Raw genomic sequence first — 72,089 nt, forward strand, 5'->3', positions numbered from 1 at the left:
AGTGCAGAAATATTAAGTATGTTGTTTTGAGTGCAGGGAGTGCACAGCCATGAAGTCATTTGCATCTCGTGCTATCATTAGGAATGGAGTTTAACTGCAGAAATGTGTGGAAATCTCGTAAGTGGCAACTGGGCAGTAAATTGCATTGATTTGTCTTTGGAAGGACAGTTGAAACATTACAGGAAATATCAAGCGCAATTCTGTCTTATCGCTGATGTCAAACTATAGGGGAGGCGATGGTCTACTGGTATTATCACGAGATTATAATTCCAGAAACTTAACTGGCCTGGCCTACATGTGACACCAAAAGTTTAAAGTTTATTTATTAATCACAAGTAAGGCTTACGTCAACACTGCAATGAAGTAACTGTGAAATTCCCCTAGTCACCACCGTCTGGTGCCTGTTCAGGTCAATGCACCAACCAGCATGTGTTTCAGAATGTGGGAGGAAACCAGACCACCCAGAGGAAACCCACGCAGGCACGGGGAAAATGTGCAAACTCCACACAGACAGTCACCCAAGCCGGGAATCAAACCCAGGTCCCTGGAGTTGCGAAGCAGCAGTGCTAACCACTGTGCTACTGTGCCACCCCACTGACACAGCAACGTGGTTGACTCTCAATTGCTCTTCTGAAATGGCCTAGCAAGCCACTCAGTTTGAGGGCAACAAGGGATGGGCAATAAATGCTGGCCCAGCCAACCATGCCCATGTCCCACGAATGAGTAACGAACTTAACAAAGGTGTATAGTAAGAATGCCAGCTGGGAGCGGGTTGGGCAAATGGGCAAAGTATTATAATCACATATTGAAAGGCTTCCCATACCTATTTGGCATCATTCTCACTGTCTCACTGCCATTTTAAATCACCAGTTTATAACTGCATGCCAAGTATCGACCTCGAGCAGGCAGGGTTCTATTTTAAAGTCAAAATTGCAATCTGATGAGGTAATTCTGATCCCTATTGCATTTCAACTCAAAATTGCAGATGGTCTTTTGAGAGTCTAATCACTGTGATGGGCCTCACATTCAAGATCATTCCCTGTCCTCCTCTGGTACCTCTTATGAATCACTGGACAGTGCATAGGAAAGTACAGAATCTTAGCTGATGCTTCCCTCCCTATTCTGGGAATACTAAAGCCAATCTTAAAGGGGTTCAGTCGAAAGGTCATGATCAGAAAAGCTTACTCTCTTTCTCCTTCTCCAGACGCCACCAGGGCTTCTGGGTATTTCCAGCTTTTTGTATTTTTCGTTCCAATTTTAAAAGAATTGAACTTCATCCCAGTTGAAAGGAACAGGGATTGGAACTGCCTTGGTTTATTTGTGTAAACATGCACTGTTTTTAATCTCAAGGGACTTTCACTCTTACATAATTTCTCAATCTCAGTGGTGGTCTGACAAAGCTGTAGATCTTGTTGCCTAAGGACGGCCCAATATATCAGGCAGAATCATTAATTTTGCAAAATAATCTAAGAAACTCGCAATTATTGCAAACATGGATTCAATAAAAGCATGATCTCGGGAAGAGACTCAGGAGATACATTTAAAAGGTAAATGCACATATATCATAGCAAATTAAAAGATTATCACACTTGCCTAATCGGTTTAATAGTTGAATGGGAGCAATATTTCTGAGAATGGAATGGGCTGTAATTAACAGTCAAAAGGATTACAGCAATTCCACTTCCGCCAACTCTCCCAATAGCACCAAACTCTCTTTATTGAATTCCATTATTATGATTATCACTTCAAGGCACAATCTGGATTGATGCCATCATCCTTATTAAAATGATCTATGGCACCAATCACTCACAGAGGATTGTATTAAACATGTTGTGGGTTCATTTATTAACACAAAGCACATGGTAATAGTTATACATAGATATAACACGCTCTGTGTATGTGTGTGTGTGTTCTGCTCAAAGCAAAATTGAAACTAAGACTGCATCAGCAACAGATTTCCCTTCCAGTGATGTCATGCTGTTATCCCTGAAAGACATATTACAACGACTTCCATTATTTTTAAGTATACTTTTTCACCTTCCTAATAAGTATAACTACTTATAATACATGTTCATGCCAAGTTACCATTACATAAGGATATAGAACTGATGAATCAATGAGTATCTAAAGCATCGGAGTATTCTTCTGGTACACGCGCATCTTGTAATTGTAACCTTGTTTAGAGGTTTCTTTAATTGCTCACAGTGATCTGTGGGTTTGGCATTCCAGTATGTTGTTCTTGATTGCACTGATGATCTTGCCCCAGATGCAATGGAACTGTACTGTGGTTGTGGAGCTGGAATTGATTTGATTTGTCCTCAGTTACCCTTAACTTTACACCTTTGTGTGTAATGACTTCATAACGTTTTGGTTCTGATCAAATCCTTGTCACCTTGGCTAGTTGTCATGAACCTTTAGTGAGACGTTGGATGTGAATCTGTTGTCCCAATGATAAGCTTGGAAATCCTATGCCTGAATTTTTATTGTACACATCTTCTCTTGTAATTTTAGTTTTTCTCTCCAGTTTCTGAGCAAATAGAATAGGGAAGAGTCAGTAATTGATACTCACTGGTCTGCCAAACATGGGTTTTGCTGGTGTTGGAATAGATACATGTAAAGGTGTCACTCACAGATGTAACATTGCAATGTGCGGATCTTGCTTTGTCTGTCTTAAATATCAGTGAATCAGGAATTTCATTGTGCTAATCATCCATTCAACTAGGCTATCAGATTTAGGACAATGAGGAGATGTACTAGTATGCTCAAATTCCATTTCTCATATGTATCCTGAAATGTTTAAAAATAAATTGCAACTCCCAGGCCATCCCTTTATTCCAGCCTTGGCATCCTCTGAACTTTCCTGGGCCTCCGTTGCCTAGTCTTAGTCTCAGGTGTCCTCCTGCATTTCTTCTTTTGTCCATTGCAACACTGTCACTGCAGCGACTGGAGAGCTGCCGGCCAGTTAGATCGGCTGGCAGCTCTCTAAGACAGGGCTTCCTCCAGGGTGAGGGCTGGAAGTCCTGCCTGTAGCCATTTAGTGCAGATTTGTGTGTATATCTGCGGGACACTCAGAGATGTGTACCCTGCCAACTCTTTACATGGCTGGAGAACAAGACCTTACCACCTGAAAAATGCAGGCCAGAGTTACGTAATAAATGTAAAACCAAGATCAATCAGACCACTCAGTCCATGAAATTTCTCCGTCTGAATTACACCATTCTTTGTGATTTTTGCTTATTATTTCATCTGGACGATGGCTTCCAATTGATTATTATCCATGTAAAATTGTTTTATTTGGTTCTCATCCTGAAATGAAGGAATATTCCTAATTTATCTTTACTCTAAAAACACAGACAATATCAAGAGGTGAAAATAACCCCTCCCCACAAACTTTTTTTTTCTAGAGCTTTCCTAACCTTTCAGAGAATCATATGCTGGAGTTTTACCACCTCGCTTGCCCAAGGCAGTTAAGATCCCACCTAAGGCCAATGGAGAATCTCTGAGCCTCGCCGCTTTGATTCTGGGCAAGGTGGTAAAATTCTGTTCATAAAGTCCCTACAGTGCAGGTGGAAGCTATTCAGCCCATCAAGACTGCACTGGCAACAAACCCACCCAGGCCTTCTCCCTGTAACCCCATGCATTTAACCTGCTTGTCCTATGACACTAAGGATCAATTTAGCATGGCCAATCACCCTAACCAGCACATCATTGGATTGTGAGAGGAGATCCATGCAAACATAGGGAAAATGTGCAAACTCCACACAGATAGTCACTTGAGGATGGAATTGAACCCAAGTCCCTGGCACATGAGGCAGCAGAGATAACCACTGTGCCATCCGCTGCACGATGTGCTGGTTATTTTTCTCCATACTCTTCTGTTGTGTGGGTATGCTTTTCTAGGAATGGTATAAAATGCTGGGTAACCTGAACTAACTTTACAAATTGTGGAACCTCCCTAAAGGGAAATAGGAGCCTGAGGTAGACAATAATTCCATATAGGGACAATAGTGTGTCCCAGTACCTCGCCTTGCAAAAAGTAATGCTAAATTTCAAAACTGGAAAAGCTGAGTTGCCAAATAATGTTCATCTGGAGCAGGTTTGGGAAAGGCCAAGGACATTTTTTTCCAATGGATTTTGAAAGGACCAGACAGACATTACTAAATACCCTGATAAACATTACACCATTAATGGAAAAAGCAGTCCATATCCTGATCCTGGGGAGGAATTTCTGGAAAGGAATTTAACAAGGCTGCCAGGAAGATCATTCACCTCTGAACGTTATGGGACCTTCCCACCTTTGACATGTTTGTCCAAGACTAGCTTTCTCTCGAATTGGAGATCAAAAATAATGGGCAATGTTTGTCTGGGGAATGTTTGGGATGTTTGCCATTATTTTAAACTTAAGAGTTTGAAAAGAACTGATTAGTGAAACAAATTACCTCAAGGGTAGATCCGTTGTTTATTAGTTCTCCCATCAGAGTACCAAACAAATAGTTCAACATTTACCAATAATTTGTTCTAAAAGAAGGAACTTGCTTTTAAAATATCACTAATTACAGGGTGTTTTACAGTCAATTAAGTATTTATACATGGGGAAACTGCAGTGAGTTTCATGGTAATGAGATAATCTTCACAGTAAAAGGTTAAGGGATAAAACATTGGCCAGGCTGTTTGAAGAATAGACAGAAAATAGGGATGTGGTTTAACATTGCATCAATCTGGATTGTGCGCTAGTTTGCCGGCATGACTCAGGGTAAGAATGCTACTGCTTGAGTCAATATTGACATTTATAGTTAATACATGAGAGAATTTTCACTATATAACATTTCAAAATATACTTGTGGAAAATTTGGAATTATTTATATTTTAGCCACATTCCTTTGCAATTACCTAATCTGTTATATGATCTATCATTGGGAGCTAAGCAGTCTGGAACATGGAAGCCTCCAAAGCTGGTGTTTGAAAGATCCTTACAAGGAGTTGTTCTATTCAACTTAACATTTTCACTTCTGTGACCCAGATGAAATACCAGGCAGCTGGGCTCTTTGAACTTCCAATCTTATTTCTGGAGCGCTCAAAGATACTTCCTATTCAGACAAGTTACTAGTTGGCAAAACAGATCCTTTTGTGTGCCAAGATTTTCATCTGGAAACAAATATTTCACACAATTTGCCATACAGATTAACGATAAATAAGTCACAGTTTTTGTGATTTGCTGACTGTTCCATGTTAAGACCGAGGCCAAAGATCCAAAGTGTTTTGTGAAGCTAACCTACACCCTAATTTGTACATTTAATTTTGGCACGAGGGAGCATAAGATGCTTCACTCCACGTATGATTCAAGTGACCCACTAGGAAACTTTTATCAAACAAAGTTTATTTAAGACCACAGTTAAAATATAATAAAAAGAATCAGCACAGTAACTTTTACCAATTACAAGATTTAAACATGACACAGTCTCATTCCTAATAGTTAACTATCTCTGTTGTTCCAAGTTAAAGCACCATCCCACAGACTTAGCACAAAAGCAAGTATGCTCACGTGATGCTGGACTTTCAGCTTTGTAACACATATGGACAGAAATCCAAGCCAGCAATTTTAGAGAAGGATATATCCTCAAAACAGATAAACTTAATCTTTGGTGACTTCCAATCTTCAGGCTCCAGAGAGGGGAAAAAAAAACTACTGGTATTCTCAGCTTCAAGCTGCTTCTGAAGATGAAACTAAAACCGAAATGCTCTGTGAAAAATAGCCGTTCTTAGCCACATGTCCTAACTTGTCAATCACCCCCATCAAGCTCAACTCAGCAATCTCAAGGGACCATTAAAACTGCAGAAGCCTGCATTAGTTCAGATTAAAATCAACATGATATCAATTATACTGCTTCAGTAACAATAAAAGACACTGGTTACAGGCAACACGGTGCCAAAAAACATTCTGTAGAGAAACATGATTGGGATACATTTCTTAAAAGCACAGTGCCATCACATCCAACATCTCCTTCAACAGGAGTGATAAATTTCCATTTTGATTTGACTTGATTTGATTTATTATTGTCACATGTATTAACATATAGTGAAAAGTATTGTTTCTCGCAAGCTATACAGACAAAACATACCATTCATAGAGAAGGAAATGAGAGAGTGCAGAATGTAGTGTTACAGTCATAGCTAGGGTTAGAGAAAGATCAGCTTAATGCAAGTTAAGTTCATTCAAAAGTCTGATGGCAGCAGGGAAGAAGCTGTTCTTCAGTCAGTTGGTATGTGAGCTTAGAATTTTGCATCTTTCACCTGATGGTAGAAGGTGGAAGAAAGAATGTCCGGGGTGTGTGGGTCCTTAATTATGCTGGCTGCTTTGCCGAGGCAGCGGGAAGCGTAAACAGAATCAATAGATGGGAGGTTGGTTTGAGTGATGGATTGGGTTGTGGCCTTTTGTAGTTCTTTGCTGTCTTGGACAGAGCCGGAATCATACCAAGCTGTGATTCAACCAGAAAAAATGCTTTCTGTAGTACATGTAAAATTTGGTGAGAGTCGTAGCTAACATGCCAAATTTCCTTAGTCTTCTGAGAAAGTAGAGGTGTTGGTGGATTTTCTAACCATAGTGTTGGCATGACAGGATGAGGACAGATTGTTGGTGATCTGGACACCTAAAAACTTGAAGCACTCAACCCTTTCTACATTTGACCTTCTCAGGAACAAGTGTTATAAATCTTTCAGGCTTAATATTCACCCATTCTCCTTGACCAGTGGGAACAGTTTATGCCTGTCCTATTCTATTTCTAAGCTACAGCTTAGAAATAGAATAGTTATTAACCAGCCATCTTTTCGTGTTATCCGTTTTAAGAATAAAAACCCCATTTTCAACCGTCCAATCCCAGTCACCCTTAATGCATATTTTCTCAAAGTAGACAGCATTCTTGATTGCCTTCATCAAACCTTCTTTCAAAATTCTTCTTGTCAAGTGGAGCCAAATGCGTGGTTTGGTAAGGTTTTCATTGAATCCCAACAGTGCACAAGGAGCATCCAAGCTTTCTCCTCCACCCCATCTGCAAAACCCCGTATATTTGTCATGGTTATTCTATCTAGTCTACACAACTTTGGACAGTAAGGGGCAATTTAGCATGGCTAGTCCACCTAATCTGCACATCTTTGGACTGCGGGAGGAAACCAGTGGGAACCCAGGCAGGCACAGGGAGGATGTGCAGACTCCACACAGACAGCTAGCCAAGGCGGAAATTGAACCCAGGTCCCTGGCACTGTGAGACAGTAGTGCTAACCAATGTGCCACCGTGCCCCCCATAGAGCCATCATTACATCTCAACTTTTCTATTCTTTATCACTTTTCATAAAGACAGCATTATAGTAACAATTGTAAAAATCATCTTGTCGAGTTATGTGTCAATTTTAATGTCATAAACTTGAACCTCCAAATCCCTCTGCTCATCGGACACCCAAAAGCTTCTAATGAAAAATTTATTGCTTCAAATATAAGAGTGTAGTGACTGGAATTGTATTGAATTGCAGCAGTTTATCGATGTCTCTTGTCACTTAATGAGTCCTCAGAATTATTTGCTGCGTCTCATTTTTAGGACAATCTAAAAATTTGAACATTATTGATGTAGGTGTTGGAATCAAAGTAGTGAATTTGACTGATGGTGAATGTCATTCACCAAATTAAAGCAAGATTTCATTACCCATATCAATATAGAATCATAGAATTTCTGCAGTGCAGAAGGAGGCCATTCGGCCCATCAAGTCTGCACCGGCAACAATCCAACCCAGGCCCTATCCCTGTAGCATCATGTATTTACCCTGCTAGTCCCCCTGACACTAAAGAGAAATTTAGCATGGCCAATCCACCTAACCTGCACATCTTTGGACTGTGGGAGGAAACCGGAGCATCCAGGGGAAACCCATGCAGACATGGGGAGAATGTGCAAACTCCACACAGTGACCCAAGACCGGAATTAAACTTGAGTCCCTGGTGCTGTGAGGCAAGCACTACAGTCAAGTAGTCTTCATCTTGGAATTGATAACTCCGGTCTATGTATAATTACAGGCTTAAAAACCCCCACTGGCTGCTTCCCATTGGGCAAGCCTCCACCCAAACAGCTCATACTCCATGAAGCCCACAGGGGGATCTATTGATAATCCCCCATGGCCTTCATGGCTGTCATAACGGCTGCTGAAGACTGAGGCAAGTTTCTTTCTCTTATGGGTCATAAGATTTCTAGCTGAAATTGGGTCGGCATTTCAATTCTAATCTCTGGAATATCTGGTGTGGAAAATAGAAATGTCACCAGTATGGCTGGAAGAACCTTTTCTGAGATTTTGTTTAAGCCACAATAGAAATGTGTGCTGCATTTGGCTATGGTATAAGAATTAGCTTCTGTTTTGTACCAGATTCCTAAAATGAGGAAGTATTTTGTTCCAAAGCAATAACATTTCTCATTTTGACATGTACCAATAACACGTGGGCAAAACTTGGACTCCTTCCCTTCATTGGCAAAGGTTTGGAACCGATCCTACTGTTTCTGTCAAAGTTATGGTGGAAGGAGGGGTAAAAAAATCTGAGCACCTTCCTCCAAGATTACTATTTTTTTAAAAGCCTTTTTTTGACAAAAGGCACTTCAAAGGTTGTGCTGTACCATGAGCTTCTGAAACAGGATGCAACATTCTCCCAATCAAATGGCTAAAAGAATGTTGACAGGTTAAAGCTCTGCCAAGGCTGGCATTTGAAATGCATTCTTTATTTTGTTGACTGAATTTTTCAAAGAACATCCTTACAACCAAAGGGAATAAATGAATTGTGCTTCTGCCGGCCAATAGCCATCATTCAGTGGTATAATTCCACTTGGACAACAAATTAACAAATAACAAATTACCTCAACACTGAAAAAATGCTCTGAAGAATCTTACTGTCTGTAACCTGCTTTGAGTGAAAACTAGAGAACAAAAGACTTGACTATTAAAGGTGGTGTGCTTGGTCTAGCTCAGTTAGCTGGGTGGCTGGTTCATGATACAGAGTGAGGCCAGTCGTGCAGGTTTAATTCCGACATTGGCTGAAGTTATTCATGAAGGACCCACCTTCCCAATTTTGTCCCTTGCCTGAGGTGCGGTGATCGTAGAACCATAGAATCCAACAGTGCAGAAAGAGACCATTCGGCCCATTGAGTCTGCAACAATCACAATCCCACCCAGGCCCTATCCCCATAACTCTATGTATTTACCCTAGCAAGTCCCCCTGACACTAAGGGGCAATCTAGGATGGCCAATCCACCTAACGCACATCTTTGGAGTGTGGGAGGAAACCGGTGCACTCGGAGGAAACCCATGCAGACATGGGAAGGATGTGTCCACACACTCCACACATACAGTAACCTGAAGCCAGGAATTGAACCCGGGTCCCTGGTGCTGTGAGGCAGCAGTGCTAACCGCTGTGCCACCGTGCTGCTCTTTGTATTTATTCTTGGGATAATTTACCCCAGTCTGATCTCCCTCTCAAAGGGCAGAATAAAGGTACCATCTGGGATTATGTTACCTTTACTTGTTTTATGAATGTTCCAACTCATTGTACAAAACACTAACACAAATACTTGAATCAGGATGATAATAGCTTTTATTGCTGTTGCAAATCTAAGAAGCCTTGGTTACAAATATGGATACAACATAAGTCATAGCGTTAGAGCTTTTGGGCTTTTGAAATATCAGCCATATATCCATAACATATTTGCCACATAGTTTAATTGCAACCCCATAAATAATCTGCCCAGAATATCTGTCACATGTCAAACATCACGCTTCAAAGCAGCAACATAAGAATCAAATTGTGATTTAGTTTTTATTCTAACCTGAAGCCACAAATTTTCAAGCACCATCCAATTAGCAAATTTTCCTCAGCACATAACAGTTAAGGTAGGGGAGGCCATGGCCTAGTGGTATTGTCGCTAGGCTATTAATCCAGAAATGCAGCTAATATTCTGGAGGCCTGGGTTCAAATCCCACCCCAACAGATGGTAGAATTTGAACTCAATAAATAACATCTGGAATTAAGAATTACTGATGACCATGAAACCATTGTTGATTGTCGGAAAAAAGTCTTGTTCACTAATATCCTTTAGGGAAGGCAATCTGCCATCCTTACCTGGTTTGGCTACATATGACTCCAGAGCCACAGCAATGTGGTTGACTCTCAACTGCCCTTTGAAACATTGTCTTTTAAAAAGCACTTAGACAGTTACATGGGTAAGATGAGTGTTGACAGATATAGGCCAAATGCAGGCAATTGGGATTTGCTTAGGGGTTTAAAAAAAAGGGTGGCATGGATAAGTTGGGCCGAAGGTCCTGTTTCTATGCTGTAAACCTCTATGATTCTATAACTCTGTAAATGGCCCAGCAAGCCACTCAGTTCAAGGACAACTAGGGTTAGGCAATAAATGCTGGCCAGCCAGCGACACCCATTTCCCATGAATGTATAAAGAAAAAGTTAACTCCTAATATAAAATATTTACCGGGCTAGCAGTAAGAAATAAAAGCAGAAAATGTGGGAAATATACAGCAGATCAGCCAGCATCTAGAGAGAAACAGAGTTAATGACAGGAATTTTACCACCCTGCTCGCCACAGGAATTGGAGTAGGTGAGAGGTGGAACATGGAAAGGTCTGTTGACCTCGGGTGGGATTTTATGGTTTCGGGATGAATGAAGCCGTAAAGTCCCCTTCATTGGGTGGGATTTTACGGCTTCACTCGGGTGCGACCGAGGTCAGTGGAAATTTCCATTGTTGGAACGTCGCTCGTGCCAATTCCATTGTGGGCAGGGTGACAGAGTTGCAGCCAATGTTTCAAACTATGGCTTTCTGAGTATTTTCTGCATTCGTTATTCTTATTAACTTCCAACCTCAGCCTTTATTTAGTTAATTACATTCAGCAATGACATGTAATGACATTAAAAGCCAGACAAGTTGAACAATAAGGAAGTAATACTTTATGCTTTATGTGGTTTAAAGCTCCTATAATTTCTAAATGTTGCCAGTCACAAACAACCCAAGGCATTCCATGAGTTTGGACCAAACATGGATGGAAGAAAGATCTGCATCAATTGATTGATAAGTTCCTAAGGATTATTGAAGACCAACATTTCTGAGTAATGGGTGCATTACCTAAATAGATGAAAGAAACAGTTTCAATAGTAACTTTCAAAAGAGATTGTATATAGTGAAAAGGGCAGAGAAGTGGAACTAACTGGATAGCCCTTTCAAAGATCTAACACAGATACAACTGGTCACATGCCCTCATTCCATGGCCTACAATTCTATTATTTTTGACAATATATCATAAGTAAAAAAGCATGCCGGAATTCTCCAGTCTCACACACCCTGCTGCCACTGCCAGTGAGAATAGAGAATTTGGCACTTAGTTAAATCTCCATTCACTGCAGCGGGACTGGAAAATCCCAGCTGCATGTGAAGTTGGAAAGCCCAGAGATGTGCATGTTAGGTTGATTGGCCATGCCAAGTTGACCCTTAGTGGCAGGGGAATGAAAAGGTAAATATGTGGGGTTACAGGGATAGGGCTTGAGTGGAATTGTTGTTGATGCAGCCACAATGAGCCAAATGGCCTCTATCTGCACTGTAGGGATTGTATGATTTCATTCTATGTGGATAGCACATGCCCAAGAAAGAGCCATCTAACCCAAAATAATGTCTGCTACAGGTGTTTATTTTAGTTTATTTTAGTTTATTCATTTCAAAAATGATGATACTGCTGCAGGGAGAAGGGAAAATCCTTCCATTGGCATGCAATATAAACTTATCATAAACTGAATGGTTCACAAAACCCATGCAAATCAGCCTTTGGAAAGTTCTAAGTGTTGGTGATATCAGATTAGTCAGGAGCGGGGCCCGGGTTCAATTCCAGCCTCGGATCACTGTCTGTATGGAATTTGCACATTCTCCTCGTGTCTGTGTGGGGTTTCCTCTGGGTGCACCAGTTTCCTCCCACAGTCCAAAGATGTGCAGGTTAGCTGGATTAGCCATGTTAAATTACCCTTTACTGTCAAAGGGATTAGCAGGATACATATGTGGGATTACACAGATAGAGCCAATACGGGATTGTTGTTGGTGCAGACGCGATGGGCCAAATGGTCTCCTTCTACAGTGTGGGGACTCTATGATTTGAATTCAAGTTGGATTGGCATGAACCAAGGTTACCTGCCTCAGAATATAAGTACAGGAACTCCGAAGTAAATGCAGAAAATAAAAAGCTATAATTACACAGCAAATCAGTCAGCTGCTTAAAGAGAAAAGGTTGCTTATCTTTATTGTGGAGACCCAGCGACTACATTCTCCGGTTTTATTTATGATCTTATTTTTCACTCTGGATTTACATGGGCTGTAATTTTTGGGAAGTTATCTCATCATGTAAGCAGGTTGTCTTTTGAATAGGAACAAAACTGACATTTCCTTTATTGTAATTTGTAATCTGTGGAGACAATATGAAGATCAGGTCAGTTATGTGCAAACATTCACAATATTAAGAATACACTAAGAATTCTTACTATGCTTGCAATGCTTACCGTTACATTTGCGACCAGGTCCTTGGTGTTTCGAAGTCCATCTATACAATTATTTCAGTAATTGCTCTTAAACACCACATCCAATCACTGGGAATTTGGCTGTAGGTTAGATTGTTTCCATCCAAGCGGAGAATCCTCAACTGGGAATAATCTTCTGGGCTAACTTTGCGACAAAAACTGGTTACATTGAACTCTGAATGAAAGAACACAGGATGGATTACGATGAACAAAAATCGCTTTATAAGGGCTGAAGAGGAGCCATATGGACTTGAAACACTGGGCCTGATTTTACCATTGTGTTTTGAAGATAGGAAAGATAATTAAATTGAAGCACCATCAACTCTCTTTGGGGGAAATAAATGACTCTGTGGTACTACTCAAAGGAAAGCCTGGTGTCCTGGCTAATACTTACCCCTGACCAACACCAGAAAACATACATGTTGTTAACATATTGCCATTTGTGGGATGTTGCTTCTTGCAGTTTGCTGTTTTGTTTCCTGCATCATAATGCTGACCACAACTCAAATGCACTTCATTGACCATAAAGTTCTTTGTGATTTGCTGAGATTGTGAAAGGTATAATGCAAATGCAAGTTATTTGTTCTTGTCCATTCGCAGCTGAGCTTTGACAGCAACAGTGCTGAGAGACTAGAGGAGAGAGGAGTGTGATGGGGAAGAGATGAGGGTCACAGATATTGAGAGAGGGCCAAGGCTAGACGATTTTGTCGGCGAATTCTAGCCAACCGATGTACTTCCCCAATAGCTGTCAGTATAAAAAAATGACAGTCAAAGAATCTGCAGCATGAGTCAGAGTAGAGGAATAAATCTTTTTGTTGAAAGATAAATTGAACACCCATTTGTAAACTTTCTGAGGGAAGAGAACTGGTTCTTGGAGGTATCATTCTTTTCAAGCATGTCTTGTCAATTTGTGGGCAACATTGTTTGGACACAGGTCAATTTACTTCAAGGAAACATCTGAACTATTCCACAATGTGAGGTTGACCCTGTAATATCATGGCTTAGCGACATTATGGCTGGACTATTAATCCAGAAACTCAGCTAACGTTCTGGGAACCCGGATTCAAATCTCACACAGCAGAATGTGGAATTTGAATTCAGTAAAAAATATCTGTAATTAAGAATCTACGGATGACTATGAAACCATTATTGATTGTCGAAAAAAAATCTGATTCAGTAATATGCCTTAGGGATGCCGTCCTTACCTATTCTGGCCTACAGGTGACTCCAGAGCCACAGTAATGTGGTTGACTCTCAACTCTCCTTGGGCAACTAGGGCAATAAATGTGGCCAGCCAGCGACGTCCAAGTACCATGAATGAATAAAAAAAACATGAAACTTTTAACAGTACTGGAGACTCAGCATATTGTTACCTATAGTCCTAGGATTTTGCCTGTAACATTTTATAGTGTTTACACATCGCACTTTAATGGAATTGAATCCAAATGGTTTGATTTTTGTAACAGTTGCTTTAAATGATTAAAGGAAAATATGTATTTCCATCCTTGATCATGATCCTCGATAATGAGTGCTCCAGTGTGTTTATTTTGCGCCAATTATCTTGTGTCAAATTGTAACATATAAAATCAAGCAGCATTTCTTTAGTTATATTTAATTCTTAGAATGAACAAATCTTCCATTTGAAGGGTTGTAAGTCTAAAACAGTCACTTATCAATCCAATAAAGAATTGAAAAGAAACATCTTGAGTTTGCAGAATCTGCTACCGCGGAATAGTTGAGGGAAATAGCACAGATGGCCTTTAGAGAAAGCTAGCCAAGAAATGAGGGAAAAAAGATTAAAAAGTCTTTCCGATGGGATGAGATAAATTAGTTTGGGAGGCAGCTTGTGTAAAATATAACGTAACTTTTCTAAAGTCCTCCCATTGACCAGTTGGTCTGACTCTCTCACCTCAGAGTCATAAGGCTGTGGGTTCAAGCCCCAGTCCTGCTGTAATCTAGGCTAATACTTCAGTGCAGCATTGAAGGAGTGCTGCATTGTCACAGGCACCATTTTTGGGTGAGATATTAACAGGGTTTAGTGAGAGCGAGGAACCGAAAGAAATCAGTATTAGTGGGGAAATGGTGTGGGGGTAATTGTTGGGATTGGAGGCTGATAAATCCCCAGGACTGATACTCTACATCGCAGACTGCTTAAGGAAGGAGCCCAAGAAATGGTGATCATCTTTCAAGATTCTAGAAGACTTTGTAACAGTTCCTACAGATTGATGGATACTAATATAACCCCACTATTTAAAAAGAGAGTTAGAGAAAAAAACAGAAAAATAGACCAGTCAGCCCTCTGTTGGTAATGGGGAAATGCTGGGGTCCATTATAAGAGATTTAGTAGCAGAGCATGTGAAAAACAATGGCAGGATTAGACAGACTCAGCATGGATTATGAATTCTTTGAGGATGTAACTAGTAGACTTGATGAGGGGGAGCCAGTGGATGTGGTTTATTTAGACTTTCAGAAGGTTTTCAACAAAGTACCACAGATATCAGTGCTAGAACGCTAGCTATTCATGATGTATATTAATGGTTCAGATGAGGGAACTTAATGTAATATCTCCAAATTTGCAGATGGCACAAGGTAAGTGGGAGGGTGAGTTGTGAGACGGATGCAGAGATGTTTCAGTGTGATTTGGAGAAGTTGAGTGGGCAAATATATGACAGAAACAGTATAATGTGAATAAATGTGAGATTATTTACTTCGGTAGCAAAAACGGGAAGATGGATTATTATTTGAATACCTATAGATTGAGAGAGAGTAATGTATGAGACCTGGGTGTGTACACAAGTTGCTGAAAATAAGCATCAGGTGCAACATTCAAGAAAGAGGGCAAATGGTATGTTGGTCTTTATAGTGAGAGGATTTGAGTACAGGAACAGGGATGTCTTCCTACAATTATACAGGCCTTGGTGAGATCACACCTGGAATATTGTATGCAGTTTTGGCCACCTTATCTGAGGAAGGATGTTCTTGCTATAGAGGGAGTACAGCGAATGCTCATCATGCTGATTCTTGAGATGGTAGGACTGACACATATGGAGAGATTGACTCAGTTAGGATTATATTTGCTGGAGTTTAAGAGAATGAGAGGGATCTCATATAAATCTATAAAATTCTAACAGTACTAGACAAAAAGAAATTCTTTCAACCAGGAGGGTGAATGTAGCCCAATCCATCATGCAAACCAACCTCTCAGCCACTGACTCTGTCCACACTTACCGCTGTCTCGGCAAAGCAACCAGCATAATTAGTGACCCCACGCACCCTGGATATTCTCTTTTCCTCTTCTTCCATCGGGAAAAAGATACAAAAGTCTGAGATCACGTACCAACCGACTCAAGAACAGCTTCTTCCCTACTGCCGTCAGACTTTTGAATGATCCTACCCCACATAAAGTTGATCTTTCTGTACACCCTAGCTATGACTGTAACACTACATTCTGCACTGTCTCATTTGCTTCTCTATGAACGGTATGCTTTATCGGTCTAGCACACAAGAAGAAAAACTTTTCACTGTATACTAATACATGTGACAATAATAAGTCAAATCAAAATCAAATCAAAAAATCCATGCAGGGGTTAAAATCTAAATATTTAGATAGCAAAACCATTGGAACGGATAAATATCTGGCAAGTAATTTTACAGAGTGTCTCAAAGGTTAGGGGGAGAAGTACAATGGATCATGACAAGAATTCAAGGGATGACCTAATAGTGGTCTAGCGGTATTTAAAACTATGAAAGGTTTGATGGAATGAACACACAGAGAGTGTTTCCTCTTGAGGTGAAGAGCATAATAGAGACATTCAATACAAGATAGTCAACCAAGAAATCCAATGGGGAATTCAGAAGTAACCACAGAATGGTGAAAATGTGGAGTGATTGAAGAGAATAGTATAGATTCATTTAAGGGAAAGTCAGACAAACACATGAGGGAGAAGGGAATAGAGAGTTAGTAGGATAAGAGTTTGATGAGGAAAATGGGAGGAAGCTCCATTGCAGCATCAACACTGGTATGAATTTATTGTGCTGACTGGCCCGGTTCTTTGTTGTAATATGTAATGTAGTCCTACATAATTCTATGTAATGAGTGTTCTAATCCTATATAATCTTTTAAACATTATTTAAACACAGTATAACTTGACAGTAGAATTAAATGCACAAGTGTCAAATCCAAACTGAGAGAGTGTCTCAGACTGCTTTTTTCCAGAGTTAGTAAGAAACCCCCAAAAAATCTGGATTCAATTAAAAAAGCAATTTAAATAGCCATTGTGTAGTTTGACAAGACAATTGTAACTTTTGCATGTGGAAATCTAACAAACAGAAAATTGAGATTATCGAGTTACTGGAATATTACCTAAAATGTGCATTATGATTTTACCTTTTTTTTAGGTATTTATTTTTCCCATGCTATTTTCTTACAAAAAGATAGAGAACCATAGAACGATAGAATTTTACAACACAGAAGGAGGCCATTTGGCCCTTCATGTCTGCACTGGCTCCTTGAAAGAGCTGCCCAGCTAGTCCCATTCTCTAGCCCTATCTTCATAACCCTTTAAATTCATCACTCTCAAATATTCATCCAGCTCTTTTTTGAAGCCTCCTATGGAATCTGCCTCCACCTCTCTCCCAGGCAGCGCATTCCGAACCTCCACAACTCCCTGAGTGAAGAAGTTTCTCCTCATCTCACTTCTCACTCTCTTGCTGATAATCTTGATATTGTGAGCCCTTGTCACTGACATCCCAAGTGAAAACAGAATATCCTTCTTTACCCTGTCAAAGTTGTTCATCATTTTGAACACCTCAATATGGTCTTCTCTTAACCTTCACTGTTCCAAAGAGAATAAGCCTAATTTCTCTAATTATCCCTTGTATCTAAAATTTCTCATTCCCAATATCATTCCAATAAATCTTCTTCGCACTCTAATGTTTTAACTATTTATTTCCTTTGGGGAGGGACTCTCACTGGCGAGATTGGAGATAACTCCCTGTGGCAGGTTCCCCAGCAATGGGATGGTCGAGCAGCACAAAGCAGTGTTGACATTGGCGGGACCAGAAGATCTCACCAGCAGTCAATAGTGAGCTGTGTCTACCACTGGAAAAGATACCACGAAAGGTGTGGAGGTGTGAGGTAAGCATCTTAACACAGAAACTAGAAGCAAGAGTTTGCCCTTTGAGCCTGCTCCGCCATTCATCCTGATCATGGCTGATCATCAAATTCAATATCTGACCCCCTTTCTTCCTGTATCCTCTGATCCCTTTAGCCCCAAGAACTTATCTAATTTTTGTCCTTGAAAGCAGCTAAGATTTTGGCCTCAACTACCTTCAGTGGTAGTGAATTCTACACATTCACCACCGACTAAGTGAAGAAACTTCTCCTCACCTCATTTCTAAAAGGTTTGCCCCTTATTCTCAAACTATGGCACTTAGTTCTGGATTCCTCCACCATCGGGAACATTCATTCTGAATCTACCCTGTCTTACCCTGTTAGAATTTTATAAATTTCTCTGAGATCCCCTCTCATCCTCCTAAACTCCAGTGAATGTAATCCTAACCAATTTAATGTCTCTTCATATGACAGACTTGCCAACCCAGGAATGAGTCTGGTAAAACTTCTCTGCACTCCTTCTATAGCAAGGACATCCTTCCTCAGATAAGGACACAATCCAATCACAATCCTGTTTTCCAGCTTTTGACCATTTTTTGAGAAGAATCCCAGCCTTTAAGTTTAGGAATATAGGCTTAGAGAAGGAGCCAACTGCAGGGAAAGGAACAACTGGCATGTCTATGAATTTTAAATAGGCAAATAAACTTATAAAAAAAACTTCCGACGAAAAATGTGATTGAAGAAATGTTGTTTGTCTTGGTAGCTTTTTGCTTCTGTACTTTATTTTTATTTCTGTCACTTTACATTTCCCCTGCCGGGCTCCTCTGGCCTCTCCGCAGTATTGTTCTCAGCAGTGGGAGGTTTGCACCATTGCCAGTGGCAGGATCATCTAGTCCTGCTGCAATCAATGGGATTTCCGATTGATTCCACGCCACTAGGAAGCCCGTGATGAGTGTGCACCATCGACAGTGCCAGAAGATCCCGTCAGCTTGAAGAACCGGGAGAATGTGTCCAAATTTTTCTTGCGATTTTCTGAGTTTTCCTCCACGTTTCAGTAACTTGTCCACTATCAGCAGCTATAGAAAATTGAGGCTAGGTTGCCGTTCATTTATCATCCAAATGGATGGAGAAGCAGGAGTAGAACTCGTGTGATCCTGGCATGCGCTGACAATGGGCGAGGTGTCTCACGTCTAGATCATCGGGAGTGTGATACTGAAGGTGCATGATCAACCATAATCATATTGAATGGTGATGCAGACTTGAAGGGTCAAATGGCCTACTCCTGCATCTAGTTTTTATGTTTCCATGTTTCTATCAGAATCCATACAGTGCAGAAGGAGGCCATTTTTTTCCATCTGGCAGGATTTTCCAATGCTTGGGCAAGACCGTAAGATCCCGCTTGAGGTCAAAGGAGATTTCTGATGTGGGATCCTCACCTGTGCCGATTCCGGGAACACAGGCAGAGTTCAGGCCATCAAGTCTTACTGACTCTCAGACAGAGCGTCCAACCCAGGCCCTATTAGCATCAGTCCACGTATTTGCGCCGCTAATCCCCCTAAACTACACATCTTGGGACACTAAGGGCCAATTTAGCATGGTCAATCCACCTAACCTGCACATCTTTGGGCTATGGGAGGAAACCGGAGTGCCCGGAAGAAACCCCACTCAGACACTGGGAGAAGATGTAAACTCCATACAGTTACCCAAGGCTGGAATTAAACCCAGGTCTCTGGTGCTGTGAGACAACAGTGCTAACAACTGTGCCACTGTGCCTCCCCTGGCACGCTGGGTCAGAGTTGGGAAACTCAATCCTTTGCATTTACTTTTGAAATTTTAAAGAAATGCACACTCAATTGGAATTCAAAACGGAGCATATAGGAATGACAAGTTTCAGCTGAAACATTAATAATCTTTGTTTACCTCTACCCTTTGAGTTAGAAGTCTGCACATTCATCTTCAATGCATTATTGAGGGATAGCAGCACACTCAGTGGGTCATCTGTATGATGAGCTCTTAAAACTACATGTTAGTTCCCAAATAAAAGTAGAAAATACTGGAAAAACTCAACAGGTCTGGCAGCACCTCTGGAGAGAGAAACAGTTAACATTTCGAGTCTGCGTGACTTCTTCAGAAGAGTTTATTCCACTGCCACTACTATTTTTTATTCATTTACAGGTTGTGGGTGTCGCTGGCTGGGCCACCATTTATTGCCCATCCCTAATTGCCTTTGGTCTGCCATTTCAGGGGGCATTCAAGAGTCAGCCTCATTATTGTGCATCTGGAGTCTCATGTAGGCCAGGCCAAGGCAGTCCTTCCCTAAAGGACATTAATGAACCAGATGGGCTTTTACAACAATTGACAATGGTTTCTTTGGATTCAAATTTCACCATCTGCCATGGTGGGATTCAAACCTGGATTTCCAGAGCATTACCCTGACCTCTGAGTTACAAGTCCAGTGACAATCCCACTTTGTCACAGCCTCTCCACAGATTCCAGATTATGCGCCTATTTATCTAATTGATATTTATGGGATCTGTTCGGTGAAAGTTGGGTTTTTCTTATTGCAAAAGTTATTCATTGTCCGTAAAGCACTTTGGGACATAGAATCATAAAATCCCTACAGTGCAGAAAGAGGCCATTCAGCCCATCATGCCTGCACAATCCCACCTAGTTCCCTTCCCCATGACCCCACACATTTACCCTGCTAATCTCCCTGGCACTGAGGGGCAATTTAGCATGGCCAATCCACCTAACCTGCACAACTTTGGACCGTGGGAAGAAACCGGAGCGCCCGGAGGAAACCAATGCAGGTACGGGGAGAATGAGCGAATTCCACAAAGGCAGTCATTTAAGGTTGGGTTTGAACCCGGGTCCCTGGCGCTGTGTGAGGCCATGATGTGGAGATGCCAGCGTTGGGCTGGGTAAACACAGTAAGAAGTCTCACACCACCAGGTTTAAGTCCAACCAGCTTATCTGATAGTAATCCCACAAACTTTCCTTCATGAAGGAACACCATTTCCGAAAGCTTATGGGATTACTATCAAATAAATTGGTTGGACTTAAACCTGGTGTTGTGAGACTTCTTACTGTGCGAGGCAGCAGTGCTAACCTGAAGTAGTGAAAACACTGTGCAATTTGCTCTTCTTTCCTGTACTGACTGATGTGCTTTGCATTCGCAGAACCTTCAGTTTTCATTTCACATTTCCAACATAAGGTTTCCCTTTTATCTTTATTGGGAGCCAGTTGGAAGTGTTAGAGCTGCCTGAAGAGACTTGGTGCTGTGTTACTCTATTGCCGATCTATTTGAAATGGTTCTGGAATCGATCCTAATGGCTGCTGGCACTGTGCAATTCCCTGCACGATATAATACAGCAGTTTCCTCGACTTCAGATTAATGGTTTATGACTTTATATTGTACTGATCAAGTGTTCACTGATGCAGCTAAGAGCCATTGGAGCCGGTGATTATATAAAGTCCATCCCCACTCAGTACAACCTGGCAGAGTGCTCTGACTACCCATGACCCGGTGAAGAGACAACCTGCCCTGGCAGAACCAAAAATATGGCATTTTCCTGACCGCACTGTTGTTGGTATCAGGGGCCTTCAATGGCAAAGCCCAATTGTCTTTAGCATAGGCAACGTTATAGTAAAAAACAAGCCTTTCAGCCCATTGTGTCTGCATCAGCCATCAAACAGCTATCTATTCCAATCCCCACTTTCCAACACTTGTCCCGTGGCCTTGCTTGCTGTGGTGGTTCAAGCTCCCATCCAAACGCTTCTTAAATATTTTGAGGGTTCCTGCCTCTACCACCCTTTCAGGCAACGAGTTCCAAATTCCCACCACTCTCCAAGTGAAAAAGTTTTTTTTCAAATGCCATCTTCTTAATCTCCTATCCTTTTAAGTTAAATTTATGCCTCCTGGTTATTGACTCACCAACTAAAAGCAAAAATTCCTTCCTATCCATGCCCTTCATCATTTTGTACACCTCGATCATGGTCCTCACTCAGTCTTCCCTGCTTTAAGGAAAACAACTTTCCAACCTTTCCACACATTGAAACACTCCAGCCCAAGCAACATCCAAGTGAATCTCCTCTGCACCCTTTCTAGTGCAATCATATCTTTCCTATGGTGTGGTGACGAGTACTTCACACAGTACTCCAGTTGTGGCTTAACAAGTGTTTTATACAACTCTGTCGTGTCTCCCTGCTCTTACATTCTACGATGTGGAGATGCTGGTGTTGGACTGGAGTAAACACAGTAAGAAGTCTCACAATACCCGGTTAAAATCCAACAGGTTTATTTGGTAGCAAATGCCACTAGCTTTCGGGGCTCTTCATCTTCTCCGAAACCTAGTAGTGATTGCTACCAAATAAACTTGTTGGACTTTAACCTGGTGTTGTGAGACTTCTTACTGTGCTTGCCTCAGCTAATAAAGGCAAGTTTCCCATAAGTCTTAACCACCTTATTTACCTGTCCTGCTGCCTTCAGGGATCTTTGGACATGCATCCCAAGGTCCCTTTGGTTCTTTATACTTCCTAGCATCTTACCATTCATTGTGTGTTCCCTTGCCTTGTTAGCCCCTCCCAAAATGCATCACTTCAAACTTTTCTGCGTTAAGTTCCATTTGCACTTGTTCTGTCCACCTGGCCAACCCATCTATATCATCCTGTAATCTAAGGCTTTCCCCCCAGCTATATAGCACATCACCAATTTTCATGGCATGTGTGAGCTTACTTATCACACCTCCCACATTCATGTCTAGATCAATAATGTACACCACAAACAGCAAGGGACCCAGCACCGATCCCTGCGGGACACCACTAGACAGAGGCTTCCAGTCACAAAAACAACCTTCCACCATCACCCTCTGCCTCCTGCTATGATCCAAATTTGGATCAATTTGCCACATTGCCCTGGATCCCATGATCAGACCCCACGTGGGATCTTGTCGAAAACTGAATGAAGCCCATGTATACGACATCAACTGCACTGCCCATACAGCTAGTCACCCCCTCAAAAAGTTCAATCCAATTTGTTAGACTTGGTTCTAACTAATTTAACCCTCTTAAATAGGGGCAGCACGGTGGCACAGTGGTCAGCACTGCTGCCTCACAGCACCAGGGACCTCGGTTCAATTCCAGTCTCGGGTCACTGTCTGTGTGGAGTTTGCACTTTCTCCCCGTGTTTGTGTGGGTTTCCTCCGGGTGCTCCAGTTTCCTCCAAGTGCTCCGGTTCACAGTCCAAAGATGTGTGGATTAGGTTGGTAAGCCCTGCTAAATTGGTCCTAATGTCAGGAGGATTAGCAAGGTGAATGAAGATTACAGGAATAGAACCTCGGTGGGATTGTGGTTGGTACAGACTCAATGGACCAAATGGTCTCTTTCCATACTGTAAGGACTCTATGATAAATAGTAACATGTGATGTCTCTGTGCTGTTCCTGTACTGTTTTGTCATATTATCCCAGTTTCACATTTTCTGTTTTCACTCCTATAGCGTGGAAAACATAACATCCATTTTATAGAATATTATTTTTGAATTTTTTTTATTCACTATAGAAATATTAAAAGAAAAGCAAAATGTGATGGATACTGGAGATCTGAAATAAAAACTGTAAGTACTAGAAACACTATTTTGGGACTGACCCTGTGTGGAGGAACAAATGTTTAACATTTCAGATTGAAGAATTATCAAACTCCCTGTCATTGCTTGGAGATTTGGGTGCAAAACTAATTAAAATTATATGGACTTGTGCCCATTGTCAGCCCCTATCCACCCATAAGTCCGACAGCGTTGTGTAAAATCTGGGCACGGCCTCCGTACAGAAACTGGCTTGTTGCTGAGAGTAACAAATCAAAAGGTTAAAGCAAAATACTGTGGAAGCTGGGATCTAAACAAAAACAGAAAATGCTGGAAAATCTCAACAGGTTTGACTGCCTAAATAGAGAGAATAGAACTAATGTTTTGAATCTGGATGACCCATTGTCAGAGCTGGGTTGTCAGGAGTCCAGTAAAGTATAACATCCAGAGTAAAGTTGGCATACGTTGCACACCTTAATATTTTATAAACTGACTTCATTCACTTCTTCCAGGAAGCTTTCATATAGAGTGAACCGGAAGCTACAAAGAGTGAATAATTATATTCGCTTGTTCAGAACAATGTGGCTCTGTGGCAACTGCAGTTAGCCGACAGGCTCACTTTTTTTGTGGTAATGGGTTCTCTGAATTTTGATTACTCTTTCCATAGCATTAAATCTCCCTGTTTGAGCTACGGTTATAAAAAGGGAGGAATTTTATGAGCGCACACATTCTGTCAGAGCCTCATTCACTGAGAACAAAATAGCCTCCCTCATGTCATTGATCCTGTATCAGGCAGCTTAATATCTTAAGTGCCAAAAGTGACTCAGTCTCATTTCATCTGAGCACCTTACTTTAATCCTTGATAAAAGTAATTTGAATTAGAATTCTAGATCCTAGCCTAGAACGGTTGCAACACAGGAGGAGGCCATTCAGCCCATCGTGTCTGTGCCAAGTTTTCTGCAAGTCAACTTGTCCAGTCCCACACCCCGCCATATCCCTGTAGTCCTGGAACATTCTTTCTCTTCAGGTTCCTATTCAACTGCCTTGATAACGGCAATTCAATCTGCCTCCACCACACACTCAGACAGTGCATTCCATTCCTGACCATGATGCTTAAAGAAGGGATACTTCATGCCACTGGTAATTTTTCTGCCAATCATCTTATATCAGTGTCCTCCATTTCTCAACTCTACGGGTAAGGGAAACAGTTTCTCCCTCTGTACTCTGTCCAGCTCCTTCGTGATTTTGGATACCTCTACCAAATCGCCAAAATCTTCTCTGGGGGAGTGGGCCAGGGTAAAATACCCTGTCAGAGAGTTGGTGCAGACTCAATGGGTCGAATGGTCTCTTCTACACTGTGATTCGAAGGTAGCAATTACCTTGCTATACTGATCAGACGAACAGACTCAGGATAAAATTGCAGAATTGCAGGAACAGAAGGACAGGAATGAGGATTTTTACATTTAATATACCGAGGGCTGATAACAGAGTCTTCGCTGAACTTCTTCCAAAATGGTGGTGTAAGGAAATGGAAAGGAATTTTAAAATGTGTGTAAGTTTCTTACCATTGATTTGATTGGCTTCCATGTAGAGGTATTGAAGATTTTTATGGACATGCGGAATGGAGTTGAAGTTATTATGAGACAGGCCCAGTTCAATCAGGGTGGAGAGGTTGAAACTGTTTGGGGTTAGACCCTTGTTGGTAAGCTTGTTATGGCTCAATCGCAAGTAAAGGAGTTGTTGAAACTGTGAAAAACAATCCTCTGGAAGGTTTTCAAAAAGGTTGTTGGTACAGTAGAGTTGTTGGATTGTAACCGGAAGATTCTTGGGGAACACAGACAGCTGATTATAACTCAGATCCAGATGAATGATTGATTTCAATCCTGTAATGGTAGAAAAAGAAATATATTACACATCTTTGAACTGTGGGGAAAAACCAGAGCGCCCAGAGGAAACCTACACAGACACGGAGAGAACGTGCAAACTCCACATAGATAGTCACCCAAGACTAAAATTGAACTCGTGAGACAACAGTGCTAACTATTCTGCACCATGCCACTCCATTCTGATTTTAGGATTAACACAGATTACAAAGTACATCTTAAACTCCAATTGTCTCATTAACATAAAGTCCCTTTAAACACACTGGTGTTCAAATACACTGTCGCCTCTGTACTCCAAGAGAATGTTTGTAGATTTCTCTTCAGAATCCTCACAGATGGTTGTCACATGAAAATTTCCAAGCTCCATTCCCAAAAACACATTTTAAAATTTGCTCTTACAATAATGCATTCCTTTAATGGTTTGCTTTCCAAACTCCAGTCCAGGTTTTCCAAATGACACTTTAAACAAAGCTTCTGCTCCATTTATACACCAACCCCTTTAGTATTCCTTTATCTTGATTGTTGTACAGACTGTTGACAATTGCTTTAACTCTCAATTCTCAGAGTCCCAGTAAAATTGCATCAAACAATTGATTTACTTCTGAAGGCTACTGCCCCACTTTAAATCTTGTTAGTGCAATTGTCTCTTGAATTCAGAACATTTTGTTTACTCTTCCTTGACTTCTTCTAAACGATGCCTTGGTTTCTGTTCTCTTAACTTTAGCCACCTTAAGACATTCTTGTTGTCCTAACCCCTGGTTATCTGGACTGTAAATGGTTCTTTGGGAAGTTTGCCTCTTCGCAGCTCCCATTCCGCCTAGCACTTCTTCTGGCAGAGCTGACAGATATTCAGTCCCCGGAGTCCTAGTTGCACTTTATCCAGCTAAAACTAAAACTCAAAAGCTTTCCTCCCTTAAAATGGTCTCCCATTGCAAAGCAGTGACTGCTACCTCTATTTATTCTTCAGACCGTAGCCCTCTCTAAGAACAATAGGAACACATTTTGAACCCCAACACATACAAATACCTTTGTCCAGCAACAACCTAACTTTAGGTTTTACCCTTTCGTCCATAGAAACATTAAATTAAACCCACTTAAAGCAATGTCAATACAAATTTAAATCCCTTAAAACTACCCTTGGTTTCCTAACAATTCTCTTTTTCATTGACTTTCCTCCACACCTGACCTGGATGCAGTCCCATGAAACAGTGATTTATTTGTCCTTCCTTCATTTCAGTCTACTGTATCTGCTCAAAATGAACCCCCACCGCCCCACACACTGGGGATACCAAATACAAACTGGGTGACTTGTTTTCAGAACACCTTTGCTCGTGTCGACGAGCATGATCCCAACCTCCTGGTCATTTACCATTTCAATATGTCATGTTGTTCTAATTATCATATTTCTGTCCATGGTCTGCTGCAATGTCACAGCACAAGTTGAAAGAATAGCACCTGGACTTCTCAATGCTTCACTTTCATACTGTACTGATGTTCATTCTGCAATTGGCACCTACTCGACATCCATTGTTTCGTTCCTTTCCTAATACTATTCCTGCTCTCTTTGCATTTTGTTCCTTAGTAATTTACTCTCTCCTGCCCTCTAACCTACCCCTGGCCTCTGCTTTAGCTTCATATGACCACCCCCTCTTTTTCAACAGCATAAAACCCATTGGGTCAAATTCTCTGATATTGCCCGCCCGTTCCCGCTTCAATGAAAGGAGTTTTGGCTGAGCGCCAAGTTCTCTGTTCACTGTTAATGGTAGCGGGGCATGCAAGACCAAAAAGTTCCGGCCACATTTCTGCCTCCTTTCAGTTCTGAAGAAGAATCACATTGGAATGGGAACTGTTTCTCTCTCCATGGATGCTGCTGGACCTGCTGAGTTTGTCCGAAATTTTCTGTTTTTATTACAGCCCTATAAATGTCAGGCACTTTGTGGCAGCTCACTCATATGGATAAATTTTATTAAGCTGTTTGAAAATGGAAGAAAGCACACTTGAACCCAGTTCTGTCTTCACTTGATGATGTGTGCACATACATTTCCATCAAGGCTTGCTGGATAAGAATCTGTTGTGGGAATCCTGGACAATGTCCCACTCTCAATCCCGTTGCTCTGAAGCCTAGCATGGTCATTTGCACAAGCCTATAATTAGAATAGGGGCCATCACTCCTTGTAAGGCCCATCCATTCAAAAGATAAAATCTTTTGAGATGTGGAGGATGCCCTAATCTAATTACTTTCTGAAAAGAAGTGATTCTCCAGAAATAAAAGAAAATGTATGATACCATTGGTAAATACGAATAATGGTATTTCCCTCAACTGCTATCTTGCCTTAAAGTACTGAAATCATGTGCTTTGCTTTTAGAAATGTCAATCAAATATCTAGTTCCCTATGGCTAAAAGTTTGGTGTTAAACTACACAGACTACACAGACCAAGAATATTCTATTCCTTCTTTAGCCACTTTCAATTGAGCTGGAACGCTGAAAACCTCTGTTACTGTATCACTAGACGAGGAGAAATGAAAAAGAAAAGCTTGCATAAATAGATTACCTTATCACACTTGCAGACAACCCAAAGTACTATAGATTTAACTGATTAATAACTTCCACCCAAGGGAAGCCACCATTGTTACGTAGATACTTGGGCAGCTAATGACAACACCAAAAGCTTTCACAAGCAACAATTGGAACAAAAGACAAAGTTGATTTTTCTTATTGGTAGAAGGATAAATGTCAGATCAAACATCTGTAGAAAGCTCCCTGCACTTCTTCAAATGATATTGTTAGATATTCTACATCCACCTAGGTACTTCCTATCCAAACGATAGCACCTCTGACAATGCAACATTTCCTCTGCGCTGAAGCATCATATTAGATTATCTAACCAAGTCCTAGAGTAGAGTTTGAACCTTTAACTTTGTGACTCAGACAAGGGTAATATGACAGAGCCACAGGCTGGAATTTTATTGCCTCGGCCCCTCCAGAAACGGGGCGGGCAAGGCTCACAGAATGGCATTCTCCATTGGTTCAGGCGGGATCTTATGAGCCTTGGTGGACAAGGCGGTAAAATTCTAGCCACACTGTCAAAACAAAATCACCAATGGCTCCCACTACTGATGAAATTTATTACAAGTCTTTGTGGATGGATGTGATGAGCAGAGGTTAAAATTACTAGAGCCTCCAATCTTGGAGGCACTAGTGATTACAGAGTGGCAACACACCCCCACTCGCAGGTTTCATAGAATCCCTACAGTACAGATGAAGGCCATTCAGTCCATCAAGACTGCACTGACAACAATCCCAACCAGGCCCTATCCATGTAACCCCACATATTTACCCTCCTAAACCCCTGATAGTAAGGGGCAATTTAGCTTGGCTAATCAACCTAATCCGCACATCTTTGGAGCATGGGAGGAAACTGCGGCACCCGGAGGAAACCCATGCAGACACAGAGGGAACATGCAAAATCCACACAGACACTGACCTGAAGCCGGAATTGAACCCAGATCACTGATGCTGTGAGGCAGCAATGCTATCCATTGTGCCACTGTACCGGCCTGTCCTGGCGGTGTGGGGTGGTTTCAATTTGAAATCTCTGTGACAGCAGCAGAATCAGAGATTCCCGCCATCAGCGAATGGCACACCGCCTCCAGCCATGGAGAAATTAGCTGCTGTGAGGCTGGTAAATCCCACCCACTGTCCAGTCTTTGACATATAGAGTGGTCATTTAGACAAGGTACGGAGAGCTACTGCTGCTGTTGGAACTATGATCTAGCACAGGCAGTGCCCTTCAGAAAGAGAATGAAGAAAACAAAGATAGGAGAATTGAAAAGGAAACAGGCAAATATTGTTTATCTATACGCTTCATTGAGACAATGACTTGTAATCCTAGTTATATTAACATGCTGGAAAAGCCATTTTAGTCTAAATATTATTTTCCCTTAGCTCCAGTCTGTTCCCAGTAGTCTAAAGTGACACACTTGCTTGTAATCTGTCTCATTTTTCAGCAACTGAGCTTTATTTTCAGAACTTAGCAAAACTAAGAACAAACAACATATCAATGTCCTTTTTAACATTTTTTTTAGAACACTTTCATAATCTAGGAGGATTTATGCTGTGGTAATTTCACACTATTAGAGGTTTCCTTGGAAAGGAAAGTATCATTAAAGAACTCTACATTGGAATGGAATAATTTGTTCATTTGGAAATTAGGTCAAAGGGTGATTAATATTAAAGTTGTGATGCGTCTAGTGAGTCTGACATTTCGAGTGGTCAGAGGCGACATGTGTGTAAGCAAAGAGAAATTATGAAAAAAAAATGCTGGGTGAGATCGATTTTATGGTGTTTTGCACAATTGCCAGAAATATAAAGAAAAACAGACGTCATTAACAAATTGGATAACGAGTCAGACTAAAAATAACTCTGGAGAAAGGAAGTCACGACAGTTGGAGCGGATGCTATTAATTTCAGCAGTAGGCTTAGAGAGATGCAACATAGACCTCAATCTATTGTTTATAGACCATATGCAGCAAGTTATACATTGGGAGAAATTCAACAGCTAAAGATGACAAAATGGATACTGTTTTTGACAAACTAAATAAAATAGCAAAGCGCACTGCAAAACAAAGTTCAGACCAGACGACAGCAACATTTTATCCACTGGGCTATATGCTAACTGAATTCTGGGCAATGTTAAAGTCTACGTAGAAAATCCTGACATGATTGACATAAATTGTCTCTTCAAAATGCTCAACATCAGCTGTACATACAATGTGTGAAAGCAAGAAAGTCAGAAAAAGCACAAAACTGCTGTTTGTAAGCCAAATTGAGAAGCAAAAGCTCCTTGGTTGGTGCTTACTTGCCAAGAATGCAGAATACCCTGGTATGCGTTGAAATAGTTCTCTGATAGAATGGAAAAGCCAAGGATAACCTAGTCAAGCAGAGTCCAACAAAGAACTTTCTAGAATAAGTTAGTGATTGGAAAGAGGCCAAGCAGCAAAGAATAAACAGGTAGATTGGAAAAGGCTGATTCAAAGTACACAGGATTCGCAGACAGAAAATTAGTTATAGTGTCAAAACAGGGTATTGAAGAAATCCAAACCTGTCTGTGCTGCAGCAAATGTAATGGTAGCATAGTTGGATCATGATGAACTGTGTTAACAAGGCCTCGTGGCACTTCAGAATATTTAAATGCCGCAGTTGTGTTCAGCTGAATTCAACCACTTTATGTTTTTACTTTTGCTACTACAGTTCCAAGCCTCTGTCTGCATCATAAAAGATTTTACCAGTGCCTCTTGCTGTGGCTGCAATTCTACTCTGTCCTCTCCCCACACAATCAGCTCACCTTGCTCCCAAGTCCTAATCATAGACTCATAGAATCCCTACAGTGCAGAAGGAAGCCATTCGGCCCATCAAATCTGTACTGCCCACAATCCCACCCAAGTCCTATCCCCATAACCTCATGCATTTACCCTAGCTAGTTTCCCTAACACTAAGGGCAACTTAACATAGCCAATCCACCTAACCCGCACATCTTTGGACTGTGGGTGGAAACTGGAGCACCCGGAGGAAACCTGCGCAGAAATGGGGAAAATGTGCAAACTCCAGACAGACAGTGACCTGAGGCTAGAATTGAACATGGGTTCCTGACACTGTGAGGCAGCAGTGCTAACCACTGTGCCACCGTGCTGCCCTGATGCTGCCACTTTTTACATTTATTTGCATTTGCGTTTGCAGTGATGGTGACTAACTTTAAATTTGCATGCTATTTCAGATCCCTGTGAAGTAGTTCAGTGCATGATTATAGCATTTTTGAAATCCCAGATGCCGAAATGATTATTTGATTTCATTTGATTTATTATTGTCAAATGTATTAACAGTGAAAAGTATTGTTTCTTGCACGTTATACAGACAAAGCATTGCATTCATAGAGAAGGAAACAAGAGGGTGCAGAATGTAATTTACAGTCTTGGCTTTCCAGCTTCTACTTTCTGTAACTTTGAGGTCACCTAAAACTCACTGCCCATATCCTGGATCACACCAATCCTGATCACCCATTATCCCTGTGCTGGCTGATCTCTGCTGCCTTTCAGTTAAGCGAGGCGTCCATTTTAAAATCCTCATCTTTGTTTTCAAATTCCTCCAAGGCTTTGCCCCTCCTGATCTGCTCCATCCCCACCATCCTCCAAGATATCCAAACTTCTCTAAGTCTAGCCTTTTGATCATTCCTGACTTTAATCGCTCCACCTAGAATTCCATCACTAAGCCTCTCTGCTACATACCTCTTTGATCAAGCTTTCTTGTCACCTGCCCAAGCAACTCCATGTGTGTCTCTATGCCCTAGTCCATTTTAAATGCCCTATGTGTTGTGCTTTTGGATCTGATAAAGATTCCGAAGGTTAGCCAAAAAGTCTCGGAGTGTTGGTTCTGCTTTCTCCCCTACTACGGGTGCTGTCGGATCTGCTGAGATTTTCCAGCATCCTCTTGTTAGAGAAATACAAGCTGCTTTCATTGTATTCTGTTTAAGATGTATTGCTTAGCTAATTCATTTGAATTAATCCACAGCAAGAGGAGTGTCGATTTTTAATGAGAACAATTCTGAGAACAAGTTTGTTGGAAAAATCCATTCGCTCATGAAGATAATTTCTAATTCTTTTTAAGCATGAAGTAAGTAATTAAGTGTGGGAACGGCAAGGTGGCTCAGTGGTTAGCACTGCTGCCTCACAGGGTCAGGGGCCTGGCTTGGGTCATTGTCTGTGCGGAATTGGCACATTCTCTCCGTGTCTGTATGGGTTTCCTCTGGATGCTCTGGTTTTCTCCCACGATCTGCAATTCTCCCTCAGTATACCCATAAGACATAGGAGTAGATTAAGGCTCCAATCGATTCTGTTTCACTATTCAATCATGGCTGATTTCTTTCTCATCTCCATTTTCCTGTCTTTTCCCCATAACCCCTGATCCCTTTATTAATCAAGAATCAATCTACTCTGTCTTAAAAACACTCAATAACATGGCCTGCACAGTCTAGTGTGGCAAAGAGTTCCACAGATTCACCACTCTCTGGCTGAAGTAATTCCTCCTCATCTCTGTTTTAAAGGATCATCCCTTTAGCCTGAGATTGTACCCTTGTGACAAGGGGATTTTCACAGTAACTTCATTGCAGTGTTAATGTAAGCCTAATTGTCACACTAATAAATAAAGTTAAACAAATGCTGTGAAAAATTAATGTTAAACAAAGTAATTTCACCTTTCAAATCCCCACCGTTGATCATAGTCAGTCGGTTGCCATGAAGAAGCAACATCACTAAATTCTTCAGGTTTTCAAATGATTCCTGGGAGAGCTTTGTAATTCTGTTGTGTGCGAGTCTCAGCTCCCTTAAGCTGCTGGGCAATGGTGCTGGTATATCAATCAAGTTATTGTAATTCATGTACAGATTCTCGAGTTGGTTAAGACTGCCGAACACACCTTTTCCAATATTTTTACTTCGAATTCTGTTTCTGTCCAAGATCATCCATTTTAGTGCAGTCATGTTCTTGAGGATCCCTTCAGGAAGGTGTTTGATACAATTGCCTTGGAGGTACAGATATTGAGTTCTAAATGGCAATGTCAATGGCATGTGCAACAGTGCCCTGTTATCACAATACATCGCAGTGGGCCATTGGTTCAGACAGTCACATTCCAAAGGACAATCTTCAACACCAAAGGATCTGAAGTAGTCAGAAGTGATTCTTCCTCTGAGTGACAACACTATGGGATCTTCTCCCTCGTTGCCAAACAAAACTGGTATCCCGCCATAGTCAGAATAATCACCTGCACAGTATGCAGTGGAAACTAAAGTGATTAGGGTGTGAATAAAACTGGTGTCCATTCCTATAAAATGTGTAGGTTCCACAGGTCCTTGGAAGAGATGTTTGGAGATATTGCAGTTCTGCAAAGGAAAATTGCTATTTACTTTCATGCAACTGTTATAAGAACATGACATAGAATCAGAGAATGACAAATCACATAGAAAAATATTTCACCCATTGCGTTGAAAAATCTATCCAATTTGTTCTATTCCCCCGCTCATTCCCTATTGCTCTTTCAACATTTCCCCCTTTACATACTTACCCAATTTCCACTCTGGAAGTTATTGTTGAATCTGGTTTCACCATGCTCTCAGGCAGTGCATTCCAAATTGCAAAAACTCACTGTTCACATTCCTTGTTGTCTCATGGAACAAGAGCTAAGCCACCAATTCCATTAGCAATTGCCTTAAATCTGTGGCATCTGCTTGCTGATTCTACTCCAGCTGTGTTGTAACCAGTGTTTTATAAATATTTAGCAAAGCATATTCACTTCTGTATTCTGTGGCTTTATTTCTAAATCCAAGCTTAAATCACAACTATCTTTATTTTCCTCATTCCTATAGAATCCCTCCAGTGCAGGAGGAGGAGGTTTGGCCCATCGAGACTGCATTGCTCTCCAAAAGAGCATCTTACCCAAGCCTGCCCCTACCCTTACTCATAACCCTGCACCTTTACCATGGCTAATCCACCAAATCTGCACATCTTTGGAGTGCCGGAGGAAACCAGAGCACCATGAGGAAATACATGCAGACATGGGGAGAACATACAAACTCCATACAGGCAGTGACCCAAGTCCAGAATCGAACCTGGATTCCCGACGCTTTGAGGCAGCCGTGCTAACCACTGTACTGCCCATTTTCTCCTAGGATATGAATTCTGAGGTTGTTGGTTGAGGCACAGCAACTCTCTCAAGTCACCATTATTTATTTGGGAGCCTTCATGTTGGGAGTGCCAGCAGATCATTTTGATCATGTGGACTATGAGAGGCTGCTGTCCTCAAGTGACATCCAGTTAAGTATATTTCCAGCATGGGGCACCGGATATTAAGCTGAAATGATTTTCCCCTCAGTAGCCCAAAACCTATTGTAATATCTTCATCATTGCATGGGCTGACAAAACTCAATGTGGACTTGGGTTGAATCAAAGGTTGGATCAGCTCCTCACTGGATAAAGTGGTTGAACCATCAGGGAAGCCTCCAGAAATTTCTAGAAAAAATTGCAACAGGAGGGTGTAAAATAGGATATGGACGGACTGCCAAAATAGGCTGGGTTTGTACTCGTTGGAATTCAGAAGAACGAGGGGTGATATGATCGGAACATGCAAGATTCTTAGGAGGGGTTAAATAAAAATCTATCATTCACAGCCTTGAAAATGTCCAAGGACTCAGTCTTCACTGCTTCCTGGGATAAAGAATTCTCTGAGAGAAGTTTTTCCTCAAATCCATCTTAAATGAGTAGCCCCTTATTCTGAGACTATGCCCTCTGGTCCAACATTCTCCCGTGAATGGAAACATCCTCCCAATATTCATCCTACAGTGCAGAAACAGGCCATTCGGGCCATTGAGCCTGCGCTGACAACAATCCCACCTAGCCCTACCCCTATAACCCCACATATTTACCTTGCTAATCTTCCCTGATACTAAGGAGCATTTTAGCATGGCCAATCAATCTAACCTTCACATCTTCGGATTGTGAGAGGAAACCAGAGCACCTGGAGGAAACCCACACAATCAATGGCCTACTCCTGTTCCTATTTCTTATGGCCTTAGAGAAAGACCACTTTTAGGAATAGGATTCAGAGTGCAATGCCTGAGAGGCAGTTTTGTTTCTAAAGGGAGATGAATAAGCACCTGAAGACAGGACATTTGCAGGGCAATAGGGAAAAGGTGGCAGTGCGAAACTTGCTTAATTGCTCTGGTAGAGACCCAGCACAGACCCAATGGACCAAATGTCCCCCTTCCGTGCTGTAACCATTTTTTGACAAGAATATAGAACATACTAGCTGTCTGCTAGTATGATAAACTGAATTTAGGCTCTAATGGAGTATAATGTTAGCAAGTGTGAGGTTATCCACTTTAGCAGGAACAATAGTAGGAGGTATTATTTAAAGGGCGAAAAGCTGCAGCATGCTACGGTGCAGAGGGACCTGGGGGTCCTTGTGCACAAGTCACAAAAACCCAGTCTGCAGGTGCAGCAGGTGATCAAGAAGGCGAATGGAATGTTGGCCTTTATAGCAAGGGGGATAGAATATAAAAGTAGGGAGGCCTTACTGCAACTGTACAGGGTCCTGGTGAGGCCGCAGCTGGAGTACTGTGTGCAGTTTTGGTCGCCGCACTTGCGGAAGGATATATTGGCCTTGGAGGGAGTGCAGAGGAGGTTCACTAGGCTGATACCGGAGATGAGGGTGTTGGCCTATGAAGAGAGACTAAATAGACAGGGTCTGTACTCGTTGGAGTTTAGAAGGCTGAGGGGGGATCTTATAAAGACATATAAGATAATGAAGGGGATGGATAGGGTAGAGGTAGAGAGATTCTTCCTGCTTAGAAAGGGTAGCAGGACTAGAGGACACAGCCTCAAAATAAGGGGGGGGGGGAGCGGTGGGCAGTTTAGATCAGAGTTGAGGAGGAACTTCTTCACTCAAAGGGTGGTGAATCTCTGGAATTCTCTGCCCGTTGAAGTGGTGGAGGCTACCTTGCTAAATATATTAAAGACACGAGTAGATAGGTTTCTGATAGACAGGGGAATTAAGGGTTATGGGGAGAAGGCGGGAAAGTGGAACTGATCCACGTCAGATCAGCCATGATCTTATTGAATGGCGGGGTAGGCTCGAAGGGCTAGATAGCCTACTCCTATTTCTTATGTTCTTATGTTCTTAATAATGTTGTAAACATGAAGATGATTGTCAGGAGAAATTTGGGTATATCTGCAAACATTTGTGATTCATCTTTTACACCAGAGTTACTCATTAACTTTCTGTTAAGGCCCACAATCCCATTATCTATCTGGCCTGGATTTTGTGGTAATATCTATTGGTGGCATGGTGACACAATGGTTAGCACTGCTACCTCACAGCGCCAGGGATCTGGGTTCAATTCTGGCCTTGAGTGAATATCAATGCGAAATTTGCACATTCTCCCTGTGTCTGTGTGGGTTTCCTCTGGGTGCTCTGGTTTCTTCCCACTAGTAAAAAGTCTGACAACACCAGGTTTTAGTCCAACCTATTTATTTGACAATATACTCGCAAGCTTTCGGGTTAGCCCCTTCGTCAGGTGAATGGAGAGTTCTGGCCTCAGACAGAGCATATAAAGCACAGACAGTTTAGAGATTACTGATTAGAATGTGAATCCTTACACCTAACCTGCTGTTCAAGACCTGAAGTGGCTGATAATGTGAGTGGAAGGAGCACTGATCACAGTTTAAAGAGATGTGTATTGTCTCCAGACAGTACAGTAAGTGAGGTTTTGCAAACCCAGGCAAGTCACGGGGGTTACAGATAGTGCGACATGAACCCAAGATCCCTGTTGAGACCGTCCTCATGTGTCCAGTACTTCCCCGGAGCGGAGAAGCTACGACATCTTCTCCGGAGTCTTCAACATATCATTGATGAAGACGAACATCTCGCCAGGGCTATCCCCACACCCCCACTTCTTGCTTTCAGACAACCACACAACCTCAAACAGACCATTGTTCGCAGCAAACTACCCAGCCTTCAGGAGAACAGTGACCACAATACCACACAACCCTGTCACAGCAACCTCTGCAAGACATGCCGGATCATCGACATGGATACCATCATCACACGTGAGAATACCGTCCACCAGGTACATGGTAAATACTCGTGCAACTCGGCCAACATTGTCTACCTGATACGTTGCAAGAAAGGATGTCCCGAAGCATGGTACATTGGGGAGACCATGCAGACGCTACGACAACGGATGAATGAACATCGCTCGACAGTCACCAGGCAAGACTGTTCCCTTCCTGTTGGCGAACGCTTCAGTGGTCACGGGCATTCAGCCTCTGACCTTCGGGTAAGCATTCTCCAAGGCGGCCTTCACGACACACGACAGCGCAGAGTCGCTGAACAGAGACTGATAGCCAAGTTCCGCACACATGAGGACGGTCTCAACAGGGATCTTGGGTTCATGTCGCACTATCTGTAACCCCCGTGACTTGCCTGGGTTTGCAAAACCTCACTTACTGTACTGTCTGGAGACAATACACATCTCTTTAAACTGTGATCAGTGCCCCTTCCACTCACATCATCAGCCACTTCAGGTCTTGAACAGCAGGTTAGGTGTAAGGATTCGCATTCTAATCAGTAATCTCTAAACTGTCTGTGCTTTATATGCTCTATCTGAGGCCAGAACTCTCCATTCACCTGACGAAGGGGCTAACCCGAAAGCTTGCGAGTATATTATCAAATAAATAGGTTGGACTAAAACCTGGTGTTGTCAGACTTTTTACTGTGTTTACGCCAGTCCAACACCGGCATACCCACATCATTCTTCCCACTATCCAAAGATGTGCAGATTAGGTTGATGGGCCATGCTAAATTGACCCTTAGTGTCAGAAAAGACTAGCAGAGTAAATACGTGATGTCACAGGGTCAGGTCTGGGTGGGATTGTTGTCGGTGCAGGGTTGATGGGCCGAATGGCCTGCTTCTGCACTGTAGGGTTTCTATGATTCTATGATTTTCTATGAATGATGACCATCATTGCTCCTTCTAAAGTGGCAACAAATCCTGAAGTTTACACATGTGCAGTTAAACACAGAAATCCAGAAGTTGCTTCAGTGATTCTACCCTTCTCAAGAAGGTGAGCTATTGAGGTCCGCCCGTGAATGCAATCAATTAGAAATCACTAAGTTGACAAGAATTCCCACAGCTACCCTGTTAGTCTTGCTGTGATAACCCTGGAAACAGTTATATCCCATTAAAGTGTATTGGGACTTTAACAACAAACTAAGTTCGTGATTGATGTTAAACAGCTTCACGGACCCCAAAAGAGTAATTTTATATTTGTTGAATGTGAAATTCCTTCACTATTGTAAAATTCACCTTTTAAGATTATATTTAAAGCTTGTTTGTGATATTTTAGTTTCTACTTTCATCCCCCTGTGTATGTTCCAATCACTCATTTGTTAAATGACAATCTGTAACACAGCAAAGGGATTCCATGCCTTTTACTTTGAGGTGTGTTTATTTATTTATCATTATTACCATGCAGTGCAAAGCACATTATTCAAAGCAAGAGAAACAACACCAGTCCATACATACATAGAAATTATGCAATCAACGACATCTTGCTGCCGTTTACACCGACAGGATCTTGCGATCCCAATAGCAATGGACCCATGCCACAGGTTTCCGCAACAGGAAACCCCATTATAAAAGGCAGGACCATAAGATCCCACTGTTCGTGAGGACCAGCCTCCTGCTGCCACAAAACACACTGCAAAGGAGGAGGAAAATCCCCACCCTATGGGTGTGATCTTACAATCTCATCACTCCCATTGCTTGGTGAGGTGAGGTTGTAAGGTTGCTGTAAAATTGGCTTCTGTTTTCTCAGCTCACAGAATCTTACCGGCCATGCTTTGCTGGCAAAAGGGCATGATGCTAATTTAAACATCAATGACACGCTTTACTTGCCATTAGTGAGTCTTAGGCATCATCATCCGGGCTCAGTTATACTTAAACCCTAGCCGGTCAAGTTTCATACTGGCAGGAATTACAGCTGGTCTCCATCAGCGGAGACCACACATGTTGGCTTTGTTGGGGATCAGAGGCCATTGAAGCTCCCTGGGTAGTCAGGATCAGTGCCCTTGGGATAGTGCCAGCCTGGCAGTGTGCACAGGGCCATGTGACACTCTCCAGTTGACACCCTGGCACTGCCCATTGGGCACTGGGCACACTGGTACTACCCATCAGGCAGCATGACTGTGCTGAGGCAGTGCCAAGGAGGTTGGACCTGATTGGAGGTGAAGCCTTCAAATTTTTTTCATAAGGTCACGCCCCCTGTTTTGGCAAGTTTTCTAAAAGTCACTACATGGTCAGCATTGACAACAAAATCAGCCAAAGCATTCAAAATATCAACAATTCTTTATGAAAAATAAATGTGAATCTCAAGACTTGGACCAAATTTGTGTAGTTTATACTAATGACCAGACAAGATATTGTTATTGTGAGGAAAGAGCTTTTCAGGCTCAGAGACAGTTTGGCCAAGTATCAATTTATAAACTTCAACTAAAAGAAAACTCAGTCTTCTTAAAGATTGTAATCAAGAATTCTTAAATGCTCCTCACACAGTATTCCCTCATGCCTTCCATTATCCTGGTAACACATCCTTGCACTCTCTCTATAAGCTGTATATCTCACTGAAAATGTGGGTTCCAAACTGTGGATGCATAATCCAGATGTGGGCGTCTCAGCTGCTTATGAAATTTAAAATAAACACTGACATCACAACTCAAAAAGAACGCATTCAGTACTTGAATAACTTTCTGCCCACTGTACTGCCTGAGACACTGCCTAATTCATAAACAAACTTTGTTTGTTGCTATGAAAATACTTGATGTGGAGATGCCAGTATTGGACTGGGGTGAGCACAATAAGAAGTCTCATAACTCTAGGTTAAAGTGTAATAGGCTTATCTGGTATTACAAGCTTTCGGAGTGCTGCTTGTAATACCAAATAAACCTATTGGACTTTAACCTGGTGTTGTGAGACTTCTTCAATGTGATTGGCCTCTAATGCTGTACTAGACACCTGGAGATCCTTACAAATTCAGTCAGAGTTTTAGATTGGAACCACAATGTCAACATTAAATAGGAGTTAGAATCCCATTCTCAATGGGAAGCAATTACCCAATAATGAATTTCCCTGACTGGCTTGAGTGGAGAGTGATCTCGTTATCCAGTTAAGGATAGTGTTCTCTTCCTCCAACACTCTACAAGACAGTGAAGGAACACTCATCAATGACATTAAGCACTTGCTAAAAGCAACACTCAACACCAGCTTCCTGCTCAGAAGAGAACACTATAAATCCTCCTCATGGTTTGGGAGATCAGACACTTTAGACAAACATTTCTCTAGGAAAAAACTATAGAAATGAAGGATAATGAATGGGCTGTCCTGAAACTGGAATGCCATTAGAAGGCCCTCTTGCTCGGAAAAGGCAGCTTGCAGTTTGACTGGGGGAGAGGAAGTGACTCCAGCTTGAGACGCCCTTGCTGCAATCTTTTTAAATGACAGAATGGTCTTAGCAGCCAGGCAAGCGTTGTGATGGGAACCCCTTCACAGGGCAGTCTGTAGCTGCAGCATCTCACAGGCAGGTGGGGAAAACCTCAAAACCTGCCAGGCGTCTTTGAGCCCTGCACAGCACTGAGGCTGCCACCTTAAGGCAGCTGGTTTAGTTCTTAATGTTGGATCTAGTTGGTCTCTGGAAATGGCCAATTAAGATTAATTAAGTTACCTCAATTGGCTGCCTGCCTGCCTTCTGACTGCTCCTCTCCCCGTCCCACTTCTGGTGGTGCAGGTTTTCAAGCCTGCCCCCATGTATTTTTCCACATGAGGCAAAGTCCAGCCCTTGGTGCCAAATCAAATAGATGATAATAAAAACTCAAGTGGAACTCAAAGAACAGTATGGAAAGGTTTGGTCAAATGGTCCAAACCTCCACCTTGTATCAGATATAATCCTTTGTATTTAAAGAGGAAATCCACAGAGACCGGTAGATCTTTGTGGATCTTTAGATCCAGCATTGTCCCGAATCCAAAAGCTTTAGATTTGAGAAGTATGTGAGAAAGCATATCTACTGAGAGCCTGGAATAGGTGAATCACAATAGTCATGTTGTCAAACTAATTTACTGGTTTCTGTTCCAGTTATTCATGTGATGTTGACCTGATGTGTCGGAGAGTAAATTTCACCTTTAGTTGAAGGGCTATGATGGATGTCAATGATTGAAATATGTAACTGGTAACATTGTAATGCCCAAAGTTATTTTACTGATAGAGTAGTTACACAGCAAGTAACTCTTACCATGCTGAATATTAATTCCGTAGTTACACAGTGACTACCTCTTACACTGCTGAATTTTAATGCTGTACTTACACAGTGAGTAACTATGACCCTGCTGGATATTAATTCTGTAGTTACACACTAAGTACCTCTTACCCTGCTGAATGTTCATTCTGTAGTTACACAGTGAGTAACTATGACCCTGCTGGATATTAATTCCGTGGTTAATCCTCAGCCTGGTGAATATTAATTCTTCAGTTACACAGCGAGTACCTCTTACCCTGCTGAATACTAATTCTGTGGTTACACAGTGAGTAACTATGACTCTGCTGGATATTAATTCCGTAGCTTCACAGTGAGTAACCCTTTCCCTGCTGAATATCAATTCTGTAGTTACACAGTGATTAATCCTCAGCCTGGTGAATATTAATTCTTCAGTTACACAGCGAATAACCCTTCCCCTGCTGAATATTAATTCTGTAGTTACACGTGAGTAATCCTTACCCTGCTGAATATTAATCCTGTAGTTACACAGTGTGTAATTATGATCCTGCTGAATATTAATCCTGTAGTTACACAGTGAGTAACTATGACCCTGCTGAATATTAATTCTGTAGTTACACGTGAGTAATACTTACCCTGTTGAATTTTTTTTTTAGTTACAGCGATATCTCTTACCCTGCCGAATAATAATTCTTTTTCCTATGGTGGAAGAGTCAATTACTACAGAGCACAGATTTAAGGTGTGAGGGGCAAGGTTTAAAGGAGATATACAAGGCAGATGTTTTACACAGGGAGTAATGGGTGCCTGGAACTTGTTGCCGGAGGAGGTAGTGGAAACGGATACGGTAGTGACTTTTAAGGGGTGTCTTGACAAGTACATGAATAAGATGGGAATAGATCCCCAGAAGGGGGTCTTAGTTAAGTCGGGCAGCATGGGAAGTGCAGACTTGACAGGTTGAAGGGCCTGTTCCTGTGTTGTAACTTTCTTTGTTCTTTGAGTACAGTGCAGTGTAATACATATGAAGATTTAACACCTGCCCTTTTACCTCTTCCATGCTTACCATCCAAGGCTCAAAGCATTCATTCCAGGGAAAGCAGCGTTTCACTTGCATCTCTTTCAATTTGGTCTACTGCATTCGCTACTTCCAATGTGCCCTCCTCCATATCGGAGAGATCAAGTGTAGACTGGATGATCGCTTTGCTGAGCACCTTCAGTCTGTGCACAATCAGGACCCTGGCCTTCCGGTTGCTTGCCATTTTAACATACAATCCTGCAGGTGGTCAGGAAGGCGAATGGGATGCTGGCCTTCATAGCGAGGGGGATTGAATATAAAAGTAGAGAGGTCTTGCTGCAGCTGTATAGGGCATTGGTGAGGCCGCAGCTGGAGTACTGTGTGCAGTTTTGGGCGCCGCACCTGCGCAAGGATATTTTGGCCCTGGAGGGAGTGCAGAGGAGGTTTACTAGGCTGATACCGGAGTTGAGGGGATTGAGCTATGAGGAGAGGCTGAATAAACTAGGCTTGTACTCGTTAGAGTTTAGAAGAATGAGGGGAGATCTCATTGAGACGTATAAGATGATGAATGGGATGGATAGGATAGAGGTGGAGAGACTCTTCCCGCTCAAAAAAGACAGTAGGACTAGGGGGCACAGCCTCAAGATAAAGGGGAGGCGGTTTAGAACGGAGTTGAGGAGGAACTTCTTCACTCAAAGGGTGGTGAATCTCTGGAATTCTCTGCCCGTTGAAGTGGTGGAGGCTGCCTCGCTAAATATTTTTAAGAAGCGGGTTGATGGGTTTTTGATAAGAGAAGGGATTGAGGGTTATGGGGAGAGGGCGGGAAAGTGGAACTGAGCCACGACAGATCAGCCATGATCTTATTGAATGGCGGGGCAGGCTCGAAGGGCTAGATGGCCTACTCCTGCTCCTATTTCTTATGTTCTTATGTTCTTATGTCTGTCCTTGGCTTGCTGCAATGTTCGAGTGACGCTCAACGCAAACTGAACGAACAGCATCTCATCTTCCAACTAGGCACTTCCAGTCTCAACATCGAATTCAACAACTTCAGATGATTAGCTCCACCCCACCTCAACCCCTTTGTTTTCATTTAATTTCATATTTTATTGTTCTCTACCTTTTATTTCTTTATTGTCATTCTTTACTTTTCTTTTCCCCTCCCACTTTCCCCTCTATTTTATCCCCTCTTTCCTTATCTTTTTTCCACTTTTTCTTCCCCTTTTTCTCCATTTTACCTCTCTCCCACCCATCCCCCTCTCCCCCCACATCTTCACCCGTCACAGTTTACCCTCTGATTTCAGCTTCTCTGTCATTCAGCCACTCACACTTCTTATTCTCTCTATGGGCTGCCATCAGCAGCCTTTTCCCCTTGTTTCTGTGGCTATGATTCACCTTTCATTCCCTCACCCTGCAGTATAAATATCTCTCACTTTCTATGCCTTTTAGCTTAGACAAAGGGTCATCTGGACTCGAAATATCAGTTATTTTCTCTCCTTACAAATGCTGCCAGACCTGCTGAGATTTGCAAGCAGTTTCTCCTTTGATAATATACATCTGAAGTTTTTATCCCTTAATTTACTCAGATAATGCTATTAATAAATTTGATATATTCCTTTGAGCATTTTTCCAAAGTTTCCTCCCTGCTACTGCACCTTTCTCTGGACACTACAAACTACAACTTAAGTTTCTTACTGAGCAGCCCTAAGGATTTGTTAAAGATTTCCCTGGGCAAACAAAATACTGCAGTAACCTGAAGTTTTTAAATGTCTGGTTCTTAGACACCGGATTCCCCCGTTTTGTCCTAAGGCCAGTAGGAAAATATTTACTTCAATTTTTCGATTCATTTGTGGGACATGGGCATTGCTGGCTGAACCAGCATTTATTTTATTCCCCATCCCTAGTTGCCCTTGACCTGAGTGGATTGCTAGGCCATTTCAAAGGGCAGTTGAGAGTCAACCACATTGCTATGGCTCTGGAGTCACACATAGATCAGACCAGGTAAGATTCTTAATTCTAGAAATGCTTTTTTTATTGAATTCAAATCCCACCATCTGCTATGGTGGGAGTCACATGTAGGCCAGGCCTGGAAAGGAGGCAGATTTCCTTCCCTAAAATTAGTAAACGATATGTGTTTTTTTGAAAATTGACAAAGGTGTCACAGTCATCATTAGATTCTTAATGCCAGTTTTCTTTTATTGAATTCAAACTCCATCATCAGCAGAATTCAAACCCAGGTCTCCAGAACATTAGCTGAGTTTCTGATTAATAGTCTAGCAGTAATACCACTGGGCCATCGCCCCTCCAGACATAGTTCATGTGGATAAAGTCAAAGGCACAAGGAGGAGGGGTGATTCCATCCTAAATGAATCCATGCACTAGAATGAACACCAGTTGGGTGCATTTCTCTCAGGCAGTGGGAGGAAAGGGAAAAACCTCCAAAGTGTAACATAAGTAGACACTTCAGTCTAAAGTGCTGGGGGTGCTCTCAAAACTTCCTGCCCCTTTGTACATCAGCCCTCTTTATTTGAATTTATGAGCCTTCATCATTTACAGTCTCTCTCTCAGCAACTGGTCTACCCTCTTCCCACAGCTGCAGCTACAAAATGCAGATGATGGTCTTTTTGTTACAGGACATTGAGACATAATTGATTGAGCATTTCAAAGCAGAGCCTGTAGTTTTGGAGCATCTCTGATCTTTGAAATGGTAGATACCATTCAATTCAATTCTTAAAGTTTGTTGAAGATTACTACTGAGTAAAATCACATCCCAGGCCAATGTCTACTCGTCGATCTCGGAGTACATTTTTAGGTTTCCTTCAGAATTTTTTTATAGAATCCCTACAGTGCAGAAGCAGGCCATTCGGCCCACTGCATTCACCACAATCCCACCCGAGCCCTATTCCTGTAACCCCACATATTTACCTCACTAATCCCCTGACACTTGGGTCAATTTAGCATGGCCAATCAACCTAACCTGCACATCTTTGGACTGTGGGAAGAAACCAGAGCACCCGGAGGAAGCCCACACAGACATGGGGAGAATGTGCAAACTCCACACAGACAGCGACCAGAGGCCGGAATTGAACTGGGTCCCCGACATTGTGAGGCAACAGTACTAACCATTGTGCCACTGTGTCATTAGCCAGAGCTTCTGTATTTGCACAACTTTGTCACATTGTGGAACTTATGATTGAAAATTATTTCAAATTTAACATCACGCCAGGTTTAATAGTGACGTCTTTGGGTTTTTTTTTAAACAAGCAATTTAAAAATAATCTTCAAAGAGTTGTGACTAATTCAAAACATTGCTTTACCTTCAAGATTTCACAAGTGTTTTTAATCGTACAGTTGTGTGAGGATAGGGAGGACTTAACAACAGATCCTTTTGTAATTGGGTGTGATAAGTGCTAATATTATTATTCATTTTTATTTTAATGGGAACGATCATATCTACACACCGTATAAACTTTACAGAGTAAATGTTAAATTAGCGAGGATTAATGGAATTTAGAGATTAGGCAGTAATTATCAACTATCAATTCTAACTAAAATTCAATGCTTTCAAATGTGGGGGGGGCACAATCTTACCCACTGTTCACGCCACACTCCCGCTGCTGTAGGGTCAGAGAATTTAACGGCCAGTCAAATCTCCGTTCACTGCAGCAGGATGGGAATATCTCACCGGTATGAATGGCGATAAGATTCCAGCCACTGTATTTCAAATTGGAACAATTTAGTTGGGTTCCTAAGTAAACAGAGTCTTTATTGCAGAATTGCTGGGTGCTACTGTAATTTATTTAATTCCCTTCACTGAAGATAATAGGGTTTGATTGAGGCATCCTTCTGTAAGTAATGAACCAATCAAATGTCTTTAGCATATCTCCCACTTTTCTTTCTACCGTATAAGATGATTCACCTCAGGATCTGGTATTAAATTGAGAAACTTTATTTAAAACAGTTTTTTCCTCAAGTGCACCTACAAGCCAAGGGATACACATTAAAAGCTCTCTGGCGTGAGGGAACATAATGTGACTTAGATTTTCCATCAAACTAATGAGGAAGTTCTGTAAGGTTTTTTTATATTTTGCAGCAAAAATGAAACGTCAATCGGTCCGCTAGATTTCTCAGATTTTAAAATGCAGGTGACAACGTCAAACTGCTCAGTGCATTTCCTTTGTCCCAATGGCCTTTGATTGTCTTCCAAACTAATTATATCAAAGTTGGATTAGTTTGCAAACAAGCACAACCTTCTTTTCTGAATTAATTTAAATTCAAGAAAGGCAACTATTCTCAAACTGGAGACAGTAAATGAAACAAAAGGTACTTACTTGCAGGATATTTCGAGTCAAATATGTTATTAAAGCTGCTTTTCAATTCTCCTCTATAGCCATTGGGGACAAGGTCGTGGAGAATTTCCTGAGCACTCAGCAAGTTTTGGAACTGTGTGCTTCAAAGTGAGCTCAAACTCTGAGTTTAATCTTACTGCACCAAAAAACTTCCTCAACAGGTTTCAATGCATAATCGGTAAAGCATGTGTATGGAAGGAGATGGAACGGATGACAGTATTGAGTTTAACCTCTCTGGATTCCCTTCTGCTTCCAGTTTAAGGGGTGACCTTAAATAACCCATCACTGTCTCCAATTTCTTACGATGAGTATCCAGAATTACTTTACAAATATGCCCGAACAGAGCTACAAAAGGGTGTGATCAGAGTATAAAATGTCATGAATGGAGAGTTCCATGCAATTATGATATTTAAAAGAGAAAACTTTGCTTCTGTGGACTAAACTATTATACAAATGGATTAAATTGCCAAAATGCAGTATTAAAAGTGCATTTCAACATAAAGGGCTCAGATAATACGATAAACTCTGGGCAAAGCTTAAACAAAGTTTTTGACTTGGGTTAATTTGAAGTCCATAACTACTGCAAGGCACATGCACCAACTCAGATATTGTTTGAGCAACTGCAGTGTGGCAGAGGCAGAGGTCTTATTTCAAACTGATTTTGTTTATTTCTTTTTAATTAAGAAGGATGGAGTAATATGAATAAAAAAGAAACAGTTGCATTGACGGTCATGACTTCAGCTACAAGGGCCTGAACCCTGAAATTGCCTCCCTTAAACTCTTTTCTGTCCTTTTAAGACAATTCTTAAACTCCACCTCTTTGACGAAGCTGTTGGTAACCTATCCCAATGCCTCCTCTTTGTCCCACTGTTAACATTAATCTGATTAACCTGATGTGAAAGCACCTTGGGATGTTTTGCAACACAAGGGCACTGTATAAGCGTAAGCAATTCTTGTTATTGTTTGACAAAATGTGGCTGAGCTGCAAAGGGTAGCTATTTCTCTGAACCCATGCTGTTTAGCGCCAGGGTCATGCACTCAGCAGGCAGCTTACATGAAAGCCTCTGAGGTTGTGGAGTGTATGTCAATATCTTATACGACTGCTTTCTGCTCAACCTTCTCTGTAGTGGTTCTAAGAACCCGTAAAATTATGGAAGTTGTACTTAACTTTTCCAAAGCTCTGATTAGGTCGCAATTGCAGTATTGCACTCAGTTCTGTAACCACATCTTAGTGAAGAATGCAATCATCCTTGAGGGAGATTTTTCTCCTTGGAACAAAGGAGATTTGATAGAAGATTACAAGACTATTATAGATGTAGATAGAATTTGCAGAGAAAAGCTGTTGTTCATGGTACAAGGACCAGGGGAATACAGATTTAAAGTTCTGGACAAGACATGTGAGGTCGTGGGAATGTGAGGAAGAGCTTTTTTATGCAGTGAGTGGAACTGTCTGCCGAGGTAGGAGGAAAAAGCAAAGGTAATAAATGAATGAATGAGGGTGGCACAGTGGCTAGCAGTACTGCCTTTCAGCGCCAGGGATCCGGGTTTGATTCCTGGCTTAGGTCACTGTCTGTATAGAGTTTGCACATTCTCCCCGTGTCTGCGTCGGTTTCCACTCACAATCCAAAGATGTGGGGATTAGGTGGATTGGCCATGCCAAATTGTCCCTTAGTGTCAGGGGGATTAGCTAGGGTAAGTGCATGGGGTTATGGGGATAGGGCCTGGGTGGGACTGTGGTAGGTTTAGGCTCAATCGGCTGAATGGCCTCCTTCCACACTATAATTCTATGATTTTGAAAAAAAGATTGGATGAGAAGGAAATAAACATGGAGAGAGTAAGTGGGATCTTTATTGCCAGTTATGGGTGGCATGGTGGCACAGTGGTTAGCAGTGCTGACTCGCAGTGCCAGGAGCTGAGTTCAGTTTTAGTCTTGGGTGACTGACTGTGTGAAGTTTGCACATTCTTACGTCTGCATGGGTTCCCTCCAGGTACTCCAGTTTCCTCCCAGACTCCAAAGATGTGCGGTCTAGGTGGATTGCCTGTGTGAAATTGCATCTCAGTGTTCAAACATGTGGAGGTTAGGGGGATTAGCGGAGTAAGTGTGCGGCGTTACTGAGAAAGGGCGGCGAGTGGGCCTGGCTAAGATGATCTTTTGGAGAGTCGCTGCAGAGCCCAGGGGCCAAATGGCCTCTTTCTGTGCTGTCAGAATCTTATGATTAGGGGAATGGAAGGGACTGGATTGTTCTAAAGAGAATCATGATAGGCTGGATCTGAAGAATCTCCTCCTGCCTCGCTGTTACTCTATTGAAAATGACCTCTCAACCTGGTTGACTACCAATCTGGAAACAGCAGAGAAATTATTCGGATCTATTTCACCTCACCCCTCAGATTTTGGGTTTCGGTCTCAATGCCGTACGTCGCAATATCTCTGCGTAAATACTGGGGCTATCTAGTCCACAAACAGGGGCACACTGACTGTCACAATCACAGCTGTAAGTCTCTTGATGCAGATTAATTTTTCAGGGTTAAACATGCAAAAATTTCAATCTCCTAAACAGTTCCAAGTGTTCTTGTCAAGCAATTTGTAAAATTACATCATAATTTGGTTGGGAACGAGAAAAGAAATTTTCAACATCCAGTATTACATAAACTATTTGCTCAGATGCTGAGAAGGGAAAAAAAATAAACACCATTTCAATTTGCTCACTGGGGATGATTGAGAGCACATGAAAGTTTAATAGGTTGTAGGTAAGAAAAGAAAGCAAGTTTACAGTAAAACAACAACTTGATGAGAATGTTCTCTCAAATAATTCTCCCAAAAGCGATGAACTGGCAGGAAAACTGTTCTAGAGCCTGACTGAATTGGCAGGAAAATTGTTCTAGAGCCTGACTGTATTGGCAGGAAAATTGTTCTAGAGCCCCACTGTATTGTCAGTTCAACTTCTCACTCGAATCCCTCCACCCTGTGCACTGCAGGGGTCCCAATCATGAATCTCATTAAAAACCCAGGGGCTTATTCGCGCCAGAGTATGACAGTTCTGGAACTCTACGCATACGCAATGGCTCCAAGGGAAAAGGGATTAACATGGATAGAAGTGGCACAGTATTTAGCACTGCTGCCTCACAGCTGCAGACACCTGGCTTGTGTCGAGTCTGCCTGTTCTCCCTGTGTCTGTGTGGGTTTCCTCTGGTTGCTCCGGTTTCCTCCCATTATCCAACAATGTGCGGGTTATGTGCATTGGCCATGCTAAATTGCTCCTTATTGTTCCAGGATGCATAGGTTAAAGGGATTAGCAGGGTAACTATGTGGGGATACGGGGATCGGACCTGGGTGGGATTGTTGTCGGTACAATGGGCTGAATGGCCTCCTTTTGCACTAAACCGTTTCTAAGAATGGAGATTTGCCATGTTCCATGGGTGGGGAGGGGGGTAGTAGGCACATAGGGGCCATTGCGCATGCACCGATCTCGGCGCTGACAGATCAGTGCATGCACAGTGGCTCACTCAGCGCTATGCTGCCAGCCTCTCCAGCGGGAATAGGTCCCGCCCCCTGGTTCTGGAGTGATTCACGCTAGTGTACTCTGCAGTGCACAGAGTGTGGGAGATTCACTCTGAAACTCCCTCTGAAAAAACAGTTTTTATGCAAATTCGACAATTTGAATTTCTTTTGGAGAATTGTCTCCATGATTTCTAGAGCGTTGTACCCCAAAGATGTAACAATATATTGCCCCTCCAGCCACACTCTCCGCTTTCTAATTCGCCAAAGCCTATCCACCATTTACAATAGACAGGTCAGGCGTGTGATGGATTAGGAGTAAGAATTAAGTCTAATAGTAGGTAAATATAAATAAAAAATTATACTGGACAATCCTTGACTTGCGAGGAATAGATAATGAGGATATTATGGATTGATTCCAGTATAGTTGCAATGTATGGCTGTCTTCTGCAGGTGAACAGTTAATTCTTTGATTCACGTGTTCTGCTTTTTGGTAGGGAGACCTTTTTCCAGCTGTGAATTTTTTTTGCTGGATGGTTGATTTCCACAGTCAGTGTGATAGTTTTGAGATGTTCCTGCAAAAGCTGGCTATTTTTGCAAGGGTCTTGCTCCTTGCTGTATTACACAACATTAGTGTGGAAAACTACGCACACACGCACATGCATGCACACGCGGGCACACACATACCAGCAGAATGGTAGCAAGCAAGTTTTCTACCCTACCCTATGTATATTTCAAAAGGACTGGAATACACTAGACTCACTTTGGCACTGATCCAGAGTCTTTGAAATGAGATGGCCATTATGTTTCTTGGTCTTTACCAGAGATTGCAATCAGTCTTTGGATGTTTTTCGAATGACTTTGTCCGGAAACACAGGGAAGGATTTCATTGTCATATAGAGAAACATACTGCAACCATTCCTGTCAGTGGCTAACTGTACACTCTTGGCCAACTTTGGAGTTTGTGTCCACTTTAAAGTATGAAACTCAGGTTGTTTTAAAGAACAAAGAACAGCGGAGCACAGGAACAGGCCCTTCAGCCCACCAAGCCAGTGCTGACACATGACACCCACATTTTAAACTAAAGACCTTTTGCCTCCACATGGTCTGTAACCCTCAATTAATTCCATACCTGTCCATGTATCTGCCAAGATGCCTCTTAAACATTGCTATTGTATCTGCTTCTACCACCTCTTTTGGCAGTGCATTCCAGGCACTTTGTCACTCTGTGTAAAAAAAAACGTGCCTCTCGCATCTCATTTAAACTTTCCCCCTTTTATCTTAAACCCATGTCACTAGTACTTGACATTTCTAACCTGGGAAGTCCAATATTTCTCAGTAAAATTCCATTTCTTTCCCCAACATCCTAACACCTCACTTCCCGTCCTTAAGATATTTTTTCAAACAATGAGCTGGATTTTCATCACTGAGATGAGTAACGAGAGTTGAAAAAATTCCCACTCGGTCCATTCACCTTGGGAGAAGGTTCCTGCAAAGGTGAGACCTTCATTGCCGAGGAATGGGTGGAAGCTGGAGTTGGGCCATATCCAACCCAGGGAAAATTTCAGAGGCAATCACAGGGGCAGCCGAGTGCTGAAGTAACCTGTTTCAGAGGCCTGCCTCAGTGATATGGAACATGGTCCCAGTGAAAAAAAAACAGAAAAAGGATCTCCAGCCCTGACATTGCCTCACCCCTCACCTACTCCCAATGCCACCTCATGCCCCCCCCTGCCCATATCAAGCTAGCGCACCTCTATGCCTATTGACATAATAATGATTGAATAGAACCAATGAACCATAGGGTGACAATTAGTTATGTAAAAGTTTAGAGGAAGTAGTCTTTGTGAAATTGACAGCGTAGGTCAGTGAGCTGGAGCTGTGAATCAAACAACGCTTTCCCTTGGGGTTTGGCGTTTCAACAGAATTCATGGATATCTAAGCCCTTAGCCAAACTTGCATTGAGTTGGTTAGGCCGAGAGTGCCAGGTATGAGATTTAACCCAAAACCAACCTGTACCCTTTAACGGTACTCCGGAAAATCAGGCATCTCAGGAATGAAGCTAGAAGAACGGAAATCAGGACCCGCCCACCGTTTTGAAAGGGCTCCAGGTCATCCTGACTTGGTGAAAATCCATCTCTTTGGGCGGAATTTTATGGCCTCGCTTGCCCCAAAACTACAAAATCCTGCCCAAGGTTAATGGACCTTCCCATGTTCTGCCCCGTTGCCCACTCCGATTCCCACAGCGAGTGGGCTGGTAAAATTCCGGCATATATCTCTTTATGTGACTTAGTGTAAGACAGGTTAATACGCCCACAAAGTGTCTCGGGATTCTTCAGTACATTAAAGGCACTGTATAAGTAAAAGTTGTTGTTTTAAAGAAAGCCAGATATTAAAATGCTCTCTCATGCTTCAACAGAATGTTTAATTTAGTGTTTGGACTTAATCTGTCTTTCAACTGTCGGGTCATGACTTTATCTGCTTCCATAAGGCCTGCTGAGAAATAATTTGGCAGAAAGAAAGTGTAACCCTCATAAGAAAATACCAACTAAATTTCAGCTTTTGTTCATTCGATAAGTATCTTGCTTTCAAAGAGCAGTGAAAGAATATTGTCTTTAGTTCAAATAAATCACCCAGAAAGATTGCTTTATGCAGTTAACAATAAAATACTTTCTTTGAAGAGTAGGGAGGGTGAATGGATGGTGATTCAGAGCTTTACTGGCAGTGTTAACCAGTTCACTCCCCTCTCCATAGAGGCCACTTAAACTATTTACAAAGTTTGTAGAAAGCTTCCTTATAGACATGGTCGAATTTTGAAGGGGATCTGCAGATTCCAGCATGTGTCTGCAGCAGATCTGCTGAAGGTAGGTAAGGACAGAATGAGGTGGCCAGTTAAGATAGCTTCATGGCCCTAGAATAGGGTCAGCCGGGTGATCTCAGAGGCTTAGAGGGCTTTGGACTTTACTGCCATTGCTGGATTGCCCCATTTGCGGGGCTTCACTAATTTTACTCATGTGCCACATAAGGCCCTGAGTGATCAGGCAGTGGGAGCCATCAATAGGAAGAACTTTCAATTGGTCTCCACTAACAACAAGAGATGCCTTAATATTTGTGCGTGCAATCACTTTGTCATTCTCCATCAGTTCACACTGCATCAGACCTTCACTTCAACTCCTGCAAAGTGCGAGTTTAGGTCTCAGGTAAAGGGGTATCCCTTGAAGAGATGATCCTTGTAAAGCAACCCCAGACAGAAGTGATACAATCAACAGCACCAATCCAGTAGGAGAACTACTGAATAGCCCATCAGGCTTCTAAAGGTATAATTCTGATTTGATGGGGCTATTTAAATCCCTGCCATAAAGGTCCTGAACATTTTAATGGCCTGCTGCATTGTCCATAACATGACCTTCTTCAAGAGGTAAAGAACTTGAGGGAAACAAGGTGCTGAAAGGAGCTCATGGGGGATCATCTGGATGTGCGAGAGGAGGAGGAAAAGGAGGAGGAGGAAGATATCACTAAATAGATGTGTCTCTGTTGCTCAGCCAAGTTGACTCCTCCAGCCACCGTCCATGAATTGGCTTCCTTCCTCTCCCTAATGACCAGCAGCAACAGATCAGGTTGGCATTGAAAAAATAGTTTTGCCCCACTAACAGCGCCTCCAGCTCCCCTCTGACATCTCCAGTGACCCAATCAGCAGATCTCTCTCTTAGGACAATCAGCAGCATATAGATGGCTGCTGTGCACAATCTAAATCAATCTCACATTTTGGGGGGAATTTTTCCATCCAGCCCACTACGGGAATCGTAGCAAGTATGGAGGGGGACCATACTTGGGTGGGATTATCTGGTTTTGAGGCGAGTGTGGCCAGAAAATCCTGCCCTATATTTGATCCCACCCCCCCATTTCTGTTCCCACCCCCAATGGCATTAATTCGGTAGTGAACCCATCTCCATATCAATGGCTTACCTTCATGAAAATGGTGGTTTTCATCATTTTAACACCAGGGTCAAGTTCCTGACTCCAAAACAATCCAGCCTCTTGTTTCCCATTTCTGTGGCAAAAAGTTGGCTCAATGAGGGAAGGCTAAGTGCTTTCCCACAGAGATCTAGGCAAAGTGGAGAACCAGGACTCCATCTTGTAGACCTAACAGGAAGCTATTCCCGTGTGAGGAAAGATATGCAATGGATTGGAACTTGAAGAGGTGAGAAAAATATCATCAAAGAATAAAAGAAGTAGAAAGCAAATTTAGAATGAAACTGTCTGCCAGTATTTCTTCCTCTGTTAGAAGTTAAAAGATCAAAGAATTCAAGAGATTACATGAAGCATTATCACTAACCAGAAATCAGGAAGAGTCAATGAACTCCATAGATAAAATGAACTTTATTCTTTTGAACAGATGGTTCCCATTATCTGGTTCATTTCTGCTTCAGTCCCTCTTTAAAGGAGTCAAGACTTGGATCCTGCCACTGTTCCACAGAACTAGATGTGAGGATATAAGCACTCACATTTGTGTATGGATGCAACAAAGTATTTGTGATATTGAAAATTAATATCAATTAATTTTTGAACTGAAAACAACAAATGCAATGGTGAAGCTTGATGCATTGTGTACAGTTCCTGGAATATCCATTCCAGTGAAGTTATCATAGGCTGTTTTGAATCCTGTGGGTTTTACTATTTGAAAATTTAGTCTTGCCTGTGCACTGCTTGTTGGTCTAATTCAGTAATAAAGTAAAAGATTGAAATGATTGCCAAGCCAGCAAACACTGTGTTATAGAAGATCGTAAGTAAAGAAATGTGAGTTTCTCATTAGAGTTAACCCTCCATTACAAAGTAAGCTAACCTGTGATGAAAATGGCACTACACTGATTCTAAATAAAATAATTTGGTAAAATAACATGAAGTAGGATTAGTAAGATTGTGCAGACAACCTTTTATAAGTAGTATACGCTCGACAAAAGTTATTTGGCCATATTTAATCATAATTAGGATAACTAAATTATTCACAAGTTACTCTTACACCACAATGCAAGATATTAGATATATCTTAGAAAGAAAGGACCCAGAGTAGGTCATTCAGCCCAACGTTCAGTTAAGTATCTTAACTTCATCTACTCTACTTGCTCTTTTTACTCTGCCTAAAGGAGTAAAAAGTTATAACAGTGCATTTTTACTTCCTGCTTTGCTGTCTGTGAGAATTGTTCAATATGATTGATCATTTGGCCTGTTTGGTCTTATCACTGTTGCTGAACACTTACGATCCATTATAATTGGTGTCAGAATCAAACTATCTTTGGGAAAAGCAAAATTCACACCACTGAAATCGTTAGATTTTTATGGATAGTTTTACCCAAGATCAGCGTCGTCACCACCACTGAGAACATTTTTCAAGGCGGCCTTCAAGACACATGACAATGCAGAATTGCCGAGCAGCAGCCAATAGCCAAGTTCCGCACGCATGAGGACGTCCTCAACCGGGATCCTGGGTGGGGGGTCACACTACATGTAACCCCCATCATTTGGCCTGGACTTGCAAAATCCTACCAACTACCCTGGCTTGAGACAATTCACACATCTTAAATCTGCGATTATCTCTCTCTTCACTCACACTGTCTGTATCTGTAAAGACTTGATTACCTAAAAAGACTCACATTTCAACCATTATCTTGCAATTGTGTCTTTCTCTGTATATGCCGTGTTTGTGAAATCTACCTCTCCGCTCACCTGATGAAGGAGAAGTGCTCTGAAAGCTCATGATTCCAAATAAAGCTATTGGACTTTAACCTGGTGTTGTGAGACATCTTATAAAAAGAAAAATTCAGGCGATCAATTTCAGCAATCATCAATTCAAATAACTTTGCAACCAAAAATTGAGTATTGTAGATTCCAAATTTTACAAAACCTTTACATTCCAAAACTTTAAACTTCTACCGAATAAAATTGGCATGATATTATTAGCCCTTCATGCCATGTTCCTGCTGCTGCAAAGTCGGAGAATTTGGCACCCAGCCAAAATCTCCATTCACTGTTGCGAGATGGCAAAATCTTACCAGCGTGAATGGCCATTATCTCTGCCTATTTCTGGATACTTGAATTTTTCACCAATAATGTTAGCATCCTCAAACTCTTCTAGGCAAGACTAGCAAACTCCCATCCACCCCTTTCATTCTGTTTAACATAATTCAACAAAATTTTATTATTCAATACACGTGTTCCGTCAAGGGCAATTAAGGGTGAACAGTAAATTCTGGCCCTGCCAGTGACATCTACATCCCAAAAATGAATAAAACTAAATAAATGCAAGTATTGTATTTTTATTATCCAGTTTTGAACTCTTGTCTTTGACAAGCTGTAAGAGAGAGGGCAAGTCCCGACAGGAGGATAAATATACATTCCTCCTTCTCTTTGCTTTACATGAGAGAAACTGTAGGAACCAATGGTGGTCTTAGAAGCTAGAGCTTTATTCCAGGTGGGCTTCCCATTTGAAGGAAGTAAATAGAGAAGAACAGCTGTGAAAACAGAAAGAGATAAAAGTTGAATAATTGAATGAAGATCCCAAAAGGAGGTGGCCATACTTTCATCCAGTCCTACAAGATTCTCAGCTTGTCCTAAGGAATTCTGCTGTATCCATTAGAAATCCTTTAGGAATTTTAGTGATTTATGGAATGCTTTCAAATTGTTCAAAAATACATCAGTTTGAACAAGAAAGGATATGTTGGAAAGTTTTTGGACAAGTTACATTTTTTGAGATAACCCTTTAATAAACTAAGCTTTGATGTGATACTTTATAGATTGGAACAAAGGTTAGGGGTTAATCAGCCCAAGGTATAAATGCCAAGTAAATTACCAGCTGTTCATCAAATGTAACAAGTTGATAATATATTTGCAGAAAATCAATTAGAACTGTATGAAATAATTAAATGATTTTTGAGCAAATTTAAGACACAGTTGAAATACACATTTATTTTACACTTAATTTTCCGACCCTTCATACCAGCGGGATTCCCTGGTCCTGCTGACAGCGCACCCCCCCCATAGGTTTCCCGCCAGAATGGGGTGACATCAGTGGGAATTCCAGGTGGCAGAACCAGAGAATCCCACCGCTAGCAAACAACACGCCACCTCCTGCTGACGGGAAACTCATGGCTGGGAGGCCGGACAATCTTGTCCAATATAGAACAGAATAGAATCACTGCAATGCAGAAGGAGGCCATTTGGCCCATCGAGTCTGCACCGACCACAATTCCACCCAAGCCCTGTCCCCATAACTCCATGCACTACCCAGGTTAGTCCCCCTGACACTAAGAGGCAATTTAGCATGGTCAATACACCAAACCTGCACATCTTTGAGCTTTGGGAGGAAACTGAGCACCCAGAAGAAACCTATGCAGACATGAGGAGAACATGCAAACTCCACACAGACAGTGACCCAAGCTGGGAATCGAATCCGGGTGCATGGCGTTTTGAGGTAGCAGTACTAACCACTGTGCCACCGTGCCGCCATATGTTTCTTATAAGATGCTAACTTGAAATTCGATTGTGTTTACTAAAGTATGTAGAGTCCTACAGGTTTACAGCATGGAAACTGGCCCTTTATGCCAACTTGTCCATGCCACCCAGATTTTGCCACTAAGTTAATCCCAATTGCCCACATTTGGCCCATATTCCTCTATACCCACCTTACCCATGTAACTGTCTACATGTCTTTTTAAAGACAAAATTGTACCCACCTCTGTTACTGCCTCTGGCAGCTTGTTCCAGACATTCATCACCCTCTGAGTGAATAAATTGCCCTTCTGGACCCTTTTGTACCTCTCCCCTCTCACCTTAAACCTACACCCTCTAGTTTTAGACTCCCCTACCTTTGGGAAAAATGCTAATTACCTATCTCATCAATGCCCCTCATTATTTTTTAGACCTCTATAACCCTAAGCCTCCTACACTCCAGGGAAAAAAGTCCCAGCCTATCTTTCCTGTAGGAGCTATTGTGCTCTGTTAGAATAATGAATAATGGCAGCTACATTTAGAATTAAAAGGAAACTTAAATGTGTAGCTTGTCATGATGACCTTTAATAGGGGTTAGAAGATGACCTGCTGTATACAGATCTGGTGTCTAATTTTCTTCCATTTTGAGCTATTTAATACTTATCAATAGCTTCCATTTGTCAAAGGGTCACATCCTGAAAGTACCCCTGAAGGTGTGTTGGGATCCCTTAGGAAATCCCCACAAACGTTCTGCATGGGAATTTTCCAAGAAGTTGAATTTCTAATGGGCATTTACTCTGCACCTAGATCCATTCAGTGCTCTGATTTAGATTGGAGCTTGTGCATAGTAACGACTTCTTGAACCACTTGCAACCCCTGGGTAACTATCGTACTGACAAAGTCCCGACCACCTGCTGCTCCCCCCCCGCCTCCTTAGTAGCCCCCTGACTAAGCCCCTAACTACATGACACTCCCAGACTATCCCCACACACTCAACTACCCTCCCTATTTTCCGACTATCCTCCTACTCCTCAACTTTCCCCATCTATCTAATTACCTCTTGACTGTGTTTCCCAGATCCTGACTCTTCCCTCCTGACCTCCCCAACTACCCCACACCCATCTAACTACCTCCCAAGCCCCCAACTCCTCTTCCTGATCTCCGAATACTTACCCAACCCAACTCTCCTCCTGATGCTCAAAACCCCTCCCTATAACCAACAAACCCCCATCCACTCAACTACCCTGAACACCCCTGAATTCCTCCACACACCCCCAACTTCCTCCAACCCATCTGACTACCCTCATGACTACTCCCACACCCTAACTCCCATCTGATTTCCCTCTCAGCACGATTACCTCCCCATTCCCCCTGCACACCTGATACCAGTTTACACTCCCAACTATTCCTCATCCCCCAATCGCCCTCTCAACACCCAACTGCCCTCCATTCCCTGATTACCTCCTGACACCCCATTGTCAATCCCACCCTATCCTTCCCAAATTCGCTACCCTCCTACATACACTCCCTGACCATCCGAACCCCACTCAACCTGACTGACACCTCACCATCTAAGTCCCTGACACCCCAAACCCCAGCCAAATCCCACCCCAAAATCCCCACCGACTACCTGCAAAGCCCTGAACTGCTGGGCCACTGAGCTCCTCCCCACCTAATCCCTCACCCACTTACCTTACACAGTTACCTTCGTCTGGCTGTTCACAGTGGCTTGAACCTTTAAGACAACTTGGTATAAAGCAGCTTGTGCTGTAAAAAAGAGGTATGGTCTCACTTCCCTTGATTCTGCATTGAAAGAACTCTATAGCTGCACATTTCTCATCAGTTTAGGGTCAGGCAATTGGATGATAAACGTGGGTTTCTGGACCTGGGAAATGAAAAGTAGCAAAGTGACAATTTGATGGTGATCGTCATTCCCCATAAGCTCAGAGTTTACCGTGTGGGTAAACCTCTTTCCTCACTGTATGATTCTATAATTCTATTATTCTCTATTAGATGCCACAGCAATAACATGCTGCTAAATACAACTGTTACACATAAGAGTCAAACAGCAACTGAGAGCATTAAAAGATGCAGGGGATTGTCCTGCAGTGATACTGAACAAGCCAGTCTAAGTAGCAATGGATAACTCTACATTGAATGATATAGCCAAGGGTCACAGTGTTTCAAGAAGGCAGCTCACCACCAGCTTCTCAAGGGCAACTAAGGATGGGCAATAAATGCTGGACAGTCAGTGATGCCCATGTCCCATGAATGAATAAACATGTGGTGCAATAGTTAATGTCCTTGCCTCTGAGCCAGAAGCTCTGGGTTCAAGTCCCACTCCAGAAGTTGGTAGCCAAATAAGGTGCATTCAAAACATGGCAAGTCTGTTCAGTGAAATATTGCTATTGGCGATGTGAGTGACATGTTCCATCAGTGCGTTAGAATCTTATTACCTGATTTGGAAATGTAATGTAATGCCTCCTAAAATGTGCGGATTAGGTTGATTGGCCATGCTAAATTGTCCCTTAGTGTCAGGGAGATTAACAGGTTAAATACACAATGGGCCAAATGGCCTCCTTCTGCACTGTAGGGATTCTATTATTCTCTATTGGGTGGCACAGCAAAAACATGGTGCTGAAAACAAGTGTTACAAATATGAGTCAAACAGCAGCAGAGAGCATTAAAAGATGCAGGGGATTGTCCTGCAGTGATACTGAACAAGCCGAATCTTTCCCCTATCTCAATATGGTCTAAGTAGCAATGGATAAATCCACATTGAATGATATAGCCAAAGACCACAATTGCAGGTCGTAGGTAATTCCATAGTAGGCAATGCCATGCTGGTATTCCAGAAACAGGAAAAATACAGTAAAAATAGGGAAATAAGCACACTGACACAAATTATTTTTTCCATCTAGGATTGACTTTGTGGGCGATAACGAATGGTGAAGTGAGATACAAGTATCCCTCAAGTTTATGGTGAACTTACGGTTGAACTATGAGTGACTGTTGGTCTGGGGTTTGCAAGTTCTCCCTGTGCCTGTGTGGGTTTCCTTCAGGTGCTCCGGTTTCCTCCCACTGTCTGAAAGACCTGCTGGTTAGGTGCATTGACCTGAACAGGCGCCGGAGTGTGGCGACTAGGGGAATTTCACAGTAACTTCATTGCAGTGTTAATGTAAGCCTTACTTGTGACTAATAAATAAACTTGAAAAAAAACATACTGGGGCCTTGTCTACAGGTTACCCTTGAGTGCCTTCTTCCGTTAGAATGTTATAATAATAAGTCGCAGGCAAATGGAACTAGCTGGAGGGCACCATGTTGGCATGGACTTGTTGGGCTGAAGGGCCTGTTTCCATGCTGTATGACCATAATTTTACCTCCTCGCCTGCTACACAAATCCGAGTGGGCGAGAGGCGGACAATGAGAAGGTCTGTTGACCTTGGGTGGGATTTTACAGTTTCGGGATGAGTGAGGCTGTAAAATTCCACCCTAGACTATAGAACTGACAACTCCAATGTTGTAAAGTGTGAAGGGTTGATTCTCGCATGGAGTAGGCCATGTTTATCCATGTTCTAGAGTTGTACTGAATCCAGAATATTTTCAATAGAACTTCATCGATCTTGGATGTTGCCTGGTATGGGGGACATCAGCTATGAGGAGACATTGGAGAAACTTGGTTTGTTCTCACTGGAACGACGTAGATTGAGGGGTGACCTGATAAAAGTCTACAAGATTATGAGAGGCATGGACAGTGGATAGTCAGAAGCTTTTTCCCTGGGTGGAAGAGTCAATTACTAGGTGGCATAGTTTTAAGGTACAAGGGTCAAGATTTAAAGAAGATGCACAAGGCAGATTTTTTGCACAGATGGTGGTGGGTGCCTGTAATTCGTTGCTGGGAGAGGTAGTGGAACCAGATAGTGACTTTTAAGGGGCATCTTGACAAATACATGCATAGGATGGGAATAGAGAGATATGGCCCCTGGAAGAGTAGGGGGTTTTAGTTAACTTGGATAGCAAGGTTGGTGCAGGCTTAGAGGGCTGAAGGGCCTGTTCCTGTGCTGTAATTTTCTTTGTTCTTTGTTTTTTTGTTCTGCATTTCTTACTATTATGTACTGTGAGAAGGAGTTATCTCTCTTGTGTTTTCTTGAACGCAATTAAGTCTTAACACAGATATTTTTGTTGTGGCCATGAAAATATTAATGGACTGGGGAACATTAGGTTACAGCAGATGGTGAGACACTCCAAAGGGTCTTATTTTAACTCCAGGAATGGAATGGGTGGAATGCTGGTCTGTCTTTCCCAGGAGCAGATCCAATTCATCTTGAGAACTGGTCTTCATTACCAAGCTGCTATAGCGAGCAATCTTCCTGAATGAGTAATATCAGATAAGCCTGAGGTCTGGTAGGTCCACAAGGAACTGATCCTGGAGAGGTGGAGAGCTTGGGCAGCAGCTACAAAAATAAAAACTTGCATTTATATAGCAGCTTCAACATAGTAAAACATCCCAAGGCTATTCTTATATGGAGGGAGAGCTGAAGGGAGAGTGGTGGGTTCCTGGAACATGTTGCCAGAGGAGATGGTGGAAGCAGGCACATTAGCAACATTTAAGAGGCATCTGGATGGGTAGTGAATACGGAGGGAATAGAGGGAAATGGACCGAGTGAGAGCAGGTTTTTTTTTAGTTTAGTTAGGGCATCATAATCGGCACAGCCTCGGAGGGCCAAAGGGCCTGTTCCTCTGCTGTACTTTGCTCTTACTTGCATGGATCGAGAATTGGTTGACAGACAGGAAATAGAGAGTAGGGATAAATGGGTCTTTTTCTGACAGTAGGCAGTGACTAGTGGGATATTGCAAGGATCAATGGTTGGGCCCCAGCTGTTCGTGATATTTATAAATAACTCGGATGAGGGAACCAAATGGAATATTTCCAAGTTTGCTGATGGCACAAAACTGGATGGAATTGTGGGCGGTGAAAAGGATGCAAGGAGACTTCAAGGTGATTTAGATAAGTTGAGAGAGTGGGCAAACATATGGCAGAGGCAGTACAACATGGCTGAATGTGAAGTTATGTACTTCGGTATGAAAAACAGAAAGGAAGAGTATTATAAAAATGGTGATATGTTGGGAAGTGAGGATGTAAAAAGTGACTAGGTGTCCAGAAAGTGGAGAGGCAGCAAGCAATTAGGAAGGCAAATGGTATGTTGACCTTCACTGCAAGAGCATTTGAGTTCAGAAGTAGAGATGTCTTACTGCAGTTATACAGGGCCTTGGTGAAACTACACCTTGAGTATTACATACAGGCTTGGTATCCCTACCTAAGAAAGGATACACTTGCCATCAGGGGAGTGCAGCAAATGTTCACTAAGTAGACACTGGGGTTGGTGGCACCATCCTATAAGGAGAGATTTGTTTGACTGGGTCTGTATTCACCAGAGTTTAGAAGGATGAAAGGAGATCTGATTAAAATGTATAAAATTCTAACAGGGCTAGACAGATGGGATACAGGGACAATGTTTTCCCTGATTGGAGAATCTAGAACCAGGGGACATGGTCTCAGGATAAACCATTTAGGGCTGAGATGAGGAAAAATGTCTTCATTCAAAAGGTAATGAACCTGTGGGATTCTCTACCACAGAAGACAGTAGAGGCCAAGTACTGAATATATTCAAGAAAGAGATAAATAATGTTTTAGATATTTTTGAGATAGAAGATCTGGTTCGAAGGACTGAGCCTGGGACTGAGTCCTTTGGTTGGAGAATTGAAACCCTGACTTCTCAACTTGTAACTTCTAGCAGCCCTCTGGACACACTCAGAACAGCTTGAAGTCAGAACAGCTTTGCAGAACACCAGCAGCAGATGTCCTACTCTAGGAAGTCAAAAAGCCTTGCTTTCAACTAACCAGTAGAATTTCCAAAAAAAGCAACAGGGAGAGAGAAACACTTTTTCCGGCTTGATGTCCCTTCTAAACTAAACTGCTGCCAGCCAAAACAGAGAATGAAACCTTTAAACCTTTATTTAAAGAACGGCCCCATTATATTATGTATCTCTCGTGCCTGCTCAGGAGAGCAGACTCAAATGGAACCTGAGTGAAGACTGCAGGATTGAAGTGGATAATTATAATAAGTCTTTGGAGGCAGAAATGCCTTCACCAAAATCCCTTCATTTACAAACTCTAACAGCAGTAGATAGAATGCTTGTAGTCCGTGGTCTACTCTGGGGTACTGTCAGAGGAACTGATAAATATGGTTAAGTACAAGGCAATGACTCCAGATTGGCCCACCAATTGGATCCTTAATCAGGGAGCTCATACTCCAAAAAGCCAACCTCAATGGCCTGATTGAAGTCATTACAGTAACCCTGTTGGTCACAGCAACTGAGAAGGATTAAAATTAGCTTTTATGTCTCTTGCACAATTCAAACTGTCCCTGTCTTACCATGTATCAAGTTGATCTTTCTCTTCACCCTGTCTGTAGCGGCAACACTACATTCTGTGCTCTCTTCCTTCCTCTTCCCCTATGTATTCCATGAACGATATGCTTTGTCTACGTAGCGCGCAGGAAACAATAGTTGTCACTGTATCCAAACCAAATCAGATCAAAAGGAAGGGAATGTGCAGCTAAGGATTCATTTTGCTGCACTAATATCTGTATTTGAAGAAGGAAAGCTTTAACCAAAAGCATTTCATCAAAGTAAAGTCTCTGATTTTCTTGCTGCTGCTTCTGAGAGCAATTATGTTTTCTTTGCAGAGCTAGAAAAGACCTGGGGAGCCAAGGGGACCCACAGCAATGTGGAAAGATTTGTGAGTAAATTCATTCTATGCTTGTAATTTTAAATTACGTGTTGTGCTGTAGCCTCAAGTCGAAATGTATCCTGATTTCTTCTCTTTGGCTCACTCTTCATGCCATTCAAGTTTAAAGTAATTTTTAAGTTAAGAGTTGGCATGTCATTATTTTGACTTCCTCTCCCCTTTCACTCCTTGATGGGATTGCCTAAACGGTTGACTGAAAAAACTTTATGTTGCTGAGTGGGACATGAATCAGAATTTGGGTTGCATCCTTCCCACCCTGCTTCTCTGCTTCACACTTTCACCTTCCACATTTCATAAAACAACAATTCACAAAGCACTATACAATGACTATGCAAGGCTTGTAAAATCCCGCTCGAGGCCAATGGAGAATTCCATTCTGGGAGCCGCGCCCGCCCCGATATCAAGACAGGCGTGGCTGTAAAGTTTCAAGTGCTGCTATGGATGGTTGCACTTGAACTATCCAGCAGTCATTGCTTTTGACTCAGAGTTGGGAAGGTTCCAGATTCCGTTGAATTGCCCATCGTAAGTTCAAACTTCCCAGACAATTCCCAGTCAGTAAATGGGGACTTCAAAGAGGATCCTGGCACAATCTGGGGGTAAATTGGATTGGAAGTTCTGGGCCCATGATGGACTAAATTTTTCAATGTCTCCAGGATCACCATCCAATCAGGGATGGTTCCCAGGCTGATGAGAATTCATGCTCTGAAGTTGTTGGGCTGTAAGGTGCCCAATCTTCCAATTGGGCACTTTACAGCCTTTCAGACTGGGCATTGAGTTCAACAACTTCTGAACATAATCTCTCCCCTCCAGCTTCATCCCATTTCCATTTATTTTATTTAATTTCTGCTTTTCATCTTATCCATCCTTTTTTAATTACTTTATATTCTTATTTTCCTGCTTCTGAAATGTTTCTCTCCATCTTATCTTCCAATACCCATCCTCGGGGCCACATGCCTCAGTTTGTCTTCAGTACTTGAAATGTTGACTCTATTGTCCCACCACAAATACTGTCAGGCCCACTGAGTTTTTCCAGCATTTTCTGTATTTGTATTACAGTATTTGTATTGAAGTCTGGGCAGCACAGTGGCACAGTGGTTAGCACTGCTGCCTCACAGCGCCAGGTACCCGGGTTCAATTCCGGCCTCGGGTCACCGTTGTGCGGAGTTTGCACATTCTCTCTGCGCCTGCGTGGGTTTCCTCTGGGTGCTCTGGCTTCTTCCCACAGTTCAAAGATGTGCTGGTTAGGTAAATTGACTGTGATAAATTGTCCCTTAGTGTCAGGGGAACAAGTAGTGTATATGTGGGAGTTGCAAGGATAGGGCAGGTTGGAATTGTTGTGGGTGTGTATTCAATAGGCTCAATGGCCTCGTACTGCACTGTAGGAATTCTATGATGAAAGAACTTGCATCCAAGTTCTTTCTATGCTGAACTTTCCAAGTTCTATGATGAAAGAACTCCAGTTAACCCAAAGGCTGAAACATAGTGCTCAAAATGTAGCTGATACAGGCTAAAGCTACTAATGTCATCTCTTCACAAATAAATAATTTATGATAGCAAATGAATTAATACCCATGAAAGTAGATAAAAGATCTATCAGGGATCAACTTGACCTTCTCAAAACCTTCAGTCCGATACCAAAAATAAATTATTTGCCAGTTTTTTACTAGTAAATCATTCCGCTATTAACAATTATTAGAGTGAAATGGGTTGATTTTTTTTTCTTGCGCTTTGATAAGCAGAATGGTATCTCAAGATGTTTCATTTGCAGACACTGTCAGAGTGAATGTGTGAATCCCAAAATGTTGAGGGGGTAATTTTTGGAACTGAGCGATGGCCAAGTGGTATCATTAATCCAGAAACTCAGCTAGTGCTCTGGGGTCCTGGGTTCAAATCTCACCACGGCAGATGTGAAATTTGAATTCAATAAAAAAAATCTAGAACTAAGAATCTACTGATGACAATGAAACAATTGTTGATTGTTGGAAAAACCCATCTGGTTCAATAATGTCCTTTAGGGAAGGAAATCTGCCATCCTTACCTGGTCTGGCCTACGTGTGACTCTAGAACCACAGCAATGTGGTTGACTCTCCACTGCCTTCCAAGGGCAACAAGGGATGGGCACTAAGTAATGACCAGCCATTGACAGGCACGTCCCATGAATGAATAATAAAAAAAAAATCAGCCACTGAAACACAGGGCAGGATTTCCTGGTTGTGTTTGTCCCAAAACTGGAAATTCCTGCCCGAGGCCAATGGACTTTGGCATGGTCCGCTTCCCCCTCCCCGCAATTCCCATGATTGGTAGGATGGGAAAATTTCCCCCACGGATTTTTGTATCTTCCAGTCTTATTCTTTTCTGATGAAGCAATTCAATCAATTATGATGAAAAGCACGAGAAAACAGATTCTCATGTTAAATTAGAATGTCATGATGACAAAGGTCTGGACTAAATGAGAAGCTAAATATTTGCTATCTGGATTCCAAGCATTCCACTCCACTTCAGAATCGAATTCTCAACTGCACCAAAAAGTTCTGGGGATGGGAATTAGAAAAGTGCCTCCAGACAGCTACCTCTTCAAATCATATAGCAGTGGCCATTTTTGAGGAACACCCCAAATGGGCTCAATAGTCAGGGTGAGGCCCCGGTTATTAGACTTAATCAGGTTTAGACTTCTCTGATATATTGGTGATGAGCAATTATGTTCCAAGGCCAGGACTTTTATTTTAGGTCATATGCTGACTGGGAGCTAGATTTTGGCTAAGGAAGCAAGATTCAGGAGGCAGGCCACGATCCATCCATTACAAGAAGCAGACAAAGCTTCTGATTTTGGTGAGGTTTGGTGGTTGGAGGTGGGGGAAACTGGTTAATTGGTGAGGGGGTCGGTAGTTATTGACGAAGAGGGCATGAACAGAGTGCAGGATACCTGGGAAAGGGGTCACGTTCTGTCCTGACTTGGCAGCCATTTCTCTGACAGCCACGATTTTTAAAAAGGATTGAAACGGAATCTTCAGTATGGCCAGGGCAGACGGAAAGCTGGACCCTGGGAGCAGGTAGGAAAATATTAGTGTCATTAAAATTTCATCGTATTTTCTCCAAAACTTCCATATTTTTCAATCAAATGAAACATTTCCCATGTTGTACCCCTGTTCCTGACAAGGAGAATCTGTTCAGCTTGATACAGCAGCTGGCAATCTCCCAACCCTGTGCACATTTTGAGATCTTTCGAACGTGAAGTCTTAGGGAGTTGCTTCATGACATAAACGTGCCCAATGATTCATGTGGCTGACTTCACTTTCCAATCTTCCTTCCAACATCACAAAAATTGGTCGGGCAGGATCAGAGGAGAGAAGACTACAGTGCAGAAGAGGCCCTTCAGCCCATCAAGTCTGCACCTACGCTTGGAATGCCCTGACTTGCCCACCTAATCCCATTTGCCAGCACTTGGCCCATAGTCTTGAATGTTACGGTGTATCGAGTACTCATCCAGGTACTTTTTAAAGGATGTGAGGCATCCCACCTCCACCATTCTCACAGGCAGTGCGTTCCAGACCCTCATCACCCTCTGAGTAAAAACGTTTTCCACCATCATTTATTTTTGTTGATTGCCTCTGTTCCAAACCAATCCTGTGGAGACAGCCATTAGCTCCAACCATCAGTCCCTAATCTGTGGCTCCAGTTCAGTCTTGTTTTGCCCAGAAATGGAGCTAACTGGTGTTATAAAGCAGAAGTGGATCCGCCCTCCAAGAATTAACACCTAACCACTCAAAGAGGAATACCTCACCTCATTATCTGTAAAAATGAGTATGAAGTGGTACAATCTTCATACCACAGCACAACAGCACGGTGGGACAGTGGTTAGCACTGTTGCCTCGCAACTCCAGGGACCCAGGTTCAATTCCAGCCCTGGGTCACTGTGTGTGTGGAGTTTGCATATTCTCCCCCTGTCTGTGTGTGTTTCCTCTGGGTGCTCTGGTTTCCTACCGCACTCCAAAGATGTGTGATTAAGTTGATTGGCCATGCTAAATTGATCCTAGTGTCAAGGGAATAGCAGGGTAAAAATATGAGGTTACGGGAATAGGCCTGGGTGGGATTGTAGTCAGTGCAGCCTCGATAGACCGAATGGCCGCCTCCTGCACTGTAGGGATTCTATGATTTGCTCTTTTGCAACTTTTAGTGGTTAAATCAAAATAACCCCCTGACACTCTGTCTGAAATCAACAAGTAACAATTTATGTAGCTAACTAACAGTGAACAAGTTAACTACACTATTAACAAACCAAATAAAAATGATTCGAATGGAAAGCTGTTCAGATAAATGCAATTACTACTCATTAGCAAAATAACATTTAGTCACTCTCACAATTATAACCAGGTTTGGCATCTTCCAGAGTCGTCTAGGTCTTTTCTGTTAATGCTTGTGTATGGAATTTATTTCTTCTTTGGTGCCTTTTCTGTTGAGATGCTTTCTCTTAAGATGCAAGTGAGGCTGTGAGAGCTAGCAGTTTTCTCCCTCATTAGAGCTGATCAAAGAATTGTTACTCTGGTAGATGGCAGTTGCTCTCTGTTTTTGCCCCACTGCCACTCTTCCTTTATACCTATGGTGACATCTAAATATCCCCCACAATATGATTGGTCCGAAGTTAACAACACCATCAAATTTGAATTTAATAGGTTCTTGGTATTTAAGCGTCTGATTAAAATTTGATTGGCTGAAGTCAAAGAAAATCGAAAAGCCTGTGGTTTTGGTTACCCTGCTGCTTAGCATTCTGATACAACCTTTTCAGTCTTGAGCTCCTGATGTACTTGCAATTTGTTTTAACTTTCTAAGCAAGAAAAAAAAGCACCACCTTTTAGAGGGACCATGCAATGCTTTTCTCAACATTTTACAGTTTTGCAAACACCAATCTACAATTACTCTACTCAAATTTACATAGAAGAAAATGTCATGGTGTTATCCACAAGGGCAGGGAAATAAACTGAAGCCCCCAACTTTTCCTTCCCTTACTTTCAATAATCAGTGTCGTTTTGGAAAGGTCAAAGAAAATTATTATAAGGCCTTTTGAGCATGCAGTCAATTTAAAGAATCAGCAACAGACTTTTGTGAGTTTAAATATAAAGATTATTTAGTTACACACTCACTCAAAGTCTAAACATTATGATGGGGTGATAGGGATTCAGTACCCTTGTTCACCTCTGGCAAGAATCCCTATAAATTGGGATTCATGCTGGGTGACAAGTCCATTGCGATTCACCCAGCCTGCCTCGCCAGCCCCAGTCAGGTTTCGATCCACAGTGGGTGGAAGTACAATCCTAGGGGTCTATTTGATTTTGTGTTTGAAGTTCAAACAATAGTCGGCATGAATTCCATGGGTATGTCCATTCAAAATAGGGAGGCCTCCACACAATTCAGAACTTTCCAGAAGCTTGAGAAAGTCAGCATTGAATAAGCAAAGGCCATCTGATTCTTGACAGCCTCCTTGACCACCTTGTGAGTGTCCATTTTAAAACATGTAAGATGCATCCACTGGAATATAGGCCATAGTCACATTGCCTGGGCCTGCTAATGGACACTTTCTCCAACCACCATTTTTCCGAGTACCACAACCACTTCCTTTGTGCCAGGTATGATTCCAATAAGATGTTATATGAGTGAAATTTGTTGGTGCAGTGAAATGCATTCATTTTGGGTTAAAATTTCAATGTGTGTGTCACCTTTAGGTCATGATTTTCCAGCTGTCCCCCCACCCCACCCAACAAGGCGTGTTTTCCAGCAGCAGAGGTGGCTCTCCATTGGCCATTGCTGGGATCTTCCAGTTCCGCTGATGTCTACAGCATTTTGCATGGTTTACTATCCCATAGTCAGGCAATCTGAGGGTGGGGATGGGTAGCTTTAGGTGGGATGGGAAGATTCCACTGACAGGAAGGGCTTGAAAATCCCGCCCTCAGAAACAAATGCAGCTCCGTTTGGTCAGACGCTGCCCCCAACCTGTCTCCCTCATTTCTGTCATAAATCTCATCCACATTATTATTCTTGCCATGTTAATAGCCCTTATTTTACGGCCCTCCTTGTTCGGGCAATTACAGCATTCTGCGGAAATCGGTCGTTATTTTCATCGGCATGGCTGCTTATAATTAAATTGCACGATTTCAGTGGAATATTTCGTTGAAATATTTTGGAACCTATTCCAAACTAGAGGGTTTTTGTAAGGCACCTTGTGTGGTGTTGGATTTCTGTCAGGATCCACCCAAGATCAGGTAGGCAACCCATCTAAAAAAAAAATTACATATTGTCTTTTTTTTTCAGGAAGAAGCATTAACTGGCCAAATGGTATCTTTTGCTTTTGGCAAACACAAACAAATGTTTCAAAGGAAAACTGAACAGAATGGTTCCACCTCAGCATTGCCTGGAGCTCGACATTTTAAGTACCAGCTTAGGCCATAAAAATTTACTCTTGGCCTTCGTACAGCATTTATCACTTCCATATGATTAGAGGCACTGTTATTTAGCGAACCACCTCCACACAAGTTGAGGTTGTGAGAATAAAGACCCTGCAAGGCTTTTTATTTTTTTTACCTTCACTGGTCTAAGAGGAACCTTGATCCCTTAGCCACTCCTGAATGGACTAAATCCACAGGCTTGGTCTAATTCATAAACCTGACATTCTGAAGATCAAATTTCAGAGCTACCAGGTATGCAATATCGTTTGTAATTTTCTTTTAACAAGAGATGAAGCTACCTTATTTATGTTAGTGACTTAACAACCCGTCTATTAAAGACGGCGGTCATACTTAATGCTTAACCAAAGAATATTTCTCTCGTACAATTGTGTACTTTTGCTACCATGTAATTCGGATATTAGTAAGTGGCTGTAATCATGTCTATATCTCAATCATGAATGCTTCTTCAATTCCATTTTCACTAGCGGGAGGATGAATGATCAGAGGACTTTAAGATAATTTGCAAAGGGAAAAAAAATGAGAAAGAGAGATGGGTCAATTTTTATTTTTATCTAGCATAGTGTTGTGATCGTGAATGAGAGGGGGTGGAAGGCAATTTGATAGTAACTTTCAAAGGGAGAATTTGATATATATTTGAGAAGAAAATAAGATGCAGGATTATGGGGAAAGAGTAGAGTTGTGGGGCAAATTGGACAGCTCTTTCAGAGAGTTGAGGCAGGTACAGTCAGAGAAATAGCCTCCTCCTGTGCTATATGACTCTATGAGAAAAGGATTAGGCAATTAAACAATGAATGGATCACTAATTGATTTTAGTGCATGGTGAGGATTGCCTTGTTTCACGTGTATTGGGTAAATGTGCATCGGGTCTGGAACTCTTTGTAGTCTGTCCTCTGATCTATAGGTAACTAAATTTTCATCCATTAGAAATTTTGGAATGGTTTTGGTCTTTTTTTATACACTTCGGTTCATTGCATTATGGTAAAGGAACAACATATTACAATGGAAGGTGAGGAATAAGGTGGCTTATAGTCAGCACAAGAAAAACTGGAGTCTGCCTTGGGGCAAAGGTTTCCTCTATGAATTGAGTGTATTAAATTCATAAATCTGTTCCTTCTGTAAGCGCATGTATGAGTTTAGACAGTAAACAGAAGAAATCTTATTAGCTGAATACAAGGAGCATATTTATATTATTTGGCCTGTCTACACTTCATTATGCTGTGTGTTTTATTTTTGACTCTCGGTTTCCCTTCTGCAAACAGTTCTCTTGGTTGATCCCTGGCATAAAGGAGTTGTCTTATAAGCAAAGGTTGGATTCATTCGGCTTGTATCCATTTGAATTAAGAAGAGCTGAGGCATATAATATCCTGAGAGGACTTGACAGGGCGAATGCTGAAAGAATGTTTCCCCCTTTGGGAGAGATTAGAGCTGGGGCGCACAGTTTAAAAG

The 72,089-nt window shown here is 42.0% G+C and overlaps 1 protein-coding gene and 1 non-coding gene across 2 annotated transcripts; both read right to left on the reverse strand.

Moving 5' to 3' along the window:
- Positions 1 to 10,762: 10,762 nt before the first annotated feature.
- On the reverse strand, positions 10,763 to 46,520 carry LOC145356856 (lumican). The gene is made up of 5 exons (XM_080209792.1): positions 46,379 to 46,520; positions 32,416 to 33,097; positions 24,850 to 25,167; positions 12,575 to 12,767; positions 10,763 to 12,480 (listed from the first exon to the last, which is right to left on the reverse strand). Exons 2-4 carry the CDS (start codon positions 33,035 to 33,037, stop codon positions 12,616 to 12,618), a joined length of 1,092 nt encoding a protein of 363 aa, XP_080065918.1. The 5' UTR covers positions 33,038 to 33,097; positions 46,379 to 46,520; the 3' UTR covers positions 10,763 to 12,480; positions 12,575 to 12,615.
- Positions 39,931 to 40,153, reverse strand: LOC145357187 (small nucleolar RNA U3). The gene has a single exon (XR_013889271.1). It is a non-coding gene; the product is annotated as a small nucleolar RNA U3 (small nucleolar RNA).
- Positions 46,521 to 72,089: the final 25,569 nt, after the last annotated feature.

Source organism: Carcharhinus amblyrhynchos, chromosome 22 (assembly GCF_965287045.1).
Source record: "Carcharhinus amblyrhynchos chromosome 22, sCarAmb.v2.hapA, whole genome shotgun sequence".
In the NCBI taxonomy this organism is placed as follows: Eukaryota; Metazoa; Chordata; class Chondrichthyes; order Carcharhiniformes; family Carcharhinidae; genus Carcharhinus; species Carcharhinus amblyrhynchos.

Coding starts and splice junctions, on each gene's coding strand:
- LOC145356856 (XM_080209792.1), bottom strand. CDS start 33,037: ATGGACACCAGTTTTATTCACACCCTAATCACTTTAGTTTCCACTGCA. Junction 25,168..32,415: donor CAACGGTGGGGATTTGAAAG/GTGAAATTACTT, acceptor CTACCATTACAG/GATTGAAATCAATCATTCAT. Junction 12,768..24,849: donor GGAAGCCAATCAAATCAATG/GTAAGAAACTTA, acceptor TCTTTCATTCAG/AGTTCAATGTAACCAGTTTT.